The sequence below is a fragment of the Benincasa hispida genome, chromosome 12 (genome assembly GCF_027475165.1).
Source record: "Benincasa hispida cultivar pf3 chromosome 12, pf3_genome.v1.1, whole genome shotgun sequence".
In the NCBI taxonomy this organism is placed as follows: Eukaryota; Viridiplantae; Streptophyta; class Magnoliopsida; order Cucurbitales; family Cucurbitaceae; genus Benincasa; species Benincasa hispida.
In genome coordinates this window covers 27,331,224-27,403,312 of record NC_143489.1, presented here as the reverse complement: position 1 = coordinate 27,403,312, position 72,089 = coordinate 27,331,224, and the positions used below count along the sequence as shown (strand labels likewise).

The following is a 72,089-nucleotide window of genomic DNA, read 5'->3' as shown; positions in this document are numbered from 1 at the left end:
GATTTAATATAAATTAAATAAATAAGTTACATAAGATAACTCCATAAGGAGTTATCTAATGAGTTAATGGAGGGGAATTATAGCTCATATTCCAATTAACTCCCTCTCTCTTAAAATGAGAATTATGCAGAGAAATTTTTTTTTTTTTTTCTGAAGTATCATTTGCAAGATCTCTTAATTCACAGAATAAAAACTCTCTCTCTTAGAAAAGTGTTTTATAGAGAAATTCTTTTATAAAATCATCTTCCCTTCTCTAAAAACTTGGATCCCACTATCCAGTTCTTGCTTGAGTATAGCAAGGTAACACTAATGGTAGTGTCCCTTTGGTTAGTTCTTGTTCGAGGAAGAGATTTGAAGTTTATAAGAGTTCATAGGGGAAGGATTTTAATTGAAGACGGTCTTCAAAGGTAAAATTTCTTTCCTCTGTAAATGCATGCTTTAGAATGTTTATCCTATATCTTGTATATCTTCTTTGTTTTTCTTGATTTTCCAAAATTGAAGTCATTGGCATCAGCATGTGAGCCCTAAAACCTTGGATAAATTCTCTAAGTTGATTTTGATATAAATGACATATTTTAGGGTTAAAAGACCTATAGTTGTACTTAAGGATAAAGATAAGGATTCGACTAAATATTAATAGGAAAAGGGTTAGACTCAACCTATGTAGCATGTGTTGAGCCACCTATGAGCAAGTTCAACTCATCAAAACTTAAAAATACCTACTTAAGGATCATGTGCAACACATCATGCCTAGAGAGTTTAACATATTCTCATTTCTTTAGCATTGAACGTATATCTTAATAGTCAAGAGTAACATTGAGCGCACATCGTAGGTTACCTTGAATGTATGAGAAGGCCATCATGAATGCATACTTGAGACAATAGGGAGTTTTTTTTGTATTTTCAAAAACTCAAGGAAGTATAAGCAAGAGAGGAACCATGTGTTGAGAAAGCCAAAACCAAGAGAGATAGGGATATGAGCAGTATGTTAAACACATGGTAGGGGGAAGGTGAAGGAGTATAAAAGCATCTCTATTATATATGTGTTCACTTAGTTGTTGCATGAGGAGGTAGGGGATAAATTGACAGTTGGAGCCAAGTAAATTTTAGAAGTAGAAGGTGGTTGGATAGGAGAAAATTTGACAAAGTCTAAGGTAGTGGTGGCTATTTTTGAGTAAGTAAGAGAACAAAATAAATTTTGGTTTAGCCACCTCAAAAGAGAGGTGTGTGTGGGATGATTTTAGAAAGACACGTAGTGAAGGATAAAAGAAAGAGGTGGCAGTGCAAGAATTAAGGAAAAAATTGGTTCGTCAGACACATGGTATTAAAAAAAGAAATAGGGCCAGTGTAAACAAATCCTTCATGCAAAATCCGATTTTTCTGAAGGAAATGAAAGAGAGATGGATGAGGAAGAAGACCTAAGGCTGACGTGAGATTTTATGACTGGAGAGATTGGGAATATTGAAGAAATTCGAGGGTGGTCAGAAGAAAGGGCAAAATCAGTGAATTCTAATTTTGATGGTTGTTTGGAGCATTTTTCGTGCGACTTAATCCTTCAAATTTAAAAGGGAAGTAGGGTTGTTTGGAGGTTGAAGAAGACTACTGCCACGTGCACATCTACCCATCTAACGCCCAACCTCAGTTGTACACATCACGTATTGATGCCACCATACGCGCACATTGCCTCATGCATCGTGCGACGCATTCCCCACATTCGCGTGCACGCATCATGCACCTCATCATTCTTAACGAGTTGGTCGAACGCATCCCTATCTTGCCATCCACGCATGCCTTGCCATCACCCAACATGCATCCAGTGCCCCACCTACACACATTTGACGCCTGTCCATTGTCACGCGCCAACACCTTGTTGTTGCCCATCAATGCCTGTCAACCTTCTTCTAAAAGTCAATTGGTTTGTTATGGGCCATTTAGATTAGGTTGAAATTAGAGAAGTCAAGAATGCAAAAAGGAGCTGGTTGAACTACGAATGGTTTATTTTCAAATGTTTTGATTAATATTCTATATATATAGGAATATTAGAGTTTTGGTTCTGATCATGAAAGCTCATGTTTGTAATGGATTTGATGGAAATAGATTTCAAACCACTGGATTATGTACCTAGGTAATGTCAACGTGCCTCGTGTACGTTTGGAAAATGTCAACATGTGCACATGAGATGGGTTGTATTTACGTTGCATATGATATACCAGTGGAGTAATTGGTACATGGTTTGGTGTGGTTTTGTGAACTTGGTTGGGGTTTAAATAGATTTCATCTCTGATATGTTTGAGGAAACTTATGATCATGCCATTGCACTAATTTTTATATGTTTCAATTTCTTGACTATGATGATGGTTTGGAATGCATTTCATTGTATGATGTCTTATAAATATTTGAGTTGACTTAAATGATTTGATAAATATTTTTGAAAAGGAAAATCTTTTGTGCTTATTAAAATACCACTCATTGGGCTTCCCAGTTTATTTTTTTTTGTTTTGCTTTTTCCCTAGGTAGCAGAAGAGTTATGGGTGCCACTTGAAGTCGAGGTCTGCCACTGCATTGGTCTTCTGACATAGTTCCAGTATCTTGTATTTCTTGTATATAGTTGATTTTAGGACATGTAAAATAATTCATATGGATGTTAGAGTTGGTTGTTTGAGTGAACGATAATTTAAATAATGTTGTTGTTAAAATAAATATAAGGAGTTACCAAATAAAATAGGTTTAAGTAGACAATAAATATCATAAAAGGGTTAGTATTTACTATCTTTACATCTTCTAGGTTGAAGAGGTAATATGGGTGGGGGTATGACACGACATTTACATATTTCTGCATTGGGATTTGATCCCTTCATGGACTTCAAAAATGTTACCATTTTCAATGTAATGGTCAAGTAATCTAATTCTTGACACATTTTCAATGTAATCTATGTTTTTTTTCCAAATTAAATATTCAAGTTTAATTTTCATTTCTCATTGCCTGCATTACATGTGTTCCAATAAGACAATATCATCAATTAAAATAAACAATTGCACATATTTCAGGTCTACATATCAACCCAATATATCCAACGTAACAATTTAGTTTACAAAAAAAAAAAAAAAAAAAAAGTTTTCGGCATTCCCATGTAGCCACATACACAAAATTTATAAAATGTCCATCAGATATAACGACTTAAATATTCAGCCCATTTCACGCGTACTTCATCCAATTCAAGTTGCGAGTACAAGCTTCTCGTATCGATCTATAAAACATAAAAAGTCAAATATATATTTATTTACTATTTACACTATTTATAATGTTACAATATATATAAGTAGTTTAAAGACATACCCCATCTGTGATAATATTCTTCTTTTTAGTCACGATTTCTTGAATATATCTCATAACATAATACCCACATTCGATAGTTCCCACTTGTAAAGGACACTACAATACAAAGCCAATAATTAATAAATATCATACAGATGCACTAAATAAACATCATTCTGTTAATTTTTTTAATGTTCTTATACTTGCCTTTACTGTTTTCCAGAATGTGGTTTTCCGAGTTTTTTGCAAATTCTTTTGAGACTGAAAAATGGTCATTGCCCTACATTCACCAAAGAGTATAGTATAATATTCAGAATGAAATAAACTTTACACCAAAAAAAAAAAAAAAACTCAAGCAAAGTTAGCTTACATATTTGTTATGTATTTGTTATCTTCTCACGAACTTGTTATCATTGAGTCAAGATAGTACACTACGTCATCATATGCATTAATAACAATTAATGACTGATGATCACTAAATAAAATACACAACTAATCAGTATGGAACATGAAGGTAGCTCATTATATTAAGGTAGAACATGAGTATAAGGAGCTTTCAAGTACAATGATCCCAACACAATTCTACATTGGAAAAAAAATAAGAAAAGGTAGAACATAAGTATAAGGAGCAATAACTAATTATACTTACTGGGGATTATAAGGAGCAATAAATAATTGATCGTGTTCGGAAGCCATTAATCTACTACAAAGGTTCTAACTCTAACTTCTCGAGTATTTTGGCTCGCGAATATAAGAGATGGGTCTACAAAAATATACTTCGACCCTTTATTTGAATCAACAATGAACAAGTGTAGGTACCTACACTAATAGATCGAACACATTAACTTATACTAATTAATAAAGTGATAATATATCATAAACAAATAACATTTACTTACGCGATATAAGCCACCATTGATAAAGTCTTCACTTTTTGCATGCTACAAAATTCGATCACACCTTCTCACAGATCATAACTCTTTCGGCCAAAACCAAAGAGCTCAACAGGTAGTTGGAAGGAAATACTAGTCTCATCAACCATTACCTTTTTAGCGTATTTAAGAATAGACTTCAAGGATATTGATAAATTGGATGGTGCACTAGTAACTTCATTCTCTTGCAGCATCGTCCTTGAAGCTTTTTCCTAATATAATGAAGATAGAACATGAGTAGAATGTTTATTCCTAAATAAGATAGAAGAACATGGGACTTATACAATTCACCTTCAAGATCGGTGGTACACTAATAGTGATCACTTCCTCATTCTTTCCCGCATTCTTGGACCATCGACCATCACTTGGATCCTCAACATAAAACACTTGTCTTGCCTAGGATGCCAGTATGAAAGAGTCATTCTTGTGACCTATTTTATTTAGTCAACTAACACAAAACCAAGCTCATCAGTTTTGATGCCACCATCGTTATCAACCCAATCACATTTAAAAATGGCAACCTTAAATGTATTATAATTTAGTTCCTAAATATCTTGATCACCCCATAAAAGGACATGTCTCCAATTATAGGATTTTTATCTTTTGAGCTAGATACTTGCATTGTTTTTGCACTTAAACTAACCCCACTATTTTGTACACTTTTATTTTTGTCATATGACTTTGTGTGATAGTGGCATCCATTAATAACATAGCTATTGTATGTAGTCACAATTGGATGGGGACCATGGGTAATCCACCTCAAGTTATCTGATACCTCCACATCTCCCATTTCAAGTTCATTTCCAACCTAGGAGCCAAAAGGTTACATAATTAAAATATAAGTGACAAAATGTTATGTTAAATAGTATAGTTAATGTTTTACCTTTTCTCGTAACCAAGATATGAAATTTTGATTATGTTCATCTTGAATCCATTTCTGATTTTTTGATCTAATTGAGAGTTGTAATTCCATTGTCATATGTTTCCTTATGAAAAAAAGAAAAAAGAAAAATATTCATATATAATTATTTTCAAATTCATGTATTTAATGAAGTAAATGGATCCAAGTCACAATAACTTACTCTATTTATGGTTACACATCAATTGTATTCTCCAAGACATATCAATGGGCTTGGTATAAGAGATCTCGTTCAGGTATGTAAGGAACTCCACTTGACAATGGTCAACCAATTTCTGAATTGCCTGAATTGTCTCTTAACTTTTGACACCCAAGTCCAATACGATCTACTCCACATAAAAATTCCGAACAAAATTCAACAGTTTCTTCTAATATATAACTTTTAGAAATACAACCTTCTGGATGATGCCTATTCCTCACAGAGTTTTTAATCACTTTCATGAACCTTTCAAAGGGATACATCCATCGCAAATATATAGGCCCACAAAGTTTGATTTCTCTAACAATGTGTACTGTGAGATGCACCATTATTGTGAAGAATGAGGAAGGAAAATACTTCTCTAATAAACATAATGTAATCACGATGTCTTCTTGCAACTTCTCTAATTGTATTTTGTTACATATAGAATTAAAAAAAATACACAGATGAGTTATCGCATATCGAATATGTTTTGGTAGCACAGATCTAATGGCAATAGGGAGCAATTGTTGTAAGAGCACATGATAATCATGAAATTTTAGACCATTGAGTTTTCCATTGACACAAGATTCTAACATTGGAAGAGTAACCCTTAGGAACCTTAATTTCTGAATAATGTCTTCAAAACACAACATTTTTCTTCTCTAGTAATAGTATAACAAGCAGGGGAAAGGAAGATTTTTTTATCCCCATTAATAGGTGCAAGCTCTGGTCAAATTTTTAAATCAGCTAAATCACGTCTAACACTCAATCTGTCTTTTGTTTTTCTTGGAATATCAAGAAGTGTACCTATGATATTCATGCAAACATTTTTCTTGATATGCATCGCATCTAAACAATGTCTAACATAGAGATGTTTCCAATAAGAGAGTTCGAAAAAAAACAGACATCTTATTCCAACAACCTTTGGTACCTCCTTTTATGATATTTCTTTTGTTCTTTTTTTCTTTTTTTTTTTTTTCTTCTTTGAAAATCAAGATCTTTAGTTTTTTCAAATACAAACTCCCCAAACAAAGGTTCTAGAATACTTCCAAGTTCTCTCTAACCATCAAATGATTTCTTTTGACGACAAAAATGATGATTTTGTGCTAGAAATTTTCAATGGCCAAGGTATGCAATTTTTCCCCATGTTTCAGTCTTAGTGAAGTTGTGTTATCTCCACAAACTAGACATGCCTTATAACTTTTGACACTACATCCACTAAGGTTTCCATAAGTTCGAAAATCATTGATTGTCCACAATAGAACTGTTCTTAAATTGAATAGTTCCTCTTGATAAGCATCATAATATCGCACACCAGTTTTCCACAGAAGTTTTAAATCATCAATCAATGGCTTTAAGTATATCCCAATGTCATCCCCTAGTTGTTTTGACATGAAATCAATATTGATAACATCATAAACTTTTTTTCATACACAACCATGGAGGAAGATTATAAATGGTCATCACAACTGGCGAACAACTATACTTAGAGCTCATATTACTATGTGGATTTATTCCATCTACTAACAATGCTAAACGAAGATTCCTAGGTTCATAACTAAAGTCCGGCCACATAGTGTCAACTAACTTCCAAGCTAGGGAGTCTGCAGGGTGATGTAATTTATCATCCATTTCTCTCTCATTAGCATGTCAAGTCAGGTTTTTAGCACATTCAACACTTCTAAACATCCGTTGAAAGTGTGGTATAGGAGGAAAATAACACATTATTTTGGTAGGGTTTTTCTTCTTCTTATTTGTGTCTTTAACATATTTTCATCTTGACTCACCACATTCAGGACACACAATTGCATTGGCATATTCCTTTCGATACAAGCAACAATTATTAGGGCATGCATGAATCTTTTCATATTCCAATCCTAATGCACCAAATGTTTTCTTTAATTCATACATTGATGCAGAGAGTGTTAGGATTGGTATCCTAATTCTCCCGGAGTCTCATTGTTTTGTAAAGATACATATTGTTTGATGAATAAAATAAATGTTATTTAATTCTAGCATTTACTCATATCCAATTAACAAAGCTCCTTGGTTATCTTATGTGAACTTAAGCATGTATATGTGATATACAAGTGGATCATGCCTTAAGTGATAACCTAAATAGGTCTGTAGTATAAGGATTAAGGTGGGATACCTGATCCTCGTGACACTATGGATACGGTCTGCTTTGTAGAGGTTTGCAAGTTTATAAACTACTACAGATGGTAGATCCTAACCATTCATGTGGAGACGTGCGAACGGAGGTATCCTATACAAAGAGTTTGTATACGACCTGGACCACGAGATTACTAGACTCTATATATAACGTCATTGATACTAGAGACTTACATCTTACCTAAACGACCATAGGTGATATAACCTCAATCCTGACTGTTTTGGGAACTACTACCTTTGAGGGTGATCCTTTGATTAGTATGGGTGAGAGTGGTCAGATTGCCAACTCAACATGCCTACCTTTTTGGGGACTTATCTGATCTGGGAGCTAGGAACTCAATCCACAAGATGGAATTCACTCTTTTCTCGAAGCAGGGATAAGTAGAAAGATTGCTCCCTTAAAGGCTGATTCCGGGGCTTAAACATAGTGGCCACAGCTTTTCTTTGGAAAAGAAGACTTGGTCATAGTAGGACATGACTTATGTTCATTAGAGGGATCAGTGGTACTTAAGGAATTAGATGTAACTATAGGGGCATAACGATTATTGGCCCAGCTCTACTTACGAGCGATCTGTGAAGGGTTGTCACACTTCTAATTGGTTAAGATGGACACATAATATATTTGTGGTAAGAAGAGTTCAGTCGTCAATCTTTAGTGGAGTGACTGACAGTTAACGGATGGTCGATCCCGTGACTAAAGATTTTAATCAGTTATTCACGTACCGTTGAAGCTTCGAGCTACAGGTTCATAAGGTCCCCTTGGTAGCTCAATGGATTCAATTGAGGATCAGTTCTTGGTATTGATTTGAAATGTTCAAATTGACAAGAGTTATTTTGATTATATATGATATAATCGGTATGATGTATGAGATACATCTAATGGAAGATTAATGTAAATGAGATTTACATTAAGTACCATGGAATAGAAAAAGAACTATGGTTTATATGTTTCATGAGATGAAATATTAAAACTATAGGTTATAAATATAGTATGATAAGTTGGTTATCATTTATATTTATAATAATATTAATTATTGGATAATTAAATCTTTTTCTTTAATAACCAATTAAGTGGGTGGTTATTGGTGGTTCATGGTAACCGTGAGATAAAAAGAAAATTATTTCCTAATTTTAGTAACTTTTGGCAAAAAAAATTTTGGTTTTTCTCTCTCGCAAAAGAAACTCAAGGAAGCTTGTCAAGTAAATACAGATTTACTAAGCGATAGCCTGAGCGAAGTAAACGATCGTGTAGTGTTTTGTAGATGACAGACACTGAGCTAAACGATCGCTTAGCTTTTGTTAGACGATCGTTTAACTTTAGCTAAACGATTGGGCATCGACCTATGCGATATGTTTCTGTCTGCTCCTTCTTGCCCAATCGTGTACACAATTGTTCATTCGTCCTTCGTCTGCCTCATTCCAAGTCCACACAAAGCACACCCTCTGGATTCTTACACCGAGAATACCAAGGTAACCTTCTTGGTGGTGTCATACTCAAGTCGACATCGTCGAGGTTCTATGAAGGCCATTCGTGTTGCTAGGGAGTTTGTGATCGAGGTGGTCGCTGAGGACGAGTGCGAAGTGTTCGTGTAGTGTTGCGGTCGTGTTGTTGCAATGTTTGAGGTTGCTGTGTTCGAGCGTTCGTGAGCAAGGAGCGTGGAGACAAGTCGACAAACGTTCGTAGCACTTTCCTTGTTTATTTGATTGTTCATGTTGTAATTAATGTATTGATTGCATAATTGTATGTTTTGTTTACGACTATAATTTTTAATGTTCATTCATGATTGTAATTTGGAATGATCTATTTTCCACTGCTCATGGAAATCTCGGATTCAATTTCCTTCAATTGGTATCAGAGCCAGGTTGTTCTGATATTCCAAATTACAACTCCGTTTTTAACTCATTTTATAGTCGCAGTGGGTTTCTGCATTTGTGGTTAATCGTTTCCTACATTTGTGGTTGAGTTGATGAATGTTTCGGGTTTAATTGCCTTTTGTTAAGCTTTTTGGTATTACAAAGTGTTAATTTGTAAGGGCCCCTGTGTTTTTGGGCGTAATTAACTTTGTAATCGAGTCTGTAATTCAAAGAGTTTGAGTTAGTCAAGTATTTCGTGATGAAGCTTCGAAGCATGGTGATGCGGTTCTCAACGAAGAATAAGACCAAGCGTTGGTCGTATCGGATAGCCTCAGGTAAACGATCGTTGGGATTTAACTAAGCGATCATTTAGATTTTTCTAGACAATCGTGTAGTATTTTCTAAATGATCGTTTAGCTAATGCTAAGCGATAGGGTAAATCATTTACTCTATAGCATAGCATTGGTTGCCCGATCGCATAGATGATCGTAGTGGGAGCATGTGATGCTCATCATTTAGTAAAAGTCACGCGTTAGACAATCGTGTAATTAGCAAGTTTCATCGTTTAGTTACTACCTGCACGATCGCGCGTATGCGATACGGAGACGCTAGCTAAGCGATTGCTTAGGCGATGGTGCTTCACGGCATCGTAGTCATTTAGAAGATCGCGAAAGGCGGGCATTGTGCAGAGCGCACTAAGCGATCGTGTACTTCAGGCTTCATCGCTTTAGTAAAAGGTACTCGATCATGTAGTAATAGCTAAACGATCGTTTAGTTTTTTCTAAACGATCGTGTAGTAAATGCTAAACGATCATTTAACTCTAGGAGCGCTGGTAAGCGATAGAGCAAAGCGTTTGTTTTATCATATAGACGATCGGGGGTGCTTAGTACACAATGGTTGGAGACGCGATGCTTTGCCCAAGTAGTTCAAGACCCGGTTCACCTGTTTGAACCGAAGACTCCTTGTCTTTCTAATAGTCAACTTTAAGTTTTTGTAATTTTAAGGCAATTTTACCCGGTTCATCAACATTGGTTTTTTTTATACATGTGATGTATGGTACTTATATGCCAAAGTGTTTGACATATAGTTTAAAACCCACCTTAGGTTGTGCAATTATTCATGCATCATGTATTATAAATGTTATAATCAAGCATGAAGAAATTACTTGAAAGCATGCACATGCATCATGAAATATAAGAGTTATATTTTGCATGTAGTGAGCATTATCATGCATCATCCTTTTGTTATAAATGTTATAGTCTAAGGGTGAATGGAAGCATGTTTTGCTTGTTTCATTATTGTTTTGTATAAGTGTTATATAAAAAAAGTAGCAATGAATGAACAATGCATTGAGCATGACACTTAGGCTGTTTATGGCTGTTTATAAGTGTTATGAATATCTTGCATGTGCTAGCTTCGCATTGTGGTTGGTTTCCATTTATAATTGTTATAAAGGAAACTAGACCTAAAATCAATAATTTAGAGTTGCATACGGACTTAGGGTGAACTCAAGTTCTTAAAAGGTTTTTAAAATTGGAATGAGATAGACCTAAGTTCAAATGCTTCTAAAGAGTTTAGCAACCTAGATTGATCTTTTAAAATCGGTTTAATAGGATTAAATTGGTTGAAATAAAAGATTATATTTGTTGTAAACCTATCTATAAGGGACCTTTTGTCTAAGGCGGGTTCTGGCTAGGCTGGGGTTCTTAAGTTGACGGAAACGTAATACCCCTACTTGGGAACCTATCTAGAAAGGTGAATTAGATAAATTTTCAACAAGCATGTGACGTTTTGGTCAAAGACTCCGTTAAAGAGTTTAATGGATGATGATCAAAAGTTGTTTCACTTTCCAAGGTAAAAGTTACTCTTGGGAAAACCTAAAAGTCACTTAGTTAAAATCCTTAGCCATGTTTTTTTCTAAATAACCTAAACCCTAAGTTATAAAACACTCAATGGGAGGAAGAAGCGTATCTGATATGTCTATGATTCCATTCACGTTTCTTCCTGTATGTTCACACCGTAAGATTCATGCTTGGCCTCGTGGTGCCCTAGGAGCATCCCCCTTCAGATGGTGTTTGCATGAGTCAATATCAAGGTGGACGAAGAGAGTGTTTATAGTAAGTGGGTGAAGGGTATGTGTTAGCACGTCCTATGGTCTCTGTCATTGGTTCATACCGTGAGATCATTCTGTATTCCCTCGTGTTGCCTTTGCAAGTGGATGGGTTTTTGTGCAGTTGGTCAAGATCAAGGTGAACTCCAGAAATAGATAGAGTCGCTTTAGGTTTTTCCCTAATCGGATTTTTCCCCTTCGGATTGGCTTTTTGAGGCGGACCTCCAGGGCTTAAAATGGCGGGCCACACTTACGAGAGATTGTTAAGTAAGTTAATGATCTCTTGGCCAAATCAATGATGGCTAGTCGTTATAGGAGCAAAAGTTGTTCTGGTATTAATGACTGATTGAGAACTTTTCAATTCAGAGGAGAGATAACTGACCTCCCTTCAGAGGCTTTTGTCCTAAACCTTTGAAGCATCATTGCGAAACTAGATGTCGCACAGGGTTCATGTTAGTTTTGCTAAAACCTTATTGGATGTTGTTTTGTTTTACAACGGGTATTTGCTTAAAACCTAACGTAGGTCAATGTGTTTTTCTTTTCAGCAACTCGTTAGTATTTCCGTTTAAAGCTTGTAAAATGACCGACTACTTACAGTGGAAAGAATCGTGTGAAACGAATTTTGTTAGCAACTCGTTAGTATTTCCGTTATAGGAGCAAGAGTTGTTCTACTCTCTAAAAGAGGGGACAAGACAGTAATTATAATTTATTGATCTTGGAGTTGTGTTTGGTAGAGAATGATGATTCTGCCTGGATCCTTGATTCAAGTGCTATCAACCATATCAGTTCCTCCTACCAAGGATTCAGTTCCTGGCAAACATTGCCAAAGGGAGAGATGATTCTACGAGTCGGTACTAGTGAGGTTTTTCAGCTGTTGTTGTAGGCAGGCTGAAGTTATTTGTTGACAAGAAACGTTATCTGTTACTGGATAATGTTTTTATAGTTCCACATATTAAGAGGAACTTAATCTTGATTTCTTGCCTCATTGAACAAGGCTATACCGTCTCTTTTTCTGAGAATAAAGTGTTTATTTTCAAGAATGGAATGGAAATTGGTTATGGTTTAATGGAAAATAACTTATATGTACTAAGGTCGTTAGTCATAAAAGCCTTGTTTAACACTGAAATGTTCAGTACGGCAACAACAGCTAAAAGACCAAAGGTTTCTCCTAAGAAAAACGCCCATCTTTGGCATCTTAGGTTAGGTCACATCAACCTCAATAGGATTGAAAAGTTGATGCAAAGTGGATTTCTAAAGTGTTTAGAAGAAAACTTCTTACCGGTATGTGAATCATGCCTCGAAGGCAAGATGACCAAACAACCTTGTACATTCAGACCTCTGTGGTCCGATGAATGTTAGAGCTCGAGGTGGGTATGAATATTTCATCTCTTTCATAGATGATTATTCAAGGTTTAGGTATCTCTACCTAATGCAACGTAAATCTGAAGCCCTTAACAAGTTCAAGGAGTATAAGGCTGAAGTTGAAAACTTGTTAGGTAAAACGATAAAAACACTACGATCTGATCGTGGTGGAGAATATATGGACCTCCAATTCCAGAACTATATGATAGAACTGGGATTGTGTCCCAACTCTTGGCCCCTGGTACACCTCAGCAGAATGGTGTATCAGAAAGGAGAAACAAGACCTTGTTGGACATGGTTCGGTCTATGGTAAGTTATGCTCATCTTCCAGACTCGTTTTGGAGTTATGCAGTGCAGACTGCATGTTATATCCTGAACAATGTTCCCTCGAAAAGTGTTTCTGAAACACCTTTTGAGTTATGGAGAGGCCGTAAAGGTAGTTTACGTCACTTCAGGATTTGGAGCTGTCCGGCACATTTACTAGCGACTAGCCCAAAGAATTTGGAACCGCATTCGAAGGTTTGCCTCTTTGTAGGCTATTGATAACGGGAAGAAATGCACTTTATTACAATACTCAGTTATTAAAAAATACAGGTTTGTATTGATAAAATATATAAGATTGCGTCCAAAAAGCATTAAGTTCATAATATTGCGGTCGTATGCGTCCATCGCATGAAAATAGTTAACTTATGTATTTTTGTGCAGAAATGCGTTGACGCAAGGTGGAAAATGCAATCTAAAGAAATCAATGGCCAAGCGCATCAAAAGATTGCATTAACGCAAGGCTATACGGTCATTTGCACCGCAAGGCTATGCGGACATCTGCGCTTGCAAATATCTACTCAAGAAGGTTGCCACATAGAGCCGGCGTAACTTCGTGGGCGCATCCGGGTGAAAAGCGTAATAAATTATGATGGGACAGAAAACTGATGACGGTCGATTCCGAATTAAGTTGACAAGTTGTTAACGAACTACTGTAGCAAGTACACTCATCTTTTCGGTGAAAAATATTTGGCGCATCAGACAGAGAATTAATGTCATCCCATTAGTGCAATCATAAGAGAGAAGAAGCCTTTCACCCCGAAGCTCTATAAATACCAAAGGCAACCTTCAATGAAGGGTTTCGTCTAGTTCGACATAGATAATTTTCTCCATAGTTAGAAGTAGCCTTATTCATAGTTTTCTTTTATTTTAGAAGGCGGAAGCGAGGAAAGTGAGATTGTACCGAGAGATCGTTCCGGTGAACTTGGAAGAGTGTCGGAAGCGTCGAGATTAGAGAGAGGGCCAACTCCTGCGAAAACAGGAACATCTTTTGAGTAGAATAACAGTATAAAAGCCTTGGGAAGCAAGGAATTGCTACCAGGTACTCTATCTTTATCTTCTGTTGTTATTTTGTACTCCGAACTTATCTATAGAAATGGAATTTACATTTTTTAAAAGAGAGAGAGAGAGAGAAATTTTGTTAACTTCGTTTTTTTTTTTTTTTGACCCTCTCGATGTTTTTCTTTGCAAACGATCAAGGTAAACGATTGCGGAGGCGGTACACGAAGACGCAATTACTTAATTTTGTCACCGCAATCCAAAGAAAGTAGATTTCCACAAAGCAGGATGCATCAACAAATAATACGGGCGACAGTGCAAATTTGGGGGTTATATCTTTCCTTGACTTTATTCTAAATTTTGCACTATCGCATCGCATTTTAATTTTGAAAATTTTATCACCGCATCCTCTTGGGTTACCACAATCATTTGACATTGATCAATTTAGTAAGTCACCGCATGATTTCTCTTTGCCAATAATGATTTCAATGATGAAACGCATGCTTCTATTTTTTCGTATACACTAGAGTCAACTTAATCTTAAGACAGTCACCTCATGAAATATTTCTAGAAGTTAGTGATCTGCTAGCTTTCTTTCAAACTGACCTTTTACGAAACTTCCTAAGAACATCACATGACTTCTTTCAATCTTTTGGCAATGAGGACATTGCCACATTTTAAATTTGTCGGTACGGTATTTATTTTCGACCTTGCTATTGTTAGCCTTATAAAAAAAATCATAACATTGCGATCGGATCCTATTTGTAGTTGGATGTCCGCATGAAACACGTGGGGGCAAGCCAAAACGAAGGTAAGAATCGTGATCAACATTTAAAAAATGACCGCAACTCCGCCAAATGGGTATGAGTTTAGTCTGAGAAAGAACGCCTTGCTCGTAGTTAGATGTTCGCATGACACACGTGGGGACAAGCCAAAATAAAGGCGAGGCACTTGGATCAATGCAAGGTCACAAAAAAAAAATAATAATGTCTAAAATACGCAAGAATAAAAAAAATCATTTAACACCCCAGTGAATTTTTTTTTTTTTTTTTTGAAATAAATCATGCGATATCCTGGAATATAGTAAAATCTTTTTGAAGGTTAAACTTGCGGTCCCTAAATTTTAGAAATATTTTAAGAAGAGACCTGAATAAGAATTAAGGAAATTTTGGCGTATAGGATTTGAATAAGGCATCCTTGAGAAATCTAGGAAAAGAGATTGCGGTCGACTTTCTAAAGAAAATCTTTAGTTTATGCTTGAGGATAAGCATTGTTTAAATTTGGGGGTGTTACAGTACTAAGTTATTAAACAATGCAGGTCTGCGTTGATAAAATATATAAGATTGCTTCCAAAAAGCATTAAGTTCATAATATTGCAGTCGCATGCGTCCATTGCTTGAAAATAGTTAACTTATGTATTTTTGTGCAGAAATGCGTTGACGCAAGGCGGAAAATGCGATCCAAATAAATCAACGGTCGAGCGCATCAAAAGATTGCGTTAACGTAAGGCTATGCGGTCATCTGTGCTCGCAAATATCTGCTCAAGAAGGTTGCCGCATAGAGCCGGCATAACTTGGTGAGCACATCTAGGTGAAAAGTGTAATAAATCACGATGGGACAGAAAGTTGATGACGATCGATTCCGAATTAATTTCACAAGCCGTTAACGAACTACTGTAGCAAGTACACTCAACTTCTCGGTGACAAATATTCGGCGCATCAGACAGAGAATTAATGTCATCCCATCCGTACAATCATAAGAGAGAAGAAGCCTTTCACCCCGAAGCTCTATAAATATCGAAGGAAACCTTCAGTAAAGGGGTTCGTCTAGTTCGATAGTTAGATAATTTTCTCCATAGTTAGAAGTAGCCTTGTTCATAGTTTTCTTTTATTTTAGAAGGCAAAAGCGAGGGAAGTGAGATTGTACCGAGAGATCGTTCCGGTGAACTTGGAAGAGTGCCGGAAGCATCAATATCAGAGAGAGGGTCAACTCCTATGGAAGTAGGAACATCTTTTGAGCAGAATAACAGTGTAAAAGCCTTAGGAAGCAAGGAATTGCTACCAGGCTCTCTATCTTTATCTTCCATTGTCATTTTATACTCCGACTTATCTATAGAAATGGAATTTACATCTTTATATCTGTTTACTCTCTGTACATTACGCATGAGTAGCTAAATCTGTCGAATGGGTTGAGAAGCACTTAGCTAGCATAACTGGGGATCTTCATTCTATGCGATTATCTTGTATTATGTATGCGTCATTCGTCCATTAGAGATACTCGGGAGGGTAGTCTAAGGATAAAATCTAGGATTGGAAAAGTCAGGTTAGAATTTAGGCTCGGGAGAGTCATATTAGAACACATAATCAAGAGATAGGAGCTTAGGAATAAACACTATTTGCTATTAACGCATAGCATACATCCAAAAGATAGGTTATGATTGTATGTGGTCACCTTGTCCTTGTGTGTATCTTGCATCATCGCATAGGCAAGAAGTAGAGACTTAGGAATAAGCTCTATAGACATTATCGCATTCATCGTATGCATCTTAGAATTAGGAGCTACCGCATTTGCATTGAAAAATGATTTGTTGTCGCATGAGTGTAGCATGATCACATAGTTTGAATGCATCTTCGGGAAACGCTAGCTAAAGACCTTCTCAACTCGTTCCTCCGCATACTCAGTGTATCTGTCGCATAATCAATCTTTTCTCAAATCTGCTGCATACTTTTATACTTCAAACAACAACCAACCAAACCATTAATTTATTTGTTACCGCAAAGTTATCTTAAGAATTACCACCCCATATCGTTTTCCTTAGTCCCTGAGTTCGACCTTGGACTTACTAGGAAACTCAGTAGAATTTATACTTGAATTCTGCTGAGAAAACTTGTTGCACAACGCATTTTTTATCACTGCAATTTCTTTCATAATTCCATCGCATAAAATAACGCATCAGCTACCCCAAGGAAACAAGAGATGGATACTTTTATGATCCGAGTGATACTTTTATGATCATAAGCCACAAAGTAAGCTCGCTTTATATGAGATCTCTAGTGAGACTCAGACTGTTGAGGGTTCAATAAAAGTTATTGAGGTCGGTACATCTAGTCAACTAGCTCAAGAGTTGAGACTGCCTCGACGTAGTGAGAAGGTTATAAACCCACCAGATCGCTACATAGGTTTGATGAAGTCCACAACGTCATTATAAATGATGGGGTTGATGATCTATTTTCTTTTAAGAAAGCAATAGAGGATGTTGACAAAGATGAATGGGTTAAAGCCATGAACCAAGAAATGGAGTCTATGTACTTCAATAACATCTGGGAGCTTATTGATCCACCTGATGGAATAAAATCTATTGGGTGTAAGTGGATCTTTAAGCGAAAGAGAGGTGTAGATAGAAAGATGCAACCTTTAAGGCTAGACTCATGGCAAAGGGTTATACCCAGGTTGAGAGAGTTAACTATGAGGAAACTTTCTCACCTGTTGTCATGCTCAAGTCTATCCGGATTTTCCTGTCCATAGCCACATTTTATGATTATGAAATATGGAAAATCGACGTCAAGACTGCCTTTCTTAATGGTAATCTTGAGAAGACCATCTATATGACTCAACCAGAGGGGTTCATAGTTTCAGATCAAGAGCAAAGGGTTTGCAAGCTTAATATGTCCATTTATGGGTTGAAACAAGTATCTAGATGTTGGAACATCAGATTTGACACTATTGTCAAGTCGTTTGGCTTTGACCAGAATGTTGATGAGCTTTTTGTTCACAAGAAAATCATCAATAGCTCAGTAGCTTTCCTGATACTGTATGTAGATGATATCCTACTCATTGGGAATGATGTAGGGTATTTGATTGACATTAAGAAATGGTTAGCTGTCCAGTTCTAAATGAAAGATTTAGGTGAGGCACAGTATGTTCTAGGGATCCAGATCATTTGGGATCGTAAGAACAAATAGTTAGCTTGTCTTAGGCATCATACATTGATCAAATGTTGATCAGGTACAAGATGCAGGATTCCAAGAGGGGTTTGTTACCCTTCAGATATGGAATCGTTCTGTCTAAGGATCAATGTCCTAAGACACCTCAAAAGGTTGAGGAGATGAGATGGATTCCCTATGTTTTTGCTGTAAGAAGCTTGATGTATGCAATGTTGTGTACCAAACCCGATATTTGCTATGCAGTAGGGATTGTCGGTCGGTATTAGTCCAATCCAAGATTTGATCACTGAACGGCAGTCAAGACGATCCTCAAGTATCTTTGAAGAACGAGGGACTACATGCTTGCGTATGGAGATAAGAATCTGATCCTTACAGGATACACGGACTCTGACTTTCAGATCGATAGAGATTCTCGCAAATCAAAATCGGGGTCAGTGTTTACTCTGAATTGAGAGGTTGTAGTATGGCGAAGCATCAAGCAAGGATGCATCGTGAACTCCACTATGGAAGCCGAATACGTAGCTGCTTGTGAAGCAGCTAAGGAGGTTGTTTGGCTGAGGAAATTCCTTTCAGATTTAGAAGTTGTTCCAAATATGGATTTGTCTACAACCCTGTATTGTGATAACAGCAGGGTTGTGTTAAATTTGAAGGAACCTCAAAGTCATCATCGGGGTAAGCACATCGAACGGAAATATCACCTGATCAGGGAGATTGTGCATCGCGGTGATGTGATAGTCACGAAGATCGCATTGGAGTACAACATTGTCGATCCCTTTACAAAGGCCCTCACGGCTAAAGTGTTCGAGGGTCACCTGGAGAGTCTGGGTCTATGGGACATGCGGCATCTTGTCTAAGGCAAGTGGAAGATGATACTGGGGTATGCCTTAGTTTATTGTATATTGTATTGTACATTAGTCTCCTGAGTCATTAGGACAAGTGGGAGATTGTTGGGATTGGTGTCCTAATTCTCCCAGAGTCTCGTTGTTTTGTAAAGATACACATTGATTGATGAATAAAATAAATGTTATTTAATTCTGGCATCTACTCATATCCAATAAACAAAACTCCTTGGCTATTTTATGTGAACTTAAGCATGTATATGTGATATACAAGTGGATCATGCCTTAAGTGATAACCTAAATAGGTCTGTAGTATAAGGATTAAGGTGGGATACCTAATCCTAGTGACACTACGGATATGGCCCGCTTTGTAGAGGTTTACAAGTGTTGTAAACTACTACAGACGGTAGATCCTGACCATTCATGTAGAGACGTGCGAGCAGGGGTATCCTATACAAAGAGTTTGTATAAGACCTGGACCACGAGATGATTAGACTCTGTATATTCTAGAGACTTACATCTCACCTAAATGACCATAGGTGACACACCTCAATCCTGAGTGTTTTGGGAACTCTTGCCTTTGAGGGCGGTCCTTTGATTAGTATGGGTGAGAGTAGCCAAATTTCCAACTCAACATGCCTACATTTTTTGGGACTTGTCTGATCTGGGAGCTAGGAATTCAATCTACAAGATGGAATTCACTCCTTTCCCAAAGCAGGGATAAGTAGAGAGATTGCTCCCTTAAGGGTTAATTCTCGGGCTTGAACATAGTGGCCACAGCTTTTCTTTGGAAGAGAAAAATCAGTCATAGAAGGACTATGACTTATGTTCATTAGAGGGATCAGTGGTACTTAATGAGTTAGATGTAATTATAGGGGCATAATGGTTATTGGCCCAGCTGTATTTACGAGCGATCTGTGAAGGGTTGTCGCACTACTGATTGGTTAAGATGGACACATAATATATTTGTGGTAAGGAAAGTTCAATTGTCGATCTTTAGTGAAGTATCTGGCAGTTAACGGATGGTGGATTCCGTGACTAAAAAGTTTAGTCAGTTATTCACGTACCATTGGAGCTTCAAGCTACAAGTCCATAAGGTCCCCTTGGTAGCTCAATGGATTCAATTGAGGATCAGTTCTTGGTGTTGATTTGAAATGTTCAAATTGACAAGAGGTATTTTGATTATATATGATATAATCGGTATGATGTATGAGATACATCTAATGGAGGATTAATGTAAATGAGATTTGCATTAAGTACCATAGAATAGAAAAAGAACTATGGTTTATATGTTTCATGAGATGAAATATTAAAACTATAGATTATAAATAGTGTATGATAAGTTGGTTATCATTTATATTTATAATAATATTAATTATTGGATAATTAAATATTTTTCTTTAATAACCAATTGAGTGGGTGTTATTGGTGGTTCATGGTAACCGTGAGATAAAAGAAAAATTATTTTCCTAATTTTAGTATCTTTTGACAAAAATTGTTTTGGTTTTTCTCTCTCGCAAAAGAAACTCACGGAAGCTTGTCGAGTAAATACAGATTTACTAAGAGACCGCTTGAGCGAAGTAAACGATCGTGTAGTGTTTTGTAGGCGATATACACTCAGCTAAACAATCGCTTAGATTTTGCTAGACGATCGTTTAGCTTTAGTTAAACGATTGAGCATCAACTTATGTGATAGGTTTCTGTCTTCTCCCACTTGTCCAATCGTGTACACGATTGTTCATTCCTCCTTCTTTGCCTTATTCCAAGTCCACACAGAGCCCACCCTCTGGATTCTCACACCGAGAATACCAAGGTAACCTTTTTAGTAGTGTCATAATCAACTCGATACCGTCAAGGTTTTGTAGAGGTCGTTCGTGTTGCTAGGGAGTTCGTAACCGAGGTGATCGCTGAGGACGAGCCCGAAGTGTTCGTGTAGTGTTGTGGTCGTGTTGTTGGAACGTTCGAGGTTGTTGTGTTTGAGCGTTCGTGAGAAAGAACTGTGGAGACGAGTCGACAAACGTTCGTCGCATTCTCCTTGTTTATTTGATTGTTCATGTTGTAACTTATGTATTGATTGCATAACTGTATGTTTTGTTTACGACTGTAATTTGTAATGTTCATTCATGATTGTAATTTGGAATGATCTATTTTCCACTGCTCATGAAAATTTCGGATTCGATTTCCTTCAGAGAGGTCATTAGTAGAAGGTAAGATATCCTTTAATGCTTTTAGTAGTTCTGAGAAACCAATGTCACTCCATCCATGTCTAATTTTTAAGTTATACAACTTCACTAATGTAGACAACTTGGTGGACTTTTTGTATCCTTCATACAATGGCTTCTCAGCACCATTAAGCAACTTCTAAAATCTATTGGGATCTTTTGAATATTGTTAATGAGCAATTTCAACCATTTATTTTATATTTCTAACATCATTCTCTTCATACCTACACTCAGGGGATTTTCCATGTAAGGATGAACTAAGAAGTTCCTTACAATGCAAAACCAAATCTTATAATTTTCATCAATGCCACTAAATTATAAATGATCTCTAATATCATTACTATTATGTCTTTGACAATTTCCACATTTCAAATAAGGACAACGTATAGTAGTATTTGTATTGAAAAATCCAAATTTGATGAAGTTTCCACACCCAACTCAAACTCTTTAGATAATCTACTCTTTATCATCCATGATTTATCCATACTTATAATAAGCTAATCTTGGAACTATAAAAAAAATATTACAATATTCCAAATTAGATAACTCATAAAACTTTAAAATTTGTATGGAATTGATATTTATAGAGAACTTAAGAACTTGAACTCTCAAAAACTTCAAATATGTGCTAATGTTGTAATGAATAGATTGTTTACTAAATTCAAAATCTTAAAAATTAAATGGTATAAAGAGCAACTACAACCACTTTTGTATTATGCTAAAGTAGATACTGATGATTTCAAATGGGATCAAATGCTTTCAAATTCTAAATGATGTGCTAATTTATGGTTGAATGACACTTTTCTTTATACATTGTTTTCAATATAACGGCCAAACATGTGAGAAGACAATAAGATACTTCTTGGATACGTGTGTTTGAATTCTTCTGTTCTTGTTGATTTATGCATTCTCCCACTGTTATATATAGGCAATTAATTAAGTGAATATTAAGATACTTGAAAGGGGTGGTTACTCATGGCTTATCGCTCAAATGCTCTCATGATTTACAAATTGAGCTCTAATCTTGATGATAAGTAATCCACTTCTGAATTTTATGTTTTCCTCGGAGGTAATTTGGTCATTTGGGGATCAAATAAGCAATCTATTATTTTCTAATCTAGCACTAAGGCTATTAGTTCTTGCTCTTGTGGCTATTGAAATGGTACGGATTCGTTCTCTATTAAATGACTTATGCATTGATTTATCTAATCCTCCTATCTTGAGGTGTGATAACCTAAGTGCAGTTCATCTTAGTGTGAATAGCATTTTGCAACCTAAAACCAAGCATGTTGAATTTGATATTTACTATGTTTGGGATCTTATCTTTAAGAAATAGATTTGTATTTGGCACCTTCATGAGCAAATTGCAAATGTTTTGACCAAACCATTGTCGACTTTTCAAGTTTTCTAAAACTTAAAGCTAAGTTCAAAGTTGTTGTTGCATCGGATATTTTCCATCTATTTACTTGATGAATTATACAGTGTGGGAATGTTTAGAATTGCAAGAATTTTTGTTTCAGGCCTCTTTATATATGGTCGGTCATCATTCTTCCAAAAATATATAAAAGTAGAGAGTTTCTCTTATCTTATTCTATGTGTTTTATTCTTAAAGATGTTGAGCTTTTATTTCTAGATACACTGTTGGATAAATATGAAACTTTTGTAGGTGTATGTATGTATATAATACACTTAAAAATTTACAATTGACATTAGAAACAAGTTTAAAAATTTCCCAAAAAAAGACCTTTTCTCCATAATGGTGAGTGAGTGTGTGGGGTAGGCAAAGTATTGTTGTGTACTAGTGTCAACCATTGGCTTCGTCACCATGATGCATTAGTAAAATTAAAATTAAATTTTGGATCCAATAAGAGAGGATGGATTCTAAAACATTAATGTTTGAGGAAGCTGATTAGATCCCCAAATGTCAGCTGAGAAAATGGGAATTGTAGTTCTTGATGTGAGACACTCATTTTGCTTTCTTGGTTGCTACATTGAATAAAGAACCATTTCAATTTTACACAACTTTATAATATTATTCTTAGTGGGTTAGTTATTGATTGGCAAAAGAAAGGACCTCTTCCTATATTTTCTCCAATAGGGTGTCTGGTTTTATATACATTGGTTTCTACCATATATTATTATAGTTTTATAATAAATAATATAATTAATAGGTACTTGCACTTTCCATTCTTGTTATCCAATGAGTTCTTAACTTTAAAAATGTCTAAGGGGATGTTTGGCTCACCAACATGAGTTGAGTTTAGTTGGTATAATATACCAATTCATTGTTTGGCCCATCAACTTTAAATGTTGGTGGAGTTGAGTTGGTATATTTTACCAACTCACCCCAACTCTCCCTTCTTCCAATGTTTTCAATAGCTTCACTCATGGGCCACTGTCACATTTCGGGAACTAATCCGAGCTCCAACCACCACCTCGGATCAAAACTCTGGGCTTCAACAACCACTTCCGATGACAACTCTGACGATGAAATCCAAGCTCCGACAACCACCTTCGATGACAGTTTCGACGACCAACTCCGGACTTCGATAACCTTCACGCAACCAACTCTGACAACTAATTCTAAGCTCCAGCAACCACCTCTGTTGACTCAACTACGGCGACCACCTTCGCGCTACCAACTCTGATGACCAATTTTAGGCTTCGACAACAAACTTTGATGACCAACTCCGACAACCACCTTCATAGGCTCCGACAACCATCTCTGACTACAAACTCCGATGAAAAATACCTTCAATGACCACCTTTGATCGAGCAACTTCAACAACCTACTCGGGGCTTTGACAACCACCTCCAACAAAAAAATCTGGCAATCAACTCTAATACCACCTTCATGTGATTAATTTGGGTTCTGACAGCCACCTCCAACTACAATCTCCAGCAAAAATCATCTTCGATGATCAACTTCGATGACCACCTTCACTCGACCAACACCGAAATTTTAAAACCACCTCTGATGACGAACTTCGACAACCAACTCCAATACCACCTTCATGTGACCAACTTCAAGCTCCGACAACCACCTCTGACTATTATAAGACTAATGACTGTTAAAGTATATTGGTAGAGTTGTTGATTATATAAAAATAAATATTATTTTGTCTATATTAAGTACAACATTTATACATAAAAAATTGTAAAAAAAATATTTGTATTTAATTGAATTCACATATCAAATGAGTGTTAAGAATATTTAGACGAAAACTAAGTATGTAGTTGAAAAGTATGTAACATATGAAAAAAAAAACATAAAATGAAAAAAAAAATCCTGATTTTTTTGCAACAAGAATTAGTGAAAGTTAGAGATTTGTTTTCTAATAATCCTCTATTAGAGGAATTGAAAATGAAATTGTTGAAGAAATGTGATGACATTTTATTGGCTGCTAAGATGATGAGAGAGATTTAATTAAAAAAAAAAAATCATTACATAGTAAAAGTATAAAGCAACAACTAGAAGAAGAAGAAAAAGAAGATGGTGATAATGAAATTCATGGAAAAAAATTAGGAATCAAGTTTTGATTTCTCATTTTATTTAACCATATTTCTTGAAAGAAAAAAAGAAAGAAAGAAAGAAATGTTTTAAAAATTAAAAGAACAAAATTGCAATCTATATTTTATTCAAACAAAGATGGGTTAAATTATTGAATAAAAAAATGACAAAACAAAAATAATAAAAGCATATTATTTAGAGTTCAAAAAACTACCTCCGATATCCTAGACATATGAACTCAACTCTGCACCTCAAACATAGACATAAGAACTCAGGTCAAATAATTCTGACTCCACAAATATATGAACTCTAGACATCCTATCTCAACTCAATGTCCTAAACAGTCCTAATAGATTATGAACTTTCAATTTTATATGTAATAAACTTTAGACATAAAATCAAATTATATATAATAGAATACATTTTAAATTAAAATTTAGAGATCGATTAGACACTTTAAAGTATAGAGATTAATTAACTATATTCGAATCCAAAAATTTAGAAGCTAAACTTATAATTTAAATTTATGCCCCATGTCTTAAAGTTTTAGATCCACCACGGATGATTTTCACAATATGTTTTTTTTTTTTTTTAAGTGTGAATATTCAATTATCAATATTTAATCCTAAGACAATATAATAATAGAATTTGCACACCTTTTTCAAACTCAAAGATTCTTTACCCTAATCACCTAAACCACAAATAAAACTTAAACCTTTGTTTAGTACAAAATAAAACTCAAATATCAATAATTGGATTTTTAATGGTTTAGTTAACATTAATAAATCTATTGCTAATATATTAAACTACTAAAAAAAAAAGTTGAAGTCTTCAATTACATTATAATTATCATATAAGTACATATTACATCGTTTAATTTGCAAATCAATTCATATGAAAGAGAACAAGTGGGAAAGGATTCCCAAGTAGCTAAAAGGCAAACAGTACTTGAAATACAAAGAAATTTAATGTTGGATGGGTGTGTGGATGGAATATGGTTGGAAAAATAGAATGGAAAAGTCATTTGGTATCTTAACTTTGGTCCTTTGATCATCCAATGACCTCTTTGTTTAGTACTATTAAGTAGTTGAAATATCCTTGTCAAAATTAAAAAAGGAAAAAGGCAAAATTTTGAAATGAATCCAAAATATAAATTTGGTTTGTCCACATCTTTACCTTAAGCCCAAGTTTGGTAGGCTTCCTTTCCTGTCCCTTTTCAGAACCTTCAAACTTCAAACTTAAGCTTTTACAATTAGGCATGCATGTCCTTTATATTCAATATTAAAATAGTAAAGTTTTCAGTGGGTACCCATTAAGTTGTTGAATCTTTGTAATCCCTTTTTCTCTATGCTATTTAATATCATAACAAATTGTCAAATAGTCTTACTCTCTTTTTTTCCCTTCTAGATTTTTTAACAAAGTTTATATAATCTAACTCAATTTTACTTAAACTTTTGAGTTTCTATATATATATATGGAAAATCTTTCAATTTTTTCATTGACTTTTGTAAATAGGTTGATAAACTTTAGGTAATATTTAGGTGCATCCTAAGATACACCCATCTTTATATTTCCTCTCTCATCACTCACGACAAAAAATAGATTGAAATATTTCAAAAGAGAAATAGAATGAATTTGTCACGTGATAAATTATGGAATGCACAAAAATAAGTGATACTCTATTTTTCATTCTCTCTTTTTTTTTTTTGGGGGGGGGGGGAGTTCACAGTTGCCTTTAATGCAATAATCACCTATTTTTCTAAGTTTTCAATGTTAATTTTCATCCACCGAACAGTATTTCTACAACTTTCTAGATTCGATATTCACATTAGAGATGGAATGATTTTTCTATTATTTCAAAAAAAAATGGAATAATAAAAAGGTAAATACAATGGGTAGCATTTTTAGAGTTAATAATAAAGCGTATAATAATATTTTTAAACTATTACAAATATAACAAAGTTTATTAACAATAGACTTTTGCCAATGAATATTCCTACTAGCGGTATGATCTGTCACAGATAGACTATCTAATTTTGTCATATTTATAATTTTTTTACATTATATCATATTTATTAATACTTTGGACCTGATTGTTATATTTGCACTTGTCCCTAACAATAATATGGATCTAATGTTAATAATTAAAAAAAATTAAATTATTGGGAAGAAGGGTGAAATGTTTATGATTTAAATTCTTTCATGATTTTTTTATATTTAATTTTTCAAAAAAAAATCCATTTTATTAATATTTTCATCAACAAAACTTTGACATTTTCATTTTTCCATATATACACACAAACATACATACGTCTAAAATTTGAAATTAAAATTAGGAAAAGGAGATGAAGCACTGTGAATCCAATTTATTGATGGATGAAAGTGAGATCAAGGGTTGTTTTTAACAAGTCCATAGCTCGCTCCTTCTCTCTCGCAAGGTAATTTTTTTGTAAGTAAATATTTATCTATATCCCTAAATTTTAGGTTGTATCAATTAAAATTATAATGAATTAATAATTCTATCACATTAAACTATAATTTTTTTTTGTAAGTATATCAACTTCACGCTCCCATCCCGATTCATTCGACTAATATTGAAATTACACTCATAGATTTAGACTCTTTATTATTATTATCTTTCAAATAACGGTTTTACAAATGCATGGACGATCCTAAAAAAAAATCCGACTAAAAGTCCAAACTCATTTATTTATGAAAGTTTAAGGGTATTAATTGATACAAAATTATAAATTTCACACTACGTTTTTCCAAACAAAATATAATATATTGTGTAAACTAATATACTTACAACAATTCAAATTGATACAATCCCTAAAGTTTTAGAAGAAAAAATTGGTTTTTTTTAAAAAAAAAAAAAAAAAAAGAGTACTTTCTCTATCTCTATCTAGAAATTAAAAAGAAAAAGAAGGAAGGGGGGCATGAGAGTGGCAGTGTGAATAATCCAAGAGAAGTGAAATGAAGGTTGTGTTGTACTAAATTCATAGCTGTGTTTACTGTAATAAGGAAAAGAGAAAGGGACAAATGAGAGTACTTTGTTTCAAAACTGCTTCATAAGATTGAGCTTCTTCTGTTCTCTTTAACTTCTTACTTTGAAACACACCAACCTCATTCTCCCAACCCTATCACCTTACTTAATCACCCCCCCAAAAAAAGGCACTACACAGAGTAGGTAAAACCCTTTCCCTGGATTGAATTTATATGACATGATATACTCAGTATTTAGAGGTTAAACAGGGCTGGGGGCAAAGGTGAGATTGGACAATGAGAACGTGTTACGAGGTGTATACTCCCATTGGGGGGGGTCCGAGGCGTCACAAGCACACGGTTCCTCGACATGAGCAACGTACCGAGCGATGTAGAGCTAGGTGCCGCTGCAACTCCTCCCGCTGTGTTGATCCTCTATGCCCACGCCCCAACGTCGATGGCTGGGGGAGACAGACTATGATATTGAGTCGCTGGCTTGCGGTCACTAAGTATCTTATCTATAGCTAGCTAATTAAACAAATTGAGATGAAAATGAAAAACATCCCAATGTTGGATTTTGACAAAATATTAGAAGTGTAGTTGTTCCACATGAGAAAAGTTCAAGTCATGGACTTCAAATATTATAAAAGGAGTTTATGTCTTTGATTTCAAGTTATTCTAGTTAGAAACACTTTGAATTTAGGTGTGTTAACTCTAGTTAAATTCTCTTTTGTATTCTCTCGTTTTAGAGTTAGATTAAAGGATATGAGTAGTATAAAAGATTTAACAGAGTGTTTTTGTAATTAGGATTAAGAAGAAAAATTATTCTATGTGATTGTAATAGTTTTTCACATAGTGGGTTTTTTTGGTCCGTGGTTTTTTCTCCTGCTTAGAGCTTTTCACGTTAATTCTCGTGTTTCCTATTTTTATTATTTTCTTTTAATTTCTCTCTTATATTTTTGTTTATTCTTATAGTTGAAGTGAGAGATTTTTCTCAACATGTGGTATTAGAGCTTTAAGTTTGTAGTTTCTTGAATTTATGAGTATGTTCTATGGTTGCAGCATTGTTTGAGCTTCCACATTAGAAAAGAATTCTGAAGATGGCAATCCATACTTTTGAAGAAAGACAAAGTTTATTCTCATAGTATATTCGCTTTATCATGATAGAGGAGGTGATTTTAGCGGTTCCACAAGTTTGCATACAAAGCATTGACTTGGTCGTTGTGGAAGGTGTATGGTGAAAGTTATGTCGAAGGCTAAAGGACTTTCAAGTCAGCCAAGTAGGTGGAAGTTGCATTGTTTCAGCAAGGTTTATTGACGTGTGACAAAAAGAGGAATTTCTTGGAATGTGAGTATTCCAAGTGGTCTAGTCTTTATGATAGAATGTTATAATTCTTTGAGTTGAGAATTATGATAGTCGGTGAAGATAATAGATGTTACAGAAGATGTGAATTCTTCAAATATCTTGCCAAGGTAGAATTTCTTGCATTTTGGCAAAATATTAGAAGTGCAATTGTCCTACATCAAAAAAGTTCAAGAAAGTCATGAGCTCTAAGTACTATAAAATGAGTCTACGCCTTTAGTTTCAAATTGTCCTAGTTAGAAACATTTTAAGTTTGGATGTGCTAACTTTAGTTAAATTTTCTTTTGTATTATCTAGTTTTAGAGTGGGATTAAAGGGTATGAGTAGTATAAAAGCTTTGAGACAGTATTTTTATAATTAAGATCAAGAATTATTCTATGTGATTGTAATAATTTTTCACATAGTGAATTTTGTCTACTTCATTAAAACTTTTTCTACTACTTTATTAATAGTTTGTAATAGGTATAATTTACTATTAATTTAGAGTTCATGAAATGAAATAATATATATATTTAAAAAAAAAAAAAAAGTAAATACTACCATGCAAAATTTTCCAATTTAAATCATTTTTATTTTTTTCGACAGGTAGCTCTCTCTTTCAAAAAAAGAAAAAAGGAAAAAAGGAAATAGAGCCTTGTCTTGGACATTAATTACCATATGTTTGTTTTCAAACAAAGGACACACCCTACAATAACTTTTGCTTCATTTATAGAAATGTCATTATTTCTTTAAAACGTACCTCACTCTTTTAACTAATGTTTGTCGATTATTATTGGCTGTTGTCATTTCTTTTGGTTAGTGTTTCAAATCTTTTGAACATTTTCATTTTCAATTGTCGTTTCAATCATTTTCAATCACAAATAAATGTTTTGTTTTCAATTCACTTTTTCATCTTTACCATTTTTTAGACTTCAACTTTAGCCGTTTGCGGGAGTAAAAACTCGACGAATCTTTACCTCGTTTGACTATGAGGGATATCAAATTTTTATCTTTGTATTATATGGAAATATTTGATGACTCAGAATTTTATCAAATTTAACATCATTATTTTGAATTATGTAGAAGAATGAGTTGAACAAACTAATTAGCTAGAACCCTATAGGTATGTAATTTGAAATTTTCTATATCTATATCTTTTTTAACATCTCCAAATATATTAATGGAACGATAATGCACCAACTTTTTGTTAAGACGTAAAATTTTAAATTAAAAATTATCTTAAGAATAATGATGGTTAATTACACATTTACCCTTTTCTCAAATCTATATGTTCATAACATTGTCCTTCCAATTTTAATGAGATCTTACCAAACCATAGTTTATTACATTCATATCTTTTCTAGCCTTGTTTCAAAGTTAAATATATGAAATTATGGCCCCCACCCAAAAAGAACCACCAAAGAGCAATCAAAATCAACCTAAGACCATAGTACTAAGAATAGGGTGGAATAGAACCACTTGACATTATAGCACAAAGATAGATGTAAAAAAATATATATATAATAAATAATAATAAAAGAGGAGAGAGAGAAAATGTACTTAATTAAACCAAGGAAACAGTACATATGTATGTGTCCCTCAATAGACATAGTTTGGGAAGAAAGATGGTCTATTGTAACCTTTGAACAAGCAACTGTTGTTTTGTTTTGGGGTCCCTCATCTTTATTTTTTTACTTTAATTTGTAGTACTATGAACAATGCATAAACATGTGGCTCTTCTTTTCTTTTAGATTTGTACTTTTCTACTACCATGTAGCTAATAATAAGCCTAGCTAGCTGATTCACCATACAACAGTTACCATGAAATTTGAAAGTAACAAAATTTCAAACCTTCTTTCTCTCATTGTTTTTTTGTTTTGTTTTTTTAAGTACATTCACTCATTTATTTTGCATCAAAGTTTGTAAAGTACTACAACAAAGTTATAGTTATTTTCACTCTACTTTTTTTTGGTTGGGTAATGGTAATTTATACTCACATAGTTTGTCACAATCTTCCTTTTCTTGTTCTAGTTTAATATGTGGGTAGACATTTCAACCTCTAACTTGTATACTTCGCCCTCTTATTGGACCGAATTGGTCTTAAAATGTTCAACCCAGACCAAAGCCTAATGGGCTTAATGAATGGTTTGGGCCGGATCAAACTGGCCCAATCTAACGCATCAGTTTAGTTTGGTTTGTTATATCAAATTTTGGGTTGACAACAAGAATGACCAAATTTAATTAGTCATTTTGAAAATTGACCATTGGATTTCTTTATTAGATATATGGGCAAATAATTATCCAATCAATTAATTAATATTTTCGAAATGTCTAAACTACCCCTGACAACCTACCTATAGAATCTAAATAAACAAACATAAAATGCTTAAATTATATCAATTTTTTTCAAATATCATATTTGATATTATTTTCAATTTCAAATTTTTATTTTATCTAAATTTTCAATTTCGTCTTTTTTACTGATTTTAGTTTTTGGTCTCTGTCGAGGACAAGTCTACTCTGAAGGTTTGACTTAATCGATCAGATCCACTTGTGCATAGATGAAAGGCTCAACTTAATCGACTATTGACCAAGAGTTTAAGTTGTAAAGTCTTTTTTTCCAAAGTGATTCTTATCAAGCCATTGTGAAAAGGTAAGCGATGGTGTTGGTATTAACCAATTTGCCTTAGGGTCTTAAACCCACCTTGACAATTCGATCAAGAAAGGATGTATCATCGTCGAATATTATTTATTTCTCTTCTATTCACAAGATCTCCACAATTGACATCAACATCGCATCATAGTTGGTTAGTAATTTCAATTCGATTTTTAATTGAGATTTTTATATTCCAATCTAAATTTGTTTCTTTCTTCATGAATTCAATTATTTAGATAAAGTTTTTATCAATCCAGCCTTCACTTTCTAAACTGATATTTTGTGTCTAGAACAAGAAAAAGTATTGTTATAGAATTTTGGATAAGTTCAAGAGCTGGTTAATTGATTTTCAATCACAATGTATTTGTTGGGCGTAGTTTAGAGAATAATTACAGTGTATTTGTAAATCACATAAATATTTCATTGGAAGTATCACCAAAAACTTTCATGAGACATTTCATGACTACAAAAACCTCCTTCGAATTACAATGTAACTATTTTTTCCTTTGCACATTACTTTTATCATAGATCTTTATTTTCTCCTAAAATATCTCCCACGTTTTTAATCATAAAATAGTATTGTTTTTTTTTTTTCAAATATCAAAACTAAACCAATTTTTTTCAAATATCATTTTATTTATTTGTTTTGACTTTTTAATCTTTTTTCAACTTATTTTATGTTTTTGTATTTTGATTTTTTAATTAGTTTGAAAATTTTATATAATCAAATAATTCAACAGTGTTGCACGCCCTCTCCACATCTTCTTTAGAGTGAAAAGTGAAGACAAACCAATCACATTTAAAGTAGTATAAAGGAGGAAATTATGACTGCGATGATAAATTCAGAGACAATCATTCTATTCACGACAAGCACCATTGCTAGGGGTTGAGGCCATGATGGAGCCTGTATCGGAGGAGTTGAGATAGAAGAAGATGGAACTAGAGTGATCAATGGTGGCTTCGAAGGAGTAATAAATGAAGCGGGTGGAGAAGGATCTGAAGCTTAAGCTAGTGGGGAAGTTTTAGTGGAAGGAGAGAAAGTCACGCCCAACGGAGGAAGGGTAACTTGGTTGAAGAGGTTGGTGTGGTGCTCAGAGCCGGGCAAAGAGAGACACCAATAGTCTCTAGATATTTATTTTAATTACAATGTAATTACGAATATTTCTTAATAAGTCAATTGCAATCTCATTTGTATAGTTGGGATAGTTTAGATTTTTATACATTCGTTTATCTTTTATTTTAAATTCGCTTTGCCATTTTTACGAATGAAATGTTGATTTGCTATTTTTACAAATGAAAAACTAAAATCTGTTATTTCTCTTATTAGCCCAAAAAATTAGGTCAGAATGGGAACAAGAAATGGAATTAGACGGATAAATTTTAAGGTAATTGCAATAGATAATACTTTTAAGAATAATAATTAAGTGTATAGTGCAAAATCTATTAATGATAGACTTCTACCAGTGACATGGTCTATCACTTATAGATTCTACCAATGACATGGTCTATTACTAATAAAATCTAAGAATTGGATCTAAATTTTGCTATCTACCGATCTTATTTCTTATTGTACTATATCTAGACAAGATTTGCTGTGTTTACAACTTTCCCTAGTTTTTAAAGACATTAGACATATTGGTAATCAGGTAACATAAACAACAAAATCAATGAGGCTTGAGGATTAAAGTTACTAGAACAGTTTCTCGAGCGTTCAGCATTCAGATAGATACTGACCAAAGAAGAATTTACGTAAAATGTTCCAAATAATTTAATTTAAACCATTACAATCCTTAAACTAGATCATAATTTAATTCAAACCATTACAATCCTTAAACTAGATCATCAACATTTTTCTTCCAATATACGAACTTTGCTTATTTTTTAAGCACAATCCTACATCCAAATAGAGACATGCCTCTTATTCTAAGCCTCTTACTTAGTAAGAACCACTTAACCTGATTTAACGAAAGTCCCCCACCACACCTTAACCTGTGTTCCTCATTCCAGCTGCTATCCCATTGATAGTTATCAGCAATGCATCTCTTAGTTTGTTGTTCCCTGCATCACATCTCAGCCTTTTTAATATCTCCACTTGCAGTAAGTTCAAAGGATTAAGATAATGGAGCCTGCTTTCAATCAGCTTTCTCAAACTCCGATTGTTCTCAGATAGTTTCCCATGCCTGCTAACTACCAATACATATTTCTCTGTCTCTACTAGCTCTTTCCTCAATGTTGATCCAATTTCGCGCCGACTCTCCGACACAAGGACTTCATCATAATGTTTTGCAATGTGAGTATCAGCTTTCCCTAAAACCATCTCTATAAGGTCTAGGGTGCTCTGGAAGAAAGGCCATTCTTTGTACATTGATTTCAAGTCTTCAGTGTGACCCTTTTCACATACTCCTTTTAAACCTGCCCCAACTCCAAGCCAAGCTGGAAGAACAGATCTAGTTTGTGTCCAAGCAAAAACCCATGGTATAGCTCGAAGATGGCCGATCCCAACGGAGGTCTTTCTTCTTGTTGGGCGGCTTCCAATGTTAAGGAAGCCAAGCTCTGCCTGAGGAGTGGCCTCATTAAAGTAAGAAATGAATTCTGGATTTTCATATACCATGCTCCGGTAATTCTCACAGCTGATTTTTGAGATCTCCTCCATGAGATTACGCCATTTTGTTTCTCGAGGTGGAAGTGGCGGACGTAGAGTTGAAAGGAGTACGGCCGTGGTATATATCTCTAGCTGTCTAACAGCAGTTTGAGGCAACCCAAACTTGGCCTGCACCATCTCCCCTTGCTCGGTTGATCGTAAAGTACCCTACCAGATGTATTACATTGATTCAATATGTCAAAATGATGATTTGTAATCTGAAATTACATGGGGGACCAAACAATTTGCACAACAAATTCCCACACCAGAAAATTAATTGGGAAAGGACACATAAATTTAAAGATCCAATGACAGACGTGAAATGGTTATCTCCACATTGCATTCTAACAAAGATCAGAATCAATTCAGCAGGAATCAATGTTCTTAATCTCTAAAGAGAGCCAAATAAATATCATTTAACTCGGATTATTTTTCAACTTACCATTACCGAACCTGGAGGCTGGGATTGAATGGCCAGATACGTTGGCCCTCCCCCACGGCCGATGCTCCCTCCACGCCCGTGAAACAGGGTAACTTTAATACCATACTCGTTACATGCAGCCACAACGTCTTCTTGAGCTTTGTAAAGTTCCCATGCAGCAGTGAAGCGCCCAGCATCTTTGCCAGAATCAGAATAACCTACCATGACCTGTCCAGATGAACTTTTTAATAACTGAAATAGTGACAACCAGAAAGTAGATAATTTTTATGTTATCATACCTCTTGATGTCCATTATGGTTCTTTATGATGTGCTCTCGATACCAATCAATAGATAATAGTTTCCTGATCGATGATCCTGCTTTCCTCAAGTCGTCCACAGTTTCAAACAGAGGAACCACCCGCAACCTAGTTCAGGAAATATTTTAGCCCATGGATAATCTTTGCTACATCTAAATTAGCTCTCTCCTACCCTCTTTAATAATCGTCTTCGGGAAAAGTTCAAATAACTACGCGACTGTTGTAAGCCAGTCAGAAGAGTCAGGAGACCAGTGAAAATCTTCTTCAGTTGGTAGAAGAAAAATACAATATGAAACTTTTTCTAGCTGTTACAGCGAAAACACATGTTGAATAATCAATAACAGTTTTGAATTCTGCCTGCATTTCCAGGACATGAACACCAACCGTTTGAACTTATTTCATTATGCAATATGTTTTAATTGATAGAACCAACGTCGTACAACACAGCTTTCAATAATAATAATGCAAAAAATCACTTTACCGGTTCATACACAAGGATTTTGCAGAGTTATTGTATTGAATGTTTAGCCTTAAGACTTACGTTCCACCAGGACATGGTCGTCCTAACTCGCCACTAACAGCAAGTCGTGCATCTTTCTGCAGAAGTTCCACTGCAAGGACGTCACTTGCCTGCAGTTATCAGGTACAATATACTTCTATAAAAAATCAGAAAATAACATTGTTTTTGTTTGGAGAAGGTAGCACTGCTACTGGATTCAATACCAAAAGAAAATAAAATAAAATAAAAAACGATCATTATCGTACATTTGAGGCCATAGAGATCACATAGGCACCAAGTGATTCACTCCCTAGCTCAGCAGCAACACGGAAGGTGTCCAAAACTTCCTTAACATCAGGAGGAACCTGAAAGGGAACAATTAAGCCGAACATAAGTATCTAAAGTTTAAAGGGGAAACTAATGCCGAACTTACCATCATGCTGAAGCAATCTGAGAACAAGATTCTGTCAAGCTTTTGGCATTATCACAATTCAGTAGGAAACTTTATAGTGGTAAAAACATGCATGTCAATTAAGTTAGCACTTGCATACTTGACCTTCATAACTTCATAATCACAATTTTTCCTTTTATTTCACACAGCAGAATTTTGAAAACTGGCTTTCAATCCTAAAAGAGATAAAATAAGACATTCAAGAAATATATCATACAAGAAAATTCTTGTCACCACATAAGTCTCTAATAGCCTAATCTTCGAGAAAATTACTTTTCCCTTCAGCATATCTTTATAGTTAAGGGAGCTATTTGGAAAGTTTTTCAAATAAAAGTTTCTGAAAACTATTATATAAAGTTGTTCTCAAAAATAGGTCTGAGTTCTTCAACGTGACGTGAATGTTATACACTCAGAAAAATTATTATCAAGGTAGGCCCTAGACTGTTTAGAACATAATCTTTGTATTAGTGAAGCCTTGACGGAAGAGTAGCTTTGACATAAAGGTGAGTACGAGGTTATCTAGAATGAACTGGATGAAACAAGAAAAATTGTAATACTTTTTTCTTTTTTTCATAGAGTTGCAAATTTCAAGAGATGCAAAAACTTGATTCATTGCTTGTTTGCCTCAGGAGACAACGAGATGAGGAGTGTAGCCCTTCTTCCTTGTATACTCTTCAAAACTCTAAGCATTCATATGAATTTTGAAAACTCTTCAATCCTAAGAGATAAAATCATTCAAGAAATATATCATACAAGAAAATTCTTGTCACCACATAAGTCTCTAATAGCCTAATCTTCGAGAAAATTACTTTTCCCTTCAGCATATCTTTATAGTTAAGGGAGCTATTTGGAAAGTTTTTCAAATAAAAGTTTCTGAAAACTATTATATAAAGTTGTTCTCAAAAATAGGTCTGAGTTCTTCAACGTGACGTGAATGTTATACACTCAGAAAAATTATTATCAAGGTAGGCCCTAGACTGTTTAGAACATAATCTTTGTATTAGTGAAGCCTTGACGGAAGAGTAGCTTTGACATAAAGGTGAGTACGAGGTTATCTAGAATGAACTGGATGAAACAAGAAAAATTGTAATACTTTTTTCTTTTTTTCATAGAGTTGCAAATTTCAAGAGATGCAAAAACTTGATTCATTGCTTGTTTGCCTCAGGAGACAACGAGATGAGGAGTGTAGCCCTTCTTCCTTGTATACTCTTCAAAACTCTAAGCATTTCATATGAATTTTGAAAACTGGCTTTCAATCCTAAAAGAGATAAAATAAGACATTCAAGAAATATATCATACAAGAAAATTCTTGTCACCACATAAGTCTCTAATAGCCTAATCTTCGAGAAAATTACTTTTCCCTTCAGCATATCTTTATAGTTAAGGGAGCTATTTGGAAAGTTTTTCAAATAAAAGTTTCTGAAAACTATTATATAAAGTTGTTCTCAAAAATAGGTCTGAGTTCTTCAACGTGACGTGAATGTTATACACTCAGAAAAATTATTATCAAGGTAGGCCCTAGACTGTTTAGAACATAATCTTTGTATTAGTGAAGCCTTGACGGAAGAGTAGCTTTGACATAAAGGTGAGTACGAGGTTATCTAGAATGAACTGGATGAAACAAGAAAAATTGTAATACTTTTTTCTTTTTTTCATAGAGTTGCAAATTTCAAGAGATGCAAAAACTTGATTCATTGCTTGTTTGCCTCAGGAGACAACGAGATGAGGAGTGTAGCCCTTCTTCCTTGTATACTCTTCAAAACTCTAAGCATTTCATTGACAGTTTAAACGGATATCTAATTAGGAGGAAAACAATGTTATGGATTGGTAGTTGTAAGGCATATGGGCCTATAATAGGTATATGTGGTTTTCTTCTGGTAAAAATGGGAAGTTAACAGGTTGAACATCACTAAGGTTTTGTTTTTTTTTTTTTTTTAAAGGAAACGAACACTTTTTATGGAAATAATGAAAAAGGGATTCGCTCTATGGTGTGGATGATAATTATTGGCAAGATCTAATAGAATAAGGGTTTTAGTTTTTGAAATGTGGAACTTGGATTATTAATTGTTTACGTTCAACCAACTTTTCAATTTAGGTTAGCCTACGAAAATGAGATTTTCTTCCGAAGAGTTTAGACAAGGAGATCTCTTTCCCCCGTCCCCTTTCCCTTTTTCCCCGTCATCTTAGCTAAGTGGCTTCGTTCCTTTTCCCTTGGAGATTGAGGTTTTGTGGTGTGGTATACGTTTGTGGGTAAAGTATTCGGGTGGGCCACCACCTCTAGGATACTGTCGAAAGCAATCCCTCGTCTCCTTGTTTTCTTATTTTTTTTCAAGACATTGTCATTTAGAGTGAGATAGGTCCCAAATCCATCGTCACATGGGATAATAAGAAAGGGGAAATAAAACGTTGAAAATAAGCAGTGACTTTTGGTCAACGGTTTTATACAACTACTGTGCATATTGTCCTCCAATAAAATATCATGAATCGTTAAAGAACTTCTATTAGTTCAGTAACAAGTTGTATCAGTTTTTCAACTAACGTTTTACCTCAATACTTGGAGGAACTAGCGGTCGCTTCCCCTTCAGCTCTCTTGTTAAAAATTCCAACTTCCTTTCTTCATCCCAGTCACTATATGTACCCATGTCCAAATAAGTTGTAATGGCGTCCAGAGTATCAGCATGTCTACCAGATTCCTGGTTACACATCACAATCATAACCTGAATACTTCTTCCCAAGGAAACTTAGGAACACAATGATATACCAAGTTAATGTTTCTGACATGCTACTTCATAGGAAACAATATTTGACTAAAATAGGGTTTACCTGACGTAAATCTAGCTTCATTAATACAATACCAAATGTAGCAACTCTTCTAATCAGATCAACTAACCGACCATCAGCAAGCACCACAGATCCACATGATTGCTGCATGAATGGTGTGGTATGTTAATTTATGAATAGACCAACACTTTAAAAAGATATGAGAGAGAAGTCTGGATTACCAGAGACTGATAGCATAGAAGCAGCGGCTCCAAGAGTTGATCTGCTGTCTCATAGTAATCCGAAGGATCTTGTTCACAAGGAAGATCCTCAAGAAGCAGCTCCAGCCTCCTCCGTGTTTTTACAAGCTGGCTCACCAAAGATCACGTAAAACATTCAAAACTTTTACTAAATGAAAAAAACATAATAATGTACTTAAATAGAAGATAGCACCATCTTTATACTCCTGTTTTTTTTTTCTTTTTCTTCTTTCTTTTTTTTTTTTTTTTTTTTTTGCAAAAGTAGTATACCATATTTTCCAATTTTTAAAATATGACGTGGGATGTTATAGGTTTTTTTTTATTATTTTGTAATGTGTCATTTTTGTAAAAATGAAATGAAAAAGAAAAAAAAAATATTTTTTTCTTTGAGTTCAAACATGTGTGGACGGGGATTCAAACCTCTGTCATATCAGTCGAGGGCATATTCCTTAACCAATGGAGTATGGGTTGAAAATTGATTGCTATAAAATATGAACATAATAAATCATTTTATAATGATATTTTGGTAATTCCATCTCAAACGTAAGTATGCTGCAAATCTTATTTTAGATTAGGCTAGTATGAGACTAAGCATGTTATTAACCATACTGAGAAACTTTTCCAGAGAATGTGACACAAACAGGAAAACATGGACGACTTTAAAGCAACAATCCTCCTATTTATTTACCACATCATTAGTCAATACTTCTTTTTTGTCCCATCTAAATGCTAAAGCGTGTTTAATGTGGCATCCATTGATGCCTGATAGATATTCCCACATACAATAAAAAGTCAAAGACAAACAGAAAGATAACGGCAAGAAAGAAAGAAGAATGGAGATCTAGTTCTCCGTATCTGTGAGAATAACTTTTGCATTTAACTCATTAAATAACATATGTGGATATTTGGACTTATTCATTCACACCTCAACTCCGTAAATTGAAATGTTAAATAAGACAGTTCAAAATCAAATATTTGCCAGATCATTGATTGATATCGATGTCTAGATTTGAAGACATTCAATAGAAAATTTCAGGAGCCAATTATGAGAAAACAGAGATGCCAATTCCAATTTCAATTCCAAAAGTTAATAACCCATACTACTGGTCTCCTAATAATTGCCTACACAGTAGTTTCAATATTTTGACCTTTCTTGGAGAGTTGAATTGCAAAATAACCTCTCTTTATGAAACCAATTTTTGAGAATCATATCATAACATTCGATGAATCTATCACCAACTGAAGGACCAAATTGTAAATTCACAGGTTATCCAGTTCAAGATCATAAATATGTCCCCAGTTTCCCATACAGTCAATTACGTTAACTTTAGCTTACCTAAGTTGCCAAAATGAAAAGTCGTACCTTGTCTTTTACCCTACCCAAAACAACGCGGTAGGGTGCAATGCCAGGACGTTCAGGGAGCCTGGGTTCTAAAAGCTTCTGAAAACTGGACCTCCCAATCTTAGATTCTGCAAACAGTTTCCTCTGAGCAAGGAGTTGAGTTGAATTGAAAGAGGCGTTACGAGACATAGAATTGGACTGAAATGCACTTGCACTAGATGAATTTCCATTTGATAAAGATGCATTTGTATTTGGAACAGTAATTTCCTAGTAGAAGGGACAAATAGTTGGAAAGCAAGAATGAGTGTTACTGGTAAAAATGAACACTATAAACATTTGTGCAGTAGATAAATGAGATCATAAATATCAATAAATGCACTCTAGATCTTGCTTCACCTGATTATTTGATGATGTATGATCAGTCCTCGGAAATTCGACCCTAGAATACCTGGATTCACCATCATTGCAATCTGCATGAATGGCTAAATGAGATTAACAACCATCCATTTCGGCAAGTGAGAACAGTAAGATTTAAGCATAATAAAAGGCACCCGTAAGCAGAAACAAGTCTTCTGTGTAAACAGAGGATAAAGAAGAGTGAAATCCTTTTTTCATAACAACTTTTACTTCTTTTTAAAAATATTAGTCTTTCCTCACCTCACGAAAATTTTAATAAGCCACATCAAAGAAATATTGCATTTTCAAGGAAATTTCAAATATGTCCAAATTTGAATTTGTTCGAGCAGGTATTGTCAAGATGATGATTTTTCACGACAGGAGTTGAGAATAAATCTCCGGAATATCCCATACCCGTGCATGAAGGTAGATCAGCCCTGAGTGGAAGTTGTCTGGGAAGTGCAGCAGCATGATGGCCCTGATTCTTCAATTCATTTTTGCTCGAAGACTGATTCCATATCTCGTGTCGATCTTCAGATACAGCTTCTGAATAAATAATGGGATAACCATAAATTTTAGAATGGGAATGACATGCTACAGAAATTGGCTAACCCCATATCAGACTCATTTGAATTAGATATAGAGAAGAGAATAGAAGTATGCAGAATTTCAAATATTTTGGAGAATAATAAGACACTGGACTAGAAACTGATTGTACGTGTACATGATTGAAAAAATTTATGATGTCGAATCAAAGTAGAAAAGTAGCATTTGTTTCAACAATGTTGCTGTGTTCCTGTAATCAAGAGCCTCAGATGTAAACATTCTTCATCACCTTATTTCTTCTCCTTTCTTTTTTCAGAAGCAATCAAAAAATGTTTCCATCTACGTTCAGTAATGTACTAAGAACCATTCATGAAACGTATATTTAGGGAACTAAAACTTGATAGCAAGGCCTCACCCTTCCGTTCTTATTCCAACTCAAATATTTCAAGAAGATGCATACCTTTTCGTGGTATACTCAAGGGATTGAACTAATGACTACTAAAACAAATTGTAACATCCATTCAGATATTCCCCAAGACTGAATTATCACCAACTACGACCAACTAACCAGCATTTTCTATCTGCGTTCACATGAGGCCTTGTGGCTAATCTAAATCAATATCCAGTAAGTAGTTGACAAAATTGTAACATCCATTCAGATATTTCCCAAGACTGAATTATCACCAACTACGACCAACTAACCAGCATTTTCTATCTGCGTTTACATGAGTTCTTGTGGCTAATCTAAATCAATATCCAATAAGTAGTTGACACAATTGAACTGAGAAAAAAAAATTGATGAAGTTTAACGATCAACTGCTTGGCCAAACGTCATCATTGTTTCTTAGCTTTCAAGCATTACAGATATATTACCCATTTCAAGAATTTCATGTGCCAGACCGTATAATCTATCGCTGCATCGGTTCATGGAAAGTTCAAATTGCAAGCTGTCAAGCTCTCGAATGTATAGATCAATAGCCATCCACCTAGACAAAAGAGAGACGTCTCTTGTGACCTGAAGAATATGAAGGGGAAAAATGCTTTTTTTACTTTTCTTTGAAGGAAAAAAATATCAAAAACTGCAACGTATGATGATAAATTCAATTCTAGAATGAAGCAGAACAATTATGCAATCAGAGAATATGTTTCATGGCTACAATACCAGTCATGGAACACGGTGAATAGCTAAGAAGCACCGACACTTTAATTTGGTTAGCAACACCTGGACACTCCGATACTTGTTCAACTCGTATCAAATACTTGTTAGTGCGATAGATATGAGATACTAGTTGTACAAAGCCAAAATAAGACCAACATTTGGTAGACATACATCAAACTCTTCTTACATATACTAAATCAATACATATATGAAAAAAATAATAAAATTTGAGAGCAAAATACATCAAATTAATTTTTTAAGCATAGAAATAAATAAACTAATTAATTTTAAATTTCCTTGTTTAAAAACGATATATATGTTAAAAAAAATGTATGTTTTAATAAATGTGTATTGCACTTGGTATTGCATGTAAGAAAGGTAATCCATGTAAAATCAAACACTACTCCAAAACCTACTCTTTTTCAATAGGACTCCAGACCTATCTGACACTATCAATATACAACAAGAGTTTTCTAGAAAAAGAACCAAATGAACCATCACAGAAAAGCTAAACCAAGCTAACCCATGAACAAAGAAAATGCAAATTACTTGAATATCCTTACAAAACAAAGCAAGCTCTTCACAAGAAAATCTATCCTCCACTAGAAATATATTAGGGAACAAAGTATTCACTGGCACAGAAATATGGGCCGACACATATTATATTTATATAGAATGACATTATGTCTTTTCATATTACACATATGAAGTATATTTATGCCGATGAATGCTATATTGTAAATGTAGACCTTGTACATTGAATTCTATCGAGATTTCAAGATCAGGAGCTTAGTGGAATACTTGAGTTGCAACAGTATGAGAGATATGGTTTGAGGAAGCCTGATATATGAGCCCCATTAAGTTTCAAATTTTCATCTCATGAAACAGAGTGGCAATGAGATTCATTTTGCCCTATATTTTTTACATTTTCTTTACAAGATTCCGTATTCTTCCAATATTTTTATTTTCTAAATGATGTCAAGATGAACCATACAACTACAACTTTTCAAGAAGGTGTTAAAATTAAATATTACCCCTTGGTAAACTTTATGTACACAGAGGTGATTTTCAAGTGGTGAAATAATGTTTGCGAACAATTTTATAGAAGAAGGTAATAAACAGAAGAGGATATTGAAAGTCTCACTTTTGCTGTGACATTTGGATTTCCATCCCTATCGCCTCCCATCCATGACCCAAATTTTATTGGCGTGCAAGTCAAAGGAAGCGACTTTCCAGTGTGCTATGAGAAGGATTGAGAATTGTAAAGTTGAAAAAAAAAATAAAGAAAATTCCAGAAAAAAAATAATGATGGCGCCATAAAAGCATTGAAGAATAATTAGCATCAGAAACTCGTGATAGACCTTCTTTAAGGCATTGCTGAGTCGACGTAAATAATAAGGAACAGCTTTCCACAGGGACTGTTCCACAATGTTCAAGCCTGAGAAATACAATTATAATTGCTAAAGTATACCAGTGCAGAAAAAACGAGATAGTTTAGCATCCAAATGACAGGTTTCTAATCTCAAAATTAAATTTAATTGTTTACCAGCCCTAGCTTCATCAACTGGTGTAGGCTTGTGGCGTCTAAGTTCATCTGTCTGCCATATTGAAGTTATCTCCCTCACCTAAAACGGAGAACAAACATAGATTAAATCAGAAACAAAACATAGACCAGTTGTTCTTTTTATCATACAAATTCCAGACTTAAAATCCCCTTCCCAAACCCCTCATGTTAGTTCCTAATAAAATGGGAAGAAAGAATGAGAAGTGGTTTGAGAAAATAAAATAATACCAGATCATCAATTAGCATTTCCCGATCTTCAGGACTCAGGTCGGGTCTGTCATTGTAGTCCAATAGATGCTGCAAATATCCTTAAATTAATCACCAAAGATAATATGCAACAAGGAGTAGGATGTTGATATTCATATTATTGAATTCACTGATAACATACTGCAATGCGGACATGTTTGTACTGCAAAGTACGACGATTTATTTGAGTTGGATGTGCTGTAAGAACAATTTCAACCTCCTGCAAAGATAAGAGTACAAGATTAAGAAGAGAATTTGACGTACTCCAAAAATTAAACAAACTAACACATAAATCACTAAATATTTTGGACCATGAAAACTGCAAAATCACATTAAAATGGTGCTTCGTCCTGCCAACTTATAATTATTACTTCAGCAGTCGGACAATGCGAATTGTATACTCGATGAATCCTACTGAGCAACCACTTGTAGCCAGTTCTAAATGATTTGACCATCCAATTGAGAGCAACTATAGTTTCCATTTTTTTTTCTTTTTCTTTTTCCTTCCTTCTCTGTTTCGGAGAAGAAAATATAACAGCTGGGGGAAAAAGAAACAAAATAACAGCAAAAGACCTGCTTGCAAACACTGTCGTAAAGCTCGTCAGGAGAAACTCCGCCCTGCACTAGCTGATTAAAAACTTCATCGCAGGATCTTGATAGAGGTGCAATATTTCTCGACTTACGAACCCTGTCAATTGTGAAAAGCAACATTCATTTCCAAGAAGATGATTCAAACGGCAGTCATTGTCAAAATTAAAATGGCCTTTTAATGAAAAAAATGCATATTTTCAACTGAAATAGTTTGTCCTATGATGTAGCCTCGTTCTCAGAAGGCTTTATTTCATTTTTCTCCAATTTTTCGGCAAGCCCAGAAGAACAACAGCATGGTGTAACTCAATTTGTTTCACAACAGGATCACAAATTCACCAATGCGAAACCCAGAATCCCTTCTCTTTTGTTAACTTCGATTCCGCATAAATCTAGTTTTCAAATATATGACTAAGTAATAGGTAGACTGAAAGTCAACCAACCTGTGGTGGGTTTCTGCAATCCCCATCAAATTGAGAGAATGGCTAAATGCACGAGCCAGAGAGAAAGCTTCCTCTAAAGTCATTTCCGACAATTCCGATGCAAGCTGCCTCTCAAGAAGATCTGCCGTATCCTCGATGCCCGCCATCCTCATATTGCAAGCGCTCTGTTGAAAAACGATACATCCGATTAAACATATAACTTCATTATCACACACATCCATCTTTCTCATCGATGCCACTTCACAGAAGTTCCAAACATATTGAAATCTCTGCCATGGACACAGAAAAGCTGCATCCTCGAAATCTCTAGCGTATTTTTTTGCCATGAACTTATGCATGATTAAGATTCCCCATCCTAGAACCCAAAAGAAAACCGAAAAAACATCGCACATCAAGCACATCATGAATTGACTCTTCCATTTCCCTCACACCAATGACCAATCTCAGTAAAACAGACTCGAAAGAGAAAACTATTCACGGGCACATAGAACAAGACAACGACCATTATGAAACACGAAAGAGTAAGCAAAAAGGAAGGATAGCGAGAGAGAAAGAGAAACCTGAGCGAGGACGCGAGTTCGTTCGAGTTTGTCCATGAATTCGCTGCCAACTTCGCGCTGTAAGACATCGTGAAGAAGGTTGTCAAGCAATTTACAGTCATCGTCGAAGCTTTGGAAGGAGATTTCTTCAGCGATATCGTCAGTAGTGTCCGTCATTGTTGGAAGGAAGAAATGCAAAAGAGGAAGGAAGAGAGAGTGAGAGGTTTAGAAGATGAAGAAATTAGATGAAACTTGAAAGGATGAAAAGCTGAAGAGAGGGATCATTCACTACTTAACTTAATTCTGTATGATTTTTTTCCTTTTTTTTTTTTTTTTTTTTTTTGGGGCCCAAAATTGGGGTACCTGGCAGCCAACTAGGATGTTGCACGTGGCTGGAGTGCCGAATATGGTGGGAGCTGTTAATGGTGAAGCGAGAGCGATTTTGTCACCAGGTGATTCTCCGTAAACAGCGTGGCCATTTTTCGATAAATAATTGAAGGCCGAAATAATAATTTATATTATATGATTTCCCTTTTTTTTTAGATATAAATAATATGTTAAATTATGTGTGTGGTGGCATAGCTTGGGACTAAAATGATGTACTCAAACCAAAAAAAAAGACTTAGAATGAGTATGGCTCATAATTGATGTGTATTTCTATATTGAGATCAAATATTCAAATTTCATACTCTATTTATTTTATTAAATAATTTACTTAGTATTTCAATTTCGATCAAAAGATTAAAGTTGGAAAATTGCTGATTTTGATCCAAAAAAAAATTCAATTCAAAAATAACCACATTTTTTAAATCTACTTTTGTTAACATCTTTTCCATTTTTTCAGTCTTTAAATGGAGAGACTCACCACGTGAAAATACAATTTTACCCCTTAATAAATGGTCATTGAATTGTCTTGAATATGAAATCACTCAACTTACCTAACTCACATATCTTAAATTAGAAACTTCAATTTTCAAGTTCACATTTTGTTTTCAAGATATAAATGTTTTACGTGAGGGTCTCAACTTTAGGAGAATAATTCTTTTTTAGGAGGTCCCAAGTTCATAAGAACAATTTCATACTTTTTTTAGAGTTCTAAAAGAGACACGTATGTTGAAAAGTAGTCTTTTGTTTTTGTTTATATATTGAAAGGTAGTCATTTGTCTCGTAAAGTTGATTTCGTAAGTAAATCTTTTGTCTCATGAAGTAACTAGACAAACTTATAACTTTACGAGACAAACGACAAACTATCTCGTTTGTCTCGTAATGTTGTAAGCTTGTCTTGTGAAGTTACTTCACGAGACAAAAGATAGAAATTAACTCGATTTTACAAGACAAAAGATATCTTTTGTCTTTCGTAAAGTTGAGTTCATTTATGTCTTTTGTCTCGTGAAGTAACTTCACAAGTCAAACTTACAACATGACGAGACAAACCAAGCTAATTTATAAACTTCCCACTATTATGTCTTGTGAAGTTTGTCTCTTGAAATTACTTCACGAGACGAACTGCATGAGATGCAACGATGGGAAGTTTGTAAATTAGCTTGAAAGCTCTTTGTCATTTGTCTCATAATATTGTTAGTTTGTCTTGTGAAGTTACTTCACGAGATGCGAGACAAAAGACATAAATGAAATCAACTTTACGAGAGAAAAAATTCAATCTTTTGTCTCGTAAAGTTGAGTTCATTCTATTTTTGTCTCGTGAAGTCACTTCATAAGATAAATTTATAAATTTACGAGACAAACGAAAAATTATCTCATTTGTCTCGTAATGTTGTAAGTTTATCTTGTGAAGTTATTTTACAAGACAAAAGACTTACTTACGAACTCAACTTTACGAGACAAACAACTACTTTTCGACATTAAAAAAAAAATAAAATACTATTTTTCAACATACCTACCTCTTTTGAAACCCTCAAAAAGGAAAGAAATTGTTTCCCTGAACTTGGGACTCTCTAAAAAGGATTATTTCTTTGAAGTTTGGACTCTCACGTAAAGCATTTCTATCTTGAAAACAAGTGAAAAGATTAAAGTTTCTAATTTAAGAGATGTGAGTTGGGCAAGTTAAGGTGATTTCATATTCAAGGCAATTGAATGATTGAAGGATAAAATGGTATTTTCACGTAGTGGGTCCACTGAAAAGTTGGAAAAGAGGTTAAAAAGAGTAGATTTTAAAAATGAGGTTACTTTTAAATTGGAAAAAAAAAACTTTTTGGGTCAAAATTTGCAATTTTTCATTAAAGTTTGAATCTTCACATATTGTTAAAATTAAAAAAAAAAAAAAAAAGTATATTAGTATTTAATGTCATATTTGGTAACCATTTGATTTTTTAAAAAAATTAAGCATATTTCATTGACATTTCTTACAATGGTTTGTATATTTGTTTACAAAAACAACATTTTGAAATGTTTTATTTTAATTCGCAAAATTTGACTTGATTTTCTAAACCGTTGGTGAAAAATAAATAACAAAATAAAAAATTTGGAGGCGAAAGGAATGTCCATAACTTAGTTTTTTAAAAAAAAAATTAAAAATAAAATGATTATCAAACATGGTCTAAATTGTTGGTGTTGATGGAAATGTCTAAGCCTCAATTTTACATAAATATGAAATCAATAAATGTCGTTGTCAATATCCTAAAAAAAATTATAAAAATAAAAAATGCAAAAAAAACCGAAATAAACATTAATATTTATATTATGCCCATATTAGTCATATTTATCGCTTACTTTTTTTATGTGGTACAGATTTTTTTACGAAATAAATGGAAATGTCGATACACTAATTAGGTCGATTCTAAACTCATTAAAATGTATAAATATTGATAGAAATATTAATAGATGGTTCAAATTATTATATTTTCAATGGCTTACAGTATTATATATCTTAACTATTTTGTAAAGTAGTTAATTATTTTACGCGATAATTGCTCCAATCATTTTATACAAAATAGACAATAAAAGTAGAAAAAAAAGTTAAAACATAGACGGCTGAAAATATTTAAGTATAGTAAAATATCATTGTCAATCGACGATACATCGTAATAGACCACAATATACCTCTATTATTAAGCGGCCATTTGTAATATTTATAAACAAATTGACTTATTTTTTCTTATTTGAAAACCGACCTCTAAAATATTTTAGTTTTTTTAAAATAAATGATTAGATTGAGATGCATGAAGATGAAAAATTACTTTTCATTTTTAATTTAATAAAGAAAAAGAAAAAAGGAACGTTATAAAGAATAATTGGAAATTTTTTTGATGAGGATCACGAGGAAGACAATAATGGGGTCTATTTTAAATGAGATTCCCTAATTGCTTTAATTTTAAATACTCCAAAGAATATTCCCCGCTTCATTCTATATTCTAATGAAGATTCCTTGAAAAAGGAAATAGTTCTTTAAAAAAAAGGAAAGTGGAGAGGTTTATAATATTGGTTAGTAAAATAGTCTTTCCAAGGTTTGCCAAAAGCTTTTTCTTGTGAATAGGTTGCATATCTTTTTTTTCGTGGGTCTTTATGATCTGAATGCGACCCTTGATCTTAAGAATCTTGAGAGAATTCAATTGTTGACGAGGAAAATTATATGGGACAGAAATTTCGATACTTACTGGGTAGATTTGGTAAGAACTATTTTCTTGTGAAATAAAAATACCTTATTAGGTTTGCCCAAAAGCCTACATTACTTTTTGTTTCAAAGGTTAAAAAAAACTCTTAAAAAAAAACATTTTGTTTCAAAGGTAAAAAGCCTACATTATGATCCATTAATTTCTTTACCAGCTAGACAAATGAGCCATTTGTTGTCTATGTATGTCTGTGTGTATATATAATGAAAACTCTTCAAAAAAAAAAAAAAAACAAAACAAAACAAAACAAAACATTTTATTTCAAATGTAAAAAGTCTACATTATGATCCATTTCTTTACTAGACAAATGAATAGAAATTGTGTGTGTCATATATATATATATATATACATATATATTTTGCAAAGTCGTTAATCCATGATAAAATTTTATGTTATGCACCTCATTAGTGACGGATCCAGAAATTTTGTTGACAGGGGCTTTATAATCTTCTAAATCTACTTTTGTGATATATCTTCTATAATTATTATAACTTTTCTTCAGTGGAGATGATGGTCCCGTTGATTTTCTTTTAAAATATTTCTCCATTTATATTTCAAATTAAATCTACAATAACATAATAAACCAAAAAAAAAATTGAGAACATAACGACAATATCATAACTTAAACAATACAACAAGCCGCGTTTAAGTGTTTACTTAATATTAATAAATTGTTTCAAAAACTAATAAAATAAAGAAACTAAAACATTAAATAAAAATGATTTAAAATATGAAAACTAGATGCATATAAATAAATAACAAACTTAAAAAGAAGAAGAAAAATATTTTTTTTAAAAAAACAACAAAATAAAACAAAAAAAACTCACCTTGCAACTAGGAGTATAAGTTGAAGAATAAATTAAAAAGTTAAAAAGATTTATTGAAGTTAAAGATAACTTCCTTCCTAATTTTCAAGCTACATTTGTATTTAGTGGGGATTAATGTATAATTATTTCTCTTATAAGTATAAGGAATAGGGTTTGAATCTAGATCTAGAAAAGACTAGAAAACAGATTTATCACTAAGCTAGCTAATGGTATTGATATTATGTCAGTTTTTTATACATATTATACAAAGAGTATAAAATTGAGGGGGGTTCGGGCCCCGACCTATATTAAATCCATCAGTGTGTCTTATTCAACCAAAGTATGTGCCGCTACAATTTGATTTGACCAACATGTGAGAAATGAAGGTTGATAATATAAATTTCTCATGTTTATGATCTCATTCATCATCGAAATACTAGATAGAAAATCTATCGATGATCCAATTAGTTAACCATTCGGAGTCCCTCCAACATAGTGTGTGCAAGCACAAGTTCGTGAACCATATGAAATGTTCAAAATTATAGTTTGAGCTTTGAATTACCAATCAGAAATTCATTATTGCTTATTTTTGTCACTACTTTGAGGAGTTGTTTCCAACATATTTTTTTAAACATCATGGGATCGTTCGGTTCAAGGTTTTATAGATATCTTAGAATAAAGTATATCTAATAATAAGATGTGTAGGAATAAGATATTTAGGAATTGAAGATCATTATGTTTGGTTGCATATGAGAATGAGAATAGGATGTCTGAGAATGTATTATATTTTGTACAATTATAAAGTATAAAATTAATCAAAATTATTCAATAATTAATTTTTATTTGTTAATTTATTTCTATTATATTAAGTTATTAATTTATTTTTAAGCCATTGTAATTTAATTAAATTTACCCACTCATCTTCCAATTTAATATATTTATTAACAATTAAATTTCGTATATTGTGCATTCATATTATCAATTTTTGAATTAAAAAAATATTGGTAATAAATTTAAATATCTATTTTCCTTCTCTCCTTTTTTTATGTAGTTTTGTTAATTGAAGAGTTAACTAGCTAATTGTTTAATGTCAATTATAAGCCTAATGTGTATGCAAAAGAAGTTGGTATAAACTAATTAATTTTAAATCATCAAACAATGTTTTTTATTTTAAAAAAGTAACTATAATTATATATTAAAACTAGAAGTACAAGTGTACAAGAATTAACTAATATTTTTTTAAAGACTAATTAATAATTCTAATAAATAATTTATGATGTCAATATATATTATCAACAAAAATAGATTTAAGAAAATATAATTATGGTTATTCATATTTCTTTTAAAAGTTTATGGTTTTTCATATTAATTCATAATAATAGAATAAATTATTATATTAGCATCATTATTAATAAAATTAATTATCATATGTCAATTATAAATTTAATTTAAACATATTTATAAAAATTGAGTAAATTAAACAATATCAAGAAATAAATAAAACAAATAAAATGAAAAGATAAAAAGTAAGAAGGGGAGAAAAACCATTGGAAATGGAGAAAACCCACCTATTTTGATGGTTATGAAAAACCTCCATGGGTGAGAATATGAACTCTTTTGGAATAAGATATTCTCATTCCTAAGGTTGAAAACTTGTATCAAACATGGTGATAAAATATCATTTCTCATTCCCACCTCTCATTTCCATGAGCCGAACGACCCCTATAGTCTAACTATATTTTAGTTCGTTTGTGAATATTTTTCTTCATAGTTGGAGCGGGATGCACAAATATGGGTGTATCTCTATTCAAGTATTACTCAAAAAATAATGGTGTACTTCTTTCTTTACTATTGTATATACTACAGAAACTATGGAAAGAATGTAAAATTTTATAATAGTATACGAAGGTTTGATTTTTCCTTCATTTATTGTTAATCACATTAACATCATGTCAAAATTTTCTGTCTCCTTTATTTCAATTCTCCTCTGATTATTTTGATAGCATGAAGATGATCAAATTTGACCATTGTCTTACAAATACCCAACACTAGCAATTCGTTGAAAATAGAGTTTTTGGTGTGAGGAAGGAATCATTAACGTAATGATACGTTCATCCACTAAGTTGAGTTAAGTATAGTCATTCTTAGAGGGTCAATTAATAATAAATTGTTGTTTAGAAGAATTTATAGTTAATTTTTTTCACTACAATTGAGACAGAGGATTCGACCCATAAATCTTATAGTTACTGACACACTCATATGTGAATTGAGTTGTGCTCATTTTGATTTATAATTATTTTGATTTTATTTTTTCAAGGAAACTTATAATTAACTTAAACTTAGTAAATTAGTATATATATATATATATATATATATAAACATATATTTTGACCAAAAGAAGTGGGAGGATGGAATCTCAATAATTATTGTAATCAACTTATTAGGTTTGTAGTCCCATCATTTTTAAATCCCTTATTTTATAAGGAAAAAATATCTTTTTAGACTCGTTGAGGTTTTAGATTTCATGTGGTATTTATGTTTCAAAATATGACATTTTTTGTCTTTTAAATTTTGAATTTAATATCAATTTAGTCCTTAAGTTTCAAAGTGTTATAATTGTATCCTTAATATTTGAATTTTATTTCAATTTGGTACTTGAGTTTTAAGTTTTACACTTTGAATCTTGATTTTTTACTACACACTCACTTTCAACGATTACAGTTAATGTTTATTAATTAATTTAAAATAATTATAATAATTATGATTCACTATTTTATCACTATTAAATTAATTTTAAAATTTCATTTCATGATTATTTTAAATTAATTAATAGACATTGATGTTAAAATTGAAAGTGAGAGTTTAGTGAAAATTAAGATTAAAATATCACTACTACAAAATCTACATTACTTGACACTTGTAGTTTTTAATTACTTGATGTTACGGTGGATAAAACGTCAAGTAATATGATTTTGGACAAAAAAAAATGTCAGGTAAAAGGGTTAAAAAGGCGGAGATTGACGGAATATTTTGGATATTTTCACGTGAACCTTTACTTGACACGATAAGGTCTTACTTGACATGTTTCATGTGTCAAGTATAAGAAACTCTTACTTGACATTTTTTTCGTGTCAAGTAAAAGGTTTAAAAAAGCGAAAATTGACGGAATATTTTGGATATTTTCATGTGAACCTTTATTTGACACGATTTTCGTGTCAAGTAATATAAGGTCTTACTTGACATTTTTTTCGTGCCAAGTAAAAGGGTTAAAAAAGCGGAGATTGATGGAATATTTCAGATTTTTGATAGGCCGCCAATTATGTGCCACTCATCGTCTACTTCTACTAAGCGATCGTGTAGCATTTGGTAGGCGATCGTATAGAAACTGTTAAGCGATCGTGAAATGTTTTGTAAACGATCGTGTAGTTCCGGGTAAGCGATCACAGGGTGTTTGTGGGCGATTGTCTAGTGTTATTTAGCGATCGTGTAGCAGAGCTCAGTGATCGTATAGCATTTGGTAGGCGATCGTATAAAAACTGGTAAGCGATCGTGTAGTTCCGGGTAAGCGATCACGGGGTGTTTGTGGGCGATCGTCTAGTGTTACTTAGCGATCGTGTAGCATTTGGTAGGCGATCGTATAGCATTTGGTAGACAATCGTATAGAAACTGGTAAGCGATCGTGTAATTTTTGTAAGCGATTATGTAGTTCCGAGTAAGCGATCGTGGGGTGTTTGTGGGCGATCATTTAGTGTTACTCACCGATCATGTAGCTTTTGGTAGGCGATCATATAGCATTTGGTAGACGATTGTATAGAAACTAGTAAGCGATCGTGTAATGTTTTGTAAGCAATCGTGTAGTTCCGAGTAAGCGATCGCGGGGTTTTTATGGACGATCGTCTAATGTTACTCAGCGATCGTGTAGCAGAACTAAGCAATTGTGTAGTAGAACTCAGCGATCGTATAACATTTGGTAGGCGATCGTATAGAAACTGGTAAGTGATCGTGTAACGTTTTGTAAGTGATCATGTAGTTCTGGGTAAGCAATCACAGGGTGTTTGTGGGCAATCGAGTAGAGACTTTACTATTTTCATTTCCCTCTCAAATTAAAAACTCTTTCTCTCCTCCTTTACTTTACTCAATGATCATGTAAAGACTTTATTTTTTGTTTCCCTCCCTCTCTCATTTTCATTTTCCTCTCAAATTTGGTTTCCCTCCTACCAAAATTATCAAATAAAATAATAGTTTCCTCTCCCATTTTCATTTCCCTTTCAAATTTAAAACTCTTTCTCTCCTCCTTCACCATCTCACTCACGACCTTCCCCTTCCCTCGAATTTTTTTGTTCTTCCATGCTTCCGAGAGCCCTGGTCGTCGTCACCCTTCATTCTCCCTCGCCTTTGTTCACGCCACTGTTATTGAGTTTTTAATTCCGTCGTCTGCTCAGCCACACCAACCGCCCAACTGTGCGCGTCATTAGCGAGTCTTCAGCCCCGCCCAGATTTGTAGTCGAACGCCCTCAACTGCTTTCGTCGCTTCAGTCGTGCCCAAATCTGTAGTCGAACGCTTTCGTTGCTTCCTTCGCTTCAGCCCCGCCCAGATCTGTAGCCGAACACCCCCAATCCTTATTTTGGGTAAGGTTTGGTAATTTTGTGAGTTTATATGCATAATTTTGATTATTGTTTGATTTTGGGTTAGTTCTGATAAAGACCCATTATGTTTGGGTCATAGATTCAGGTTGTAGGGGAGTTTGAAGATTGGAAGCGTGCTATGCGGGGTTGCAAGGTTTTGACTTTCGCAAATTTTGGTAACTTTTAGTAATTTGTTATTAAACTTTGGTTTGATATATATTCAAACTGGACATATAAATCAGTGTATGAGTGTTCTTGTTCCTCTTTTGTTTTCTTTTTAGGAAAGTTGGTCAAGGCTCGAGTGAAGCATTGATTTGAGTAAACACTTCGGGTAAGTGTTTTGGATGTATTTGAATGTGTGATTTGGGTTTTAATGTAGCATCTTCTGTAATGATTTGCTTGTCTGAATGTTTGATGATGAGATTGATTTTGAAGTGTTGGAAGGAGTTGAGTTGCTATCCAATAGGTTTAAGACCGATCTTAGCAAGGTTTTGATAAGTTTGGAGGTTAGTATTAATAGTTTTTTGTTACCCATTGAAGTATTGGTCTAATAATTGAGTTATTTTCAAATTTTGATGTTCAATTCAAATTTTCAAGGGATTGGAGCCACTGCCAACAAAGTTAACAATGTTTGGACATTTTGATAGGTATTAAGGCCTTAAAACTCTTTTGGAATTGTTACATAGTTGCTGGAATTTGCGTTTTGTAACCGTTATTGTTGAACTTTTCGTAGGTTGGATTACGTTGTTGTATTTTAACACTTATTTATATATTTTGAAATTTAATGTTATCGCCCTTTATTCTATTTTGCAGGTTGACTTGCTTAAACATGGCTTGCCTGAACCTTAGTTCTCGATCTTTAGACTTCAAAGCTCAATGTATAGATTAAATAATGTACTTTGTTGAGAGGTTATTTATTAAACAATTTGTCACTTTTGTGTTTGTTGAAAGTTGAGTTTTGTATACAAAAGCAATAGTTGAGATTTTATTTTGTGCATGTACATGTGAAAGAGAAATATTGTTGTAATTGGTGAGGAGTGTTCATAGTTGAACATACGGATTTTTAGTGAATATATTGAGTTGATAGATCTTAAATAGAATGTTTATTTATTTGATGTAATTGTATTGTTTGAATACAAGGCAGAAAATGAGAATATCGATTGGGACATTTAATTTGAAAACAAAAAGACATATACTTGAGACATAAAAAATGTCAAAGAGTATCACACTATACTTGACACTCGAATAAACTTGACATACCACCAATGTCAAGTGTATGATCTTTCTTGATACGAAAATTGTATCAAGAAACATTTTTCTTGACGTTTTTTCGGAGTCAAGTTATCACACTATACTTAACACTCAAATAGTTGACGCTTTTATAAGTGTCAAGTATACCCTTTACTTGACATTGGAAAAACGTCAAGTAATCCAATTTCTGTAGTAGTGTATAAATCTTGAAACATAGGGATTAAGTCAAAACAAAACGCAAACTAAAAATGTAACATTTTGAAATCTAAGGACAAAATAGAGACAAGACTCAAAACCTAATAACCAAATTTTTTGTCTTTTTTTTTTAATATTTCTTTCATCTTTAATTTAATTACTTGTTAAGATTTCAAATTATGGCTAATTTGAGCATAATTTAATAGTTATGGTATCTTTTATCTCATCTAAAATGTTGAATGTTCAGATCTCTCTTTCAAAAATATAATATTCTAAAAATAACTCAAATTATTTTTTTCAACCTTCGTTAAACTCTAACTTTCTTAAAAAAAGGAAAAAAAGTGTGTGGTAAAATTTGGGGTTCAATAGAAATTGAATCCGTCAATTTGCTTTTGAATGTTCCTTTTTAATACTATTTTAAAGAGATATAGAAATGAATAATTGAATGGTGAGACATAAGCAAGCCATGTGTGATTTCCCTTCTCTAATTGTACATCAAACATAAATAATTAAAACTTATAAAAGACATACCAATAGAATATAGACTAAAGTTTAGAAAACAAAATCAAATTTAATAAAGAAATAAAAATAAAAGAAAAATCGTCATTTTATTTTACATTCATTGATTTCCACTTCTTATTATAAAAATATATGTAATAATAGTCAAGTCAATGATAAATTTCAACTCAATCACATACTATCAAATTAGGAATCATACCTTCAGCCAACATGAACATAACTCAACTAACATGAACTTATATGATCAACTTTGAGGTATGAAGTTTGATCTCATCCACAAATTGTTTTTAAAAAAATGTTAGACATTTAGGCACTGTTTGGTAACTATTTGGTTTTAGATTTTTTTGTTTTGAAAATTAAGCATATTTCATCTATATTTCTTACAATGATTTACATCTTTCTTGTGGTTGTATTTTTAGCCAAATTTAAAAAACAAAAACAACTTTTTGAGAGCTACATTTGTTAGTTCTCGAAATTTGACTTGGTTTTCTAAACAATTGGTAAAAAGTAGATAACAAAAGAAGAAATTTGAGGTAGAACTAGTATCCATAGATTTAATTTTGAAAAAAAAAGGGCTACAAAATGGGGTCTTAAATTTTAATTAATTACAATGGGTAGTATTTTTAAAGATAATAACCAAACTTATAACGGACTTTATAAAAATTGCAAATATAACAAAGTCTATTCTATATTAATTATAGACTCTTATCAACCACTAATAAATTTCTACGAACGATATGGTCTATCACGCTAAATTTTACAATATTTATAATTTCTTTTTACATTATGCTATATTTATAATTGTTACTAAATTTTCCGACCTTAATATACATACATCATTATTTTTTTCCCTCTTTAGATAACGAAAAATGGGGATGGTGAAGGGCCGGAAAGATCCATATTACCATTTTATTCTTTTAGAAAAAATGCTAGCCTAATACAATTAAATAATAGGATGCTGAATTAAATTATTTAAAATAGTTGTCCTTTGTGTTTTGTAAAGTACTAAACTTGTTGTAGTATAAACGTATAATGAATCAAGTGGGACTGTTTGTACTGTTTCCCAACGTCATCACTCGAATTAATTAATGGAATATAATGTATAGTTTTAAATTTAACCATATAATACCACGAAAACGAAAGGCATCGTAAAGAAGGAAAATGATTGCACTCCACGTGTACTACTGCCAAGAATCCACCTCACGACAAGTTTTTGTAATTTTTAAATGACGTTAAAAATATGGTAAATTTCAATTTCTACGTAGAAGTTTGAAATTGTATCAATTTAAATACTAAATTAATAATTGTATCAACTTAAACTTAAAAATTTATTTTATAAATTTGTCAATTTAAATCCAAAACTATTAAGTGTATCAATTCAAATCATAAACTTTCATAACTGTATCAATTTAAACCTTAAACTTATATATAAGTGTATCATAAACCTTCTATTATGTTTTATTTTGATACACTTCTGAAAATTCAAGGTTTAAATTGATATGTTCATGAAAGTTTAAGGTTTAAATTGATATACTTACGAAAGTTCAAAGTTTTAATTGAGACAATTATTAGTTTGAGATTTTAAATTGATCAAACCCCAAATTTTAAGGTTTAAATTGATACAATTATTAGTTTAATGTTTAAATCAATACAACCTCCAAAGTTCAGAGGTATAAATTGATATTTGCCCTGAAAAATATCTCTAAACTTTGTACTTGTTTCAAAAAATTATTGTTGAACTTTCCAAAGGTTTTAATAATACTCTTAAAAACCATTAATAGTTTGTTTCAAAAATACTTTTATACTTTCAATAATATAAAAAAATAATATCACTTACTATTAGTATATAATCAGAAAGTAAAAATTGTTAGAGGCATTTGAGACAAATAGTTGGTTATTATAGTCCTAGATTATTACAATTAGGTTATAACAATTTGTGTTTCGGATGTAGATTACTTTAGTTTGGATTGTAATAGTATGTGTTTGAGGTGTAAACTATTTTAGTTTGAGAAAGAAATAGTAAATACGGTAGCAAATAATGAAAAAAATGATGAATTTAAAATAATAAAAACCATAACAAATAATAAATACTATAGCAAATGGGGGTTTTGAAATAGTGTTAGATCTAAGGGGAATTTTTAAAATTAAAAAAACCATTTATACAAAATAACAAAAATTTAATATTATTTAATAGAGATTATCAGTGTCCATCAATGATAGAAAATGATAAAAATCTATCACTGATAGATATTGACAAAAGTCTATCAGTGTTTATCAGCGTTTTTTGTTTTTTGCTGTTTTTGTAAGCGTTTGACATTTTTTCTGTGAAAATTTTCCAAAATCTAACCACCAGTTTCAAATAAAAGAAAAAAGATCTCGCCCTTGAACATCTTATATAATTGTAAGAGAATTGTGTTTGTATTTGATTTTATAAAATTAAGCATGACAATCTTATATAATTATAATAAATTAATTAATTAAATAATAAATATCATTCAATGTATTAATAGAAGTTAATTGATTAAGAATTAATAATAATTTTAACTATAAATATTTGGAGATTGAGTAATTTATAATTAAAATCAACCAATTAATATAATGAATGTCACATTAATTATAATCTAATATTTAATTATTATTTTTAATTAATTAAGTTCAACATTAGTAATTATAATTTTCACTACAATAAATCACCCATTTTTCGACGCTTCAAATTGTCAGAAAATACTAAAAAAACGCGTTGGAAAATTCACTCCCGACGAAAATTATGTCGTCGAAAGTTTGGTCAAGAAATGTCCGTCAAGAGTACAACTCCCGACGTGGAAACACATACCGCCAGAAGTTCAATTTCAGAAATTCAAATCTGAACTTAAACTCCCGACGACTAGTACAAAAAATCGTTTATTTTTAATTGTTAATTTTTAATTTTTTCTAATTTGATCTGGATAACCTATATAACATTATTAAGTAACTAAAAAATAGTCACGTAAGAAATAAAAACAAACAAAGTCTAGTATTTTTTCTTAAAGTAGACAAAAGTTCGCAAAATACATAAAACAAACAAACAAAAGAATATCTTCACAAATACGTCTCCAACACATGTTCTCGAACACAACATCTTCAACAATATTTATGACCTTATCTCCAAACAACATCCCGCAAGAAAACAAAAATCATATTTTTGAGTTCCTACAAATCCTAGAAAACAAATAAAATCCTACAATCCTATAAACCAAATGAGTAACAATCTTACAAAACAAAAAAAAAATCAATAGACTTCCAACACTATATATTCTCAACCCGAAACCTACACAACCACACGAAGACCATAGGTTACACTCCAAAAGAATAACTTATCTTAACCCATCCTAAACAACATTCAAAATTCATAAAGTTCCACACAACCCATCCCAAATTCATCTCACGTATCCCACACAATATTTAAAATTCATGATTTTTCACAAACAAAAAACTCCAAATTGAACTCAAAAATAAGTATAAGTAATCTCAACCCACCTCACACATCCCCCACAACATTCAAAATTCATAAAGTTCCACAAACAAATAAAAAACTTCAAGTTGAACTCTAAAACAAGTATAACCAATCTCAACTCATCCCCCACAACATTCAAAATTCATAAACTTCCAAAAACAAACAAAATTTTCAAGTTGACCTCCAAAACAAACCAATCTCAACCCACCCCCCATAACACTCAAATTTCATAAACATCCACAAACACGCAAAAATTTCAAGTTGAACTTCATAACAAGTATAACTAATCTCAATCCACCCTACATCAAAATCCAGTTGTTTGGCTACCATAACTGCAGGATAACTAACAATTCATTATCATAAAGCTACTAGTAAGACAAAATTACTTTGCTACCATAACTGCAAGATAACCAACAATTCATTATCATAAAACTATTAGTAAGACATAATTACTTTGCTACCATAACTGCAGGATAACAACATATTAGACAACTAGATAATGAAGTAATCATACCTAATTCGATGGCTCTTCTATCTGTGATTATATCATGTCTTCAATCATTTTTTTTCATTTCTTCCATTTATCTTGCATGATCCTCTCGTATCATGTCAAGAATCATTAATATGAAACTTGGCAACCTCTAAAAATCGAGATACTCTTTCTCTATACTCGTCTGACGACTTATTTCTAAGTTTGATTTATTATTTATTCATCCTTTAAAATAAACCTTTCTTGACCCAAATCCAAAACAAATTATAACATGTGTTGTGTACATAATCAATGGTGGTTAATTTTTAGAGGGTTATATATATAATACGAAATCAAGGTTTCATTGAACAAACTAAAAGAATATACAAGGACATAAAAAAAGCCCATAAATCAAGGGGACCCCGAACTACAAATCCAATCTAACAAATCAAACTATGAACATAATCACAAAAAGACCCAATTACTAAAGTGATACTATGTATTGTTCATCCACATATTAATGCTTCCACAAGTATATTTTAGATAAAGTAATATTAAGGTAAATATTTTATACTTTGGCAACCACCTCGTCATAATTTGTCATACTTGTCAAACCTAAGCACACTTCAATTAAAATCTTTTCACATGTATATTTTTAAAAGGAATTTTTTTGGTACTATTTATCATTCGTTTATTTTGTGAACTCTACATAATTCTTAAATTCTACTATTGTGTCAAGTAACAAATGGAGGTATTTCTACCGTACAACTAGAAATTTTTTTAGTTTTTAAACTAATTAACCATGATTTTTCAATTGGTTTGAAATTTGAATTGCTTAATGTATGTTTCAATTTCAAATAAGATAATATCTTATCATTGAAATATGTTTGAATTCACTCGACAAGTATGATATAATAATATATATTGTAAAGAAAAACAAAGCATCCAACCTCTAACTTTTTTGTTTTACATCACATTCATACTTAATTGAAAAACTTTCCAACATTAATCCGTTGTTTTCAACAAAGCATATATGGCATAATATAAATCCAACAGAATTAATGAAATGGATCCTCCTAAAATTAGAGTTAGATAAAAGCAGTGGATGGATTGATCCTCCTAAAATAAATCAAGCATTTTAAGTCCAATAAAAAAAAGGGAGAAAGGCTTATCGGACGACGGTTAACAGACGATGGGCGAATGGACGACTTAAAGATGGACAAACGATGGAAAACGCAGATGAACGACGACATTACTCTCTCTCTCATCTGGTCGGCTCACCCTAGGGTTGAAGAAGGCAAATTTGATCTGCCTTATTCGATTTGGGGTTTATAACCCATTTCCTGACAGTTATCATGAGCCGTTGGAAGATCCGTCGAGAGTTCCTACCAAACTCCCGATGAATTATTTAATTCGTCGCGAGTTCATTCATGTTGGCTTCCATATCCCAAACTCCGACGCATATTGTCGACCCATCGGGAGTTTGGACCAATCTCCTGACAATTTATATATAGCATCGGGAGTTATTGCTAACTCCCGAAGCGGTCCTTACATAGTTAAGGGAGACCCTCTCTCCCGACGATGTATCTCCCGACAGTTGTTTTAGGCGTCGGGAGAGCCTCTTTTTCTTGTAATGTTTCGTTAAATAATATTAAAAAAATATATTTTAAGAAACAATATATTATACAACTATGATGTTAATAAAGAATACTAATTTTTTTTTTTTTATAAATATGATATGTTAATATTGAATGAAGTAATACAAATCAATCACAATAAGTAATTAATTGATTATAAATAATCAATAATGATTATATGTTTATAAAATTAAAATTAATCTCAATAGCTAATTGTTTGATTATAAAAAGACAATAAATAATCATTTATTATTATTGAAAAATAATTTTGTACTAACTAAATTTAACTAATATATCCTTGTTAACTAAAATATATTTAAGATATTGTTAGTTAATTAATTAATTTTTTATGTAAAAAAGTAATTGTATTCATTTAATAAATTTTCATTGTAAAAATAAGTTAAGTAAATATTTTAGTAGATTATTATTGATTAATTAAAATAATTATTTATATTAATTTTGTTAAATTAATATTAATTAATTAAATAAATATATTCAAAATGAAATTATATATAAAATGAAAAACCGATGGAGAAGGAAAAAGATAAAACTCATGGTTTTGGAAGGGAATTAAAAATTATTGTCCTTAGAAAATAAGAATGTCTGAAAATAGCTTATTTCTAGACAAAGTGTTGAAAACTGTAAAACAAATATGGACTTTGTATGTCTTTATCAAGTTTCATGTAGAAAATCCTCCAACCAAACGAGCACTTAAAAACTCAATCCAAATAGACGTGAAGGTTGGGAGAAATGTTGGGCTTGAAGTATCATTAGTGTTTTTTTTCTTTTTTTTTTTCCCCCTCTTAGGAGGCGTTTGGATTGAGAGAATTAGGATGGAAATAAAGTGGGAATGGGTAAGGGACTCACATCCCCTTATTTGGTACAAGTTTTGAAGCTTTAGGTATTTCCATGCATTCCTCGTACTCATTGATGATACCTATAAAAAAAAACTTGGTTTTCTTGATGCCCACTCTCTCTCCCCTTTTAATACATGAATTTATCTTTTAATTTATATTATTAAAATTAATTAATATATGAACATCAAAATTTATTATTTAGAAAATTATATTAAATTTTAAATTAATATTTGAATTTAACTACTCCAGATTAATAAATAAACAAATTAATTATATAATAAATTGTAAAGAACCAATATATTAATACTATTAATTCATTAATAAGTTATATATAGTTAACTAATTAACATTATGATCAATATTTTATGAGATTATTTTTTAATAATTATAATTAGTTTATAATTGATTAATTATAGTTCATTATTTTTTAATCATAAAATGTTATACTTGTTTTTCTAAATTGATTTTTGATTGTTTTATTAATTAATACATCACATTTATATAAATTCACCAAATTGATACATCAAATTATGTAATCAAGTAATTTTAATTATAAATCATTCATTTTACAAACATTTGTAATTAATATTATTATTGATAATTAAATAACTAATTTTACTCAAAACTTTGAATTGAATTTATTGTTTATCAAAATTTTATAGAGGTATCCATAATTAATTTTATAAATAAAATACAAATCTAATCTGTACCATAAAATTTTGATAACATTCCCAATTAAACGTCATCTTTGATTCCCAACAATCGTATTTTTCAGATTTTTTATTGCCAAACATACTTAATTCCTACCCAACTTTAAAACCTTAAATGAAACGACCCGTTAAGCCATTTAAATAATTTGTTTTTATTGTTGCAGCATGCTACATCTATAGCCATGTCAAACTCTTCTTTCTTATTATATATATATATAAAAAAAAAAAAAAACCAAGAGGGCAAAGAAAAGATTAAAAAATGTTTGAGAGAGGTTAAGAGAGATAAAGGAAAATGGTGGGCGAAATTTAATTACGAAAAAGAAAAAAAAAATTGTAGGGCTGGCAGGGTAATGGGTAATGGGGTAGGTCTTATAATTGTTTATTCTCATTCCTTGATTGTGATTGGGAAAGTAAATACAACCTAAATGATGTATACACGCACGAGCAATCACTCACCCAATTAAAAATTTCAAGTATACTCAAAGTGGACTTTTGATCATTAGTTAGTGTAGTTTGATTTTTCTTTTAGTTGCTAGATAACAGGGATTTATAAATTTTTTAAAAAATATTAATTTATATCCCTAAATTTTAAAAGTTGTATTAATGAAAACTCTCAACTAATAAGTATATCAATTTAAATCTTAAACTTTCATGAGTGTATCAATTTACACTTTAAAATTGTTTGAAAAATATCAAGTGAAATAAGGGTGAACACGATAGGCCAAAAAACTAAGCCAACTAATTGGAACCGGTTGAATCGAAGTTGGTCGGTCAAAAAGGAGAAAGTGACCGTCGGTGTTGGTTTGAAGGAAGGAAAAACCAACATGTGGTCGGTCGGTGGGTCTGGTTTGGTCAAGACCTGACCAACCGACTTATGCATTCCTTATTTTTTATTTTTTTAATAAATATATAATAATAATACTAATATAAAATAAAACATGTTAAATTAGGGTTTTAAAATTTAGTTTCATTTTCGTAGCCCCGAATGTAATCCAAATTGACTGACTAAATTCATAGTGAGGAAAAGGAAGATTATTTAGGGTCTGTTTAATAACGTTTCCATTTCTCGTTTCCTGTTTTCCGTTCCCTATTTCTTGTTCTTTGTTTCCCTTTTTTTAAAACAAGAAATAGGAATATGTTTGATAACTATTATTGTTTCCTGTTTCTTGAAAAAAAAAAAAAAGAAATAAGAATAAAAACTTGTTTGATAACTATTATTGTTTCTTTTACATTTTTTCCATATTTTAGGAACGTTTATCAAATTTTAAGAACAAGAAACATGAATGATTATCAAATAGATCAGTTTCTTAAAAAATGAGAAACAAAAATCTGAAACAAGAAATGTGAACGTACCGAACGGGCCCTTAATAAATCTAAAAAGTTCAAATACTATTTTTATTATTTAATATAGCATTTTTAATCAATAAAATAATAATAAGAAAATATTATTATTATTATTATATAAATAATAAATATATATATATATATATATTTAATATATATATAATATAGGATAAGATATATATATATAGATATATAATATATATATAGATATAGACTAAACCGACCGACGGGGTTTTCGTCTAGATGACGGTCAAGGATGGTTTGGTCATTTTCCAAATCGACCATGGTCGGTTCAACGTTAGTTTGATAAAAAATCGACTCCGACCAACCAATGATCAACCCTAAAGTGAAATTTAATTACTTAAACTTCTAAATTTTTATAAGTAAATCAATCTAGATCCTTTACTTTTTCAAATGTGGATTAATAAAATGTGTGATTAAAATGGATGCATGGACGGTCTTCAAAAGGAAGCTTCAAATGAAAGTCCAAATTGACCATTTATAAAAGTTTAGAAATTTAATTAATAAAATTATAAATTTCAAACGATATTTGTCCAAATAAAAATTAATTGAGAGTTTAAAATGATACATGTATGAAAATTTGTGATTTAGACTGATACAATAATTAGTCCATAATCTTAGTTAATACTACCCATAGTTAATATAAATTGATATTTTCTCTAATAAACACTAGCTAATAGAAAATATAACATTTATGTCACATCACCATTCTTTTATTCAATTTTAATAACTTTTGAAGTAGGGACTTAATAACAATGTTTTCGTACTTTAAAATAAAATTAAAGTCCTAGCAAATACCAAAAATTACAAAGTAAGTTTTTTAAGAAATTAAAATTAAATTTAAGAAATATAAATTCTATTGAATAATCGTGTATGTAGTCTAAAAGATAAAAGGTAAACGTTTTCAACGAGGCTAAAATTTTTATATCTCCAAATTTTGTGTTGAATTTAAAAAAAGGTATATAATTTGGTTAATTTTTGAAATCATGTAATTAGATTTAATTCTAATATATTTTAAATGGATACAATGAAAATAGAATTATATGTATTTGGTATCATATGAAAAAATTAGATCCAATTCAAATAATTGATCAAAATATATTTATAAGCCAATCAACATTGGGTTGAATTAGCAACTATTATTAAATAATTTAAGAACGTGTTTTATGTTAAAAAATGTATATAATTATTATTTTACGGTATGATATAATGTATGATATATTATATAATACCTATTTTAATCTAAGAAAAATGAATTGTACTAAATTTTGTATCTTTTGACCTATAATTGTATAATTTAAAATTTAAAATTTAAAATCACATAATGAATTTTCACCAAGAATTTAAAATGTTTTAAAAAATACAATTAAAGTTTTTACTAAATTAATTTGTAAAAACAATTAGCACAATCATAGCTACTAGCTAGCAATGGGAAAAGAACAAAAGGAGAAATGTGGGGTCCACTGGTCCAGATATTTTAAAAATGAGTCCTCTATTGCCACCCCTGACATGTTAATACACGTATCTCAAATAATAACAACAACAATACACGTGTTGACATGAGAAGCGTTCAAAATGGTAGTTACGATATTGACCTTCAAGTTCCATCACTTGAAAATGGACTTCATTTTCCACTTCAGCCTTCAAGTCGATATTTCTACATTGAACTTAACATCAATAAAAAAGTGAATAAATAATTTCATTATATTGTTAAAAAGACGTTGAACATAATAATAATAATAATAATATAATAAAATGTCACTAATATAAATATAATATAAATAATGAATATTTGAACTTGTTTTAAAAATAAAAATCTTATTAACCATCAAATAAAAATTACTGGTCAGAAGTGGACTTCACACTCATTTCCCCTCATCCCTTCAAAGCATGCTCAAGATTGGAAGAAATTCTCGGACAATTTTGTCGAAACAACGTTTTGTTTGTTTGTTTATTTTTTTCTTTTTTTGAAAAGAGACTTTCATTAACCAACCACCAAACAAAGAACTTTTTGTTTGGGCTCAAGCTTTATATCCGTTTCATGCTCTATGGGTCATTACCAGCCGCTGATCCGTGTAGGAGGTTAATTGGTAAACTAATAGGAATTAAAAAAAAAAAAAAAAAAAAAAACTTGACAATCTGAATCATTTGGATTACTCAACCCAAACTATAAGAGTTGATTTGAGTTAGTTTTATTTTTGGATTGAGTTGAGTTGATTTTTTTCTATTTTTATTGGGTTGTATTGAATCTCGAGTTGCCTGAATAAAAATTCGGGTTAACCCTACCTAATCCGAATTATATATATATATATAGTGATATTTGTATTTGTTTAAAGTTTGAATACTCTGAGTTAATGAAATTATGAATTTTTAATATATATATATTTTAAAAATACGATGTTTGTATTTGTTTAAAGTTTGTAATAAATATCATAGATTTGGTTTTTAACATTTAATTGTATGAGATTTTAGTTATTAGTCATGTATTGTAGATAATTTTACGTATTTTAAATTAGTAAGAAAAAATAAGTTATAATCCGATAACTCAATCCAATCCCATCTGAATTTTAAAGGTTGGGTTGTGTTAGAGATTTTGTTGGGGTCTTTTAGGTTGCCAACCTAACCCAGCCCATGTACACCCTTATAAACTAAGGATCTTTTTGGTTCGTAATCTGGATTTTGTTTTATGTTTTCAGATTTAATAAGTTCAACAAATATATGTTTGGTAGACAACCTAAATTCCGTTTCTAAAAACTGTTTTAAGATTTTGTGATCCAAATAGTGCAAATTTTGAAAACAATTTTTTTTTTATATATATTTTCTTTGTATCCAAAATTTGAATTTTAAAATTTAAAATGTAAAATTATATCAAATAAATATAAAAACATTTTGAAATATAGTATGTCGTGTTATAAATCTAATTCAGTTTTTTAAAAATTAAAATATGTATTTTAATTAAATTAGATTAAATTCCAAGTTTGGATAATGTTAAAAGTTAGTTCCTATGGTTTAATAGTCCATATGGTTTGTTAAATCCTCTTAAATAGTCTTACCTTAGCGACTATTTATTATGAAGTTTTCATCAAACCATAAGGGGTAAATTCTAATTATAAACCATAAGAACTTAAAATTTAACTTACTCCACATCATAGGGACCAAAATTTCAGATTTTCCTATAAATTATATAATATTACAAAACAATAATTATATAATTTTTTTAACATAAAAGATGTTCATAAATAAATTAATAAATAATTTATTGTCAACTAATATTTCGTGGGTAACTACAATTAGTTTACAATTATTTAGATTATAATTTAATTTATGAAATCTACTATCAAACACATATCTAAAAATATAAAATATAACTGTATTTTCATTTAATCCATTGTTTTTAAATTTCTATTTTCAGAATCTCTACCAAACAGATCCTATGGTACTTTTTGAAACTGAGGTTGAAATTCTTGAATTTTAATATATTTATAAGGTTATAAATTATAATATTTAAATATTATTTTTTCCTCTATTTTGAATTTCATTTTATTTTAGGTTATGTTAAATTTTAGAAAATTGCAATAGGTGGCAAAATAGATTAGAAAAATTCCAAGTGTATCTTTCAGGTTTTTTATTTTGCAAATATAGCAAAATATTCCATTCCTAGTTTTCGTTTTTTCTATAATCCAATTTTACCCTTCTAACAGTTGCAGATTAGCACCTCTCTTCCTAAATTTTCTCCTTCATTTTCTCTTCTGGATCGGCTTCTTCAAGGAGATTACTTCCCATACCTCCTCACAAAGTCAGGTTTGCATTATTTTCTTTCTCACCCCTTTACACTTTTTTTTTTAATTGAATTTTTGTTTTGGTTGAGAATTAAGTTGAAATAACAATGTAAAATTAATGAACAAAATTGAAAGAGAGAAGAAATTAGCATGTGAATGGAAAGAAATTGTTTTCTAAAATCTGAACTTCATATATTTTATATCAAGTATATAAAAAAAATATAAACCAGTGTATTCATTATCTAGCATATCAACAATATATTAATCAAGTATTTTAGCATTATAAATATGTGCATCATTATCAAGTTTGTTAACAATACATTAATAGTATAAATGAGTGCATTATTATCAAATGTATCAACACTAGTATATAAGTTAATTGTATAAGCTGAAAAGAATTGTATTCCCATAGTGGAAGCAAACGATCGCTTGTACCGGTGAATTTGTTTTTGGAAGAACTTAAACAGAGAAAACACAATATAGAAAGGATAAACAATATGTAAAGCATGCCGTACAAAACCGGGAGGAAGGGGAAGATCAGAAAAGTTACCCTTTAAAATACTCAATCTTCTCGTATTCCCCTCCGGTGGTCACGATCTCTTCTTCTCTTCTCGAGCACTTCAAGCACGAACACAACAACCTTTCCAAGAAACATACCACCACAAAAATTACCTTGTTATTCTCAATGTGAGAATCACAACAGAGTGGTGGGTTTGTCTTTTGGTTAAAGGAAAAATGAGTATTCTTGAGAGGGAACTTGACAGAGAAAAAAGATTATCTAAAAATGCAGAGAGAATTTTTTTTTCTCTTCACGGTTTCACATTAACCATACACACCCTTCCCCTTTGTCGTTTCTTCCTATATGAGAGATGGGGGACTTATGAGATAACTCCCCCTCTACAATGGAAAATACTCCTAATGAGTTGTTTCAAACATTAATTATATTACAATCAATATAATTAAAACCAATTATATATTATATCATATGTAATATATAACCTGTAGTTTAAATTATATCATATATAATATATAACCTATAGTTTAAATTATATCACATATAATATAACCTATAATTTATATCATCTCATATAACCTATAGTTTTAATATGAATCATATTCATATTAATTATAACTTATAGTTTTTATATGCATCACATTCATATAATTAAAATTTGAATCATATTCAAGTTATAATCTCTCACATCAAACTATATAGTTTTAACATGAATCATATTCATATTAATTTTAACATATAGTTTTTATATGAATCTCATTCATATAATAAATATTTGAATCATATTCAAACATTTATCTCTCTCATTAAACTTTACATAATAATGTATCAACATTGATAGCACAAAAAATGTGCTATTTTTTCTGCTTAATTCTAGGTCATTACTATGGTTAATGTGTTTATTTGATGATTTTGTAGGTATTAAGCATCTTAGAGGTAGAATCGGTTGTTACGAGCTATTTGGGGTTAATTTGGAGCAATTAGGAGCTAATTTGAGCAACCAGGCTTCAAAGGGACGTGAATGGACAAAACATCCCTAGACGGAGTGTTGCATAATGCTATAAGGCAGTAGCTGCCTGTATTGGACAAAACAAGGCAGCATTGCACAGCATTGCAACGTTGTGAACATTTTGACGGACGCGTGCGCAAGGCAGCATTGTAACGCTGTATCATGTAGCGTTGTAATGCTGCGACCCTGCCTTATATATATATGATCTTCCCTTTAGGTAAAAAAAAAAAAAAGGATACCCACCTTTAGCCTCCAGCCGATTTTCCCCTTCTTTTCTCTCTTCTACTTTGTATTTTGGGCGTTTCTTTAGTAGTTAATCGAGTAATGCCAGATTGTAACTTATTATCCTCCATGGGAAGGTAAGATTTTGGTTTCTTAGTTTAGGAATTCAGAGGAACTCGATGTATTGTCTTACAAGAAGGTAATTGAGGATGTTGACAGAGATGAATGGATCAAAATCATGGATGTCGAAATGGAGTCTATATCTTACAAGAAGGTAATTGAGGATGTTGACAGAGATGAATGGATCAAAATCATGGATGTCGAAATGGAGTCTATATACTTCAATTCAGTATGGGATCTTATAGATCAACCTAACAGGGTTAAACCTATAGGTTGCAAATGGACCTACAAGAGAAAACGGGGTGTTGATGGGAAGGTGCAAACCTTCAAGGCTAGACTGGTGGCAAAGGGTTATACCTAGATAGAGGGAGTCGACTATGAGGAGACTTTCTCGTCTATTGCCATGCTGAAGTCTATTCGGATCCTCCTGTCCATTGCCTCATATTATAACTATGAGATATGGAAAATGGATGTCAAGACTGCTTTTCTGAATGGCAATCTTGAGGATACCATTTATATGTTGCAGCCCGAGAGATTTATAATCCAAGGTCAAGAGCAAAATATTTGCAAGCTTAATCGGTCCATTTATGGACTGAAACAAGTATCTCAAACTTGGAACATAAGGTTTGATACTGCGATCAAATCTTATGGCTTTGATCAAAACGTTGATGAGCCTTGTATACTGACTATAGTTAAGAACTGTCTAGCGACCTAATTGTAAATGAAAGATTTGGGAGAAGCTCAATTTTTCTGGGTATTCATATCTTTTGAGATCGAAAGAACAAAATGCTAGCACCGTCTCAGGCGTTGTATATTGACAAGATACTGGTCAAATATTCGATGCAGAACTCCAAGAGGGCTTATTGCCTTTCAAGCATGGAGTTACATTGTCTAAGGAACAGTGTCCTAAAACACCTCAGGAGGTTGAGAAGATGAGACGAATCCGCTATGCATCTGCTGTGGGCAGCTTGATGTACCGCTATGCATCTGCTGTGGGCAGCTTGATGTATGTGATGTTATGTACTAGACCTAACATCTGGTATGTAGTG

General features: G+C 32.3%; 1 protein-coding gene and 1 long non-coding RNA gene across 2 annotated transcripts; one reads left to right on the top strand and one right to left on the bottom strand.

Moving 5' to 3' along the window:
* Positions 1-27,621: 27,621 nt before the first annotated feature.
* LOC150031901 (uncharacterized) lies at positions 27,622-29,413 on the top strand. Its single transcript, XR_016525460.1, has 2 exons — positions 27,622-28,177; positions 28,731-29,413. It is a non-coding gene; the product is annotated as an uncharacterized LOC150031901 (long non-coding RNA).
* Positions 29,414-33,410: 3,997 nt separating this feature from the next.
* PPC4 (phosphoenolpyruvate carboxylase 4) lies at positions 33,411-46,326 on the bottom strand. The gene is made up of 20 exons (XM_039051165.2): positions 45,861-46,326; positions 45,301-45,464; positions 44,843-44,957; positions 44,412-44,489; positions 44,252-44,320; positions 44,006-44,084; positions 43,821-43,897; positions 43,604-43,699; positions 42,174-42,315; positions 41,169-41,300; positions 40,755-40,828; positions 40,380-40,625; positions 38,999-39,124; positions 38,820-38,921; positions 38,543-38,689; positions 35,812-35,910; positions 35,588-35,676; positions 35,028-35,154; positions 34,750-34,956; positions 33,411-34,475 (listed from the first exon to the last, which is right to left on the bottom strand). The coding sequence occupies exons 1-20, from the start codon at positions 46,014-46,016 to the stop codon at positions 33,651-33,653; spliced, it is 3,150 nt and encodes a 1,049-aa protein (XP_038907093.1). The 5' UTR covers positions 46,017-46,326; the 3' UTR covers positions 33,411-33,650.
* Between the last annotated feature and the right edge of the window lie 25,763 nt (positions 46,327-72,089).

Bases quoted from the DNA above. Each gene is read 5' to 3' on its own strand.
- PPC4 (XM_039051165.2), bottom strand. From the start codon at position 46,016: ATGACGGACACTACTGACGATATCGCTGAAGAAATCTCCTTCCAAAGC. The intron at 40,626-40,754 runs GTGAAGCAAGAT...CCCTTCTACTAG, and splicing joins ATACATCATCAAATAATCAG to GAAATTACTGTTCCAAATAC. The intron at 34,476-34,749 runs GTAAGTTGAAAA...TACATCTGGTAG, and splicing joins AGCCTCCAGGTTCGGTAATG to GGTACTTTACGATCAACCGA.